We start from the raw sequence: 72,089 nt of genomic DNA, 5'->3' as shown, positions 1-72,089 counted from the left end.
AAAATATAATAATTATAATTGTGAAAACCTCAGACCCTGAACCCGTGACTGGTGATAACACCAAACTGAGGTTCATTGGGGGACCATCATCATTTTCACTGTTCAGGATTTCAGTTTAACACATTTCAATGCAGATGACATATTACAGTCAGTGGTGTAGCGAGGATAGGAGACACCTGGGTTGGTGGCACCCCCCCCCCCCCGCACGCCGTGCACACTCCTTCCCTTCCACATATCTCTTTAACTTCTCCAGTGCCAGCAGTAGCTCCAACTTGCTGCTCGTGCTGGCCTCAACTCTCCTTCTGACGTCACTTCCTGGTCCCATGACCTGGAAATTACATCAGAAGGATAGCAGAAGCTGGTGTGAGAAGCAGGTTGGAACTGCTGCTTGTGCTAATGAAGAGGTAGAGGTACTGTTGGGAGGGGCGGAAAGGAGTGGGAGTGCGGAGAGGAGGAGAGGTGTTGGAGCCCCCACCATGACGGCACCTGAGGTGGTCCACCGCCCGCCCCCCTTACTATGCCAATGATTACAGCAGGGGGGCCCAAAATGTCAATCACGATTTACTGGTCGATTGCAAAGGCAACGCTGGTAGATCGCAGAGCCAATGTTCTCCCTAGCATTTCCCCGGTCACTGTCTCACCTTTAAAGTAGTGAAATTACGGCAGCCTGCAGAGTGAACGTAGCAGACTGCCATCAGCCTCTGTAGCGCATTCCCTCTGCCGCTGTCCCGCCCCCGACGTCAGAGGAGGTGCGGGTCCACGGCAGAGGGAACGTGCTACAGAAGCCGATGGCAGCCTGCTACGTTCACTTTGCAGGCTGACGTAATGAATTTTCAACTGTGGTAGGCCCAGAGGGAAGAATGTAGGTGAGGGATCCAGTCTAAGGGAAGCAGCTCGATGATCCAGTCTGAGGGAAGCAGCGGAAGTGAGGAAAGCATTGGAGATAAGGCCGCGCACGTCGGAGTAAAATTGTGCCTGTTGCGAGGGCCCCATTGGGAGGGGGATTGCCTTAGATACACTGGATTGGGGAGGGGGGAGAGAAGACAAAAGGACCTTGAGGAGGGGCGGGAAAGCAGCCTTGAACTAAAAGGGAGTGGGAAGACAAGGCAGATCCTGGACTACTAGAGGGGTTGAAACACTCTGAACCGAGGAGAGAGAGATGCCAGGCCCTGGGGAGAGGGAAGACAAAGAGAGTGAGAGAGACAAAGACCTGGACCAAAGGTGGGAGGACTCAAAATGTTAGCAGAAGGAAGATAGAGAGAGGGAGAAACCTGAAACAAAGGGGAGGCAAAAGAGAGGGGGGGAGATGTTGGACTATGGGAGATGCAGACAGAAGAGATAGAGGGGGAGAGACCCTGAGGAAGAACAGAGAGATGCAAGATCAGAACAGAGGAGAGAGACATGTTGCCAATAGGGGTGGAGGAGAGAGGAAGAAAAGCTGGACTCCTGGAAGGACAGAGAGAGATGTTGGTTGGGGAATGGAACGAGGTCTGGAGGACACAAGATGTGCACTCGGTATATATATAAATAAATATAGGGGTCTTTTACTAAGGCATGCTAGCCGATTTAGCGCGCACTAAATGCTAACGTGTCCGTAGAATATAATGGGCGCATTAGCACTTAGCGTTCTAAATCAGCTAGCGCACCATAGTTAAGGTGACCATACATCCCGTTTTCAACGGGACAGTCCCGTTTTCGGACCGACCGTCCCATTGTCCCGACCCACCGCTTCAGGACACCAAAATGTCCCGTTTTTAGGGACAGCATCCCCAAGCTGTGCACAGGGACACCAGGACGGGCGATCACTTTCCCTCCCTGCCGCGCCGATTCTAACCCTGGGTCGCTGCTGCTGCTTCTTCCCTTCTTCCCGATGTCAATTTTGCCGTCGGAGAGGACGTTCCGGGCCAGCCAATTGCTGCCTGGCTGGGCCGAACGTCCTCTCCGACGTCAAAATTGACGTCGGGAAGAAGGGAAGAAGCGGCGGCAGCGCCCAGGGTTTGAATCAGCGCGGCAGAGAGGCAGACAGGCAGACAGCCAGCAGCGGTACACGGGCGGACGGACGGGCGGTTTGAATCTGGGGGGAGGTGGAATCCGTGGGGGGGTGTTGAATTGCAGGGAGTGTTGAATCGCGGGGGGGGGGTGAATCAGGCACTGGAGGGAGGGAAGGAGGTAGGCAGGCAAGCTGGCTTCGGGGGAGGGACAAAGGCAAGGGAAGACATAGGAAGGAGGCACTGGGAGCACTATGGACACAGGACAGGCACTGGAGGCACTATGGACATGGGAAGGAGGCACTGGGGCACTAAGGACACTGGACGGGCACTGGGGGTACTATGGACATGGGAAGGGGGTACTGGGGGCACTAAGGACACTGGACAGGCACTGGGGGCACTATGGACATGGAAAGGAGGCACTGGGGGCACCAAGGACATAGGAAGGAAGGAGAGAGGGAATAGAAAGGGACAATTGTTGGGCCTGAGTGCAGAAAGAAAGAAATGAAAGAAAGAAAGGAAGGAGGAAACACAACCAGAGACTCATGAAATCACCAGACAGCAAAGGTAGGAAAAATGATTTTATTTTTAATTTAGTGATCAAAACGTGTGTTTTGAGAATTTATATCTGCTGTCTATATTTTGCACTATATTTATCTATTTTTCTATAGTTACTGAGGTGACATTGCATATTTTAAAGTCATTTGCCTTGACATCTTTGAAACCCCCCAAATATAAATGATAATTAACATTTTCTCTGCGTATAGTGTGCTTTGTAGTTTTTTTTTATTTTAAGGTTACCATTATGAATTAATATGAAGATATTATGCGTACATGAAAAATGAATGGAAGAAATTGGGGCAGGATTGGGGGCGGGGCTAGGGCAGGGTTGGGGCAGGGCTAGGGTGAGATTGGGGCGGGGCTAGGGCAGGACTGAGAATTAATAGATGTCCTCTTTTGATGAAAAAAATAAATGGCCATCTTAACCATAGTAAAAGAGGGGGTATATGTTTAGTTTTTTTTATTGTTGGTAGATCATTTTGACTTGGTCATTTTAAAAGTAGCTCGCAAGCCAAAAAAGTGTGGGCATCCCTGGATTACAGTAATGATTGTTGGATTACTAGTTCTTCAATTATTCATGTCTTCCTGGATGCCCCTATTTAGATTGTGGCTTCTTGTAAGTATTTGGGGTGATCATTCATGTTAAGCTTTCTCTTTTTTCCCCCCCCCCTCAGATTTCCAATATCATTTACATCAACTCTTTGCATTCTGTAGTTGTGTTAGTAAATGATACTTTGATTCATGCTATTTTTTCTAGACTTGACTATTGTAATGTTGCGTATGCTAGGGTTGTGTGTACATTTCTTAGGAGATTGCAGATTTTGTGCAACATTGCTGTGTGGTTATAATGTTATGCTCATAGGTCACAGCAAACAAACAAGGAAACAAACCCTACAAAGAATTAGCAAACAACGAAGGAGTGGGGATGGAACTGTACACATGAACCAGAGATAGTGAATAAATATTTATTAAAAAGTCCATTAAAATATTTAATTCAACTGTGTTGCAAATCTGACACGGTCCGTGTTTCGGCATTAAAGCCTGACTCAGGGGTGCATGAAACATCTTAAGAACAAACATTGAAAAATATCAGCAGCATGGTAAACTAAAATTATATAACCAGAAATATAAAATATGTAACTGATATGACATTCTGTACATATTTTATCTTCTGCATCGGTGGTTAGCCAGCTTAGCGGTATTTAGCCATCCAGGAGCCACTGAATATTGGGTGGTAAAGTTTTACTAAATTTAGAATGATCAGTACTTAATGCAACAAACCCAAACATCAGGAGTACAACATATCTCAACTGAACTTTCAGTGCCATCTAAACATCTGTTTTGCTCTAATCAGTATTATATAGTGTAACCGGCACTAAAGCCTTCCAGCCGGACTCCTCAGTGCCCCTAGTGGTTACAGTTAAAATTGCACCGGCGTGTGACCCAGTAGGGAGTCACCCTGCAGATACTGTATTAATAAGTAAAACAAATACCAGAACCAAGGCACACAGCTCCAGGGTTGGTTCTCCAAAAGAAAATTTAATCATCAGAATGGCAAAGTTCAAAACAAATAATGCAACTTGCAAAACACAAAGCAAAAATATCCAAAAGGAAAACTCTGGATGCTTTCAGGATTTCCTCCTCATCAAAGTCAGTACTCTGTCCTGTGAATCTGCTTTCAACAGAGCTCCTTACAATAAGGCTTCCCAAAGCCTGCTCCTTAGCAGATTGCGAAAACAGTTCAGTTCTTTGCTTTGCTGCACAAAATTCACAAACAGTTTCTAAATAGCAAAGCCTCCAGCTTATTTTATAGCACTGCTGGGTTCAGGGGAGTGCCTTAGGTTTGCCTTGCCAAAAGCACCAAACAGCTTTCAAAACTCCCTCCCGGTTTTTAGCAAACCTATCCCCACTAAAACACTCCCAGCTTCTTAAACAAACTGCTGAGAATCAGAGCAGTGTAGTACCAAAACCTCACAGTTCCAACAGTCATTGTAACTGGCTGACTAAATCAAACACTCAGCCCAAAAATAGCAAACAGTTAAACCTCACAGCTTGCAGCTCAGTCCTTGAAAAGGGTTGTAAAGCTTCTTGCTCTTCTTGCAGCTTCAACACCCACACCGGCTTGTGGGGCTGCTAAAGGTGGTATGGATCCAGCCTCTACCATACCTGGGTCTACAGCATTGCCAGCACTGCTCTCTTGGGAAGAAGCCCGTGACTTTCCACACACCTCCCTCTCCAAGTACAAACTACTGGCTTTTCAAGAGTAGGAGCCACGCCCTGCTCTACCTGAGCCTGCTCTCACCTATGCTTCTCTCTCTGGCTCCCCCGGTGGACACCAAGAAAATCACATGGACCAAGGCAGGCACGGAGCCTGGCTGGTCACAATAGTCCTGGTCCCCCTCCTTCACCACCTTCTACTCTGCCTACTCTCCCTTCCTTCTAAATTGAACAAATGCTTTTTGTGGCACATTATAATTGAAATTATAAAATTGCAAAACCAACAAAAAAATTTTCAGAGATATTTATTTAAAGTTCTTTAAGATACGTATGGGTAATTGTAACAATGGTGAAACTATAGTAGATAGAATAGAATTGCCAATGAAGGCGATGTATGTGCTGGTTTTTCACTGTAAATGAACTCAAAATGTGGCTGGATAGTCAATAAGCAAACACACATTTCATCATCCACCGTCATTCTCTTTTCTCTTTTATTCGATTAAATTTTTGTCAGAGCTGAAAATCCAAGTTCGAGAAGTCCAAACTGTAAAAAAGCCTTGATTATTTTGTTGCTTAAGTTATGATAACTACTGCATAAAAAAATAAAACTAAAATTACTTGCCGCTAGTTTTCAAGGACCAATCATGCCATAGAATTATGCTTTTCTGGGCAGTTGTAGCCTTACGCACACAGATGCTCATAACATTGACAGACTCTTGCGTATGCGATGTACATGTCATCTATCCGTTCATTCTTATGGGAAGCGGCGGGGCATGGATGGAGGGTGGGCGGGGCCTGGGCAGGAGGGGGTGTGGTATGGGCAGGGCTGGAGCAGAAGTGGGTGTGGGGTGGGCGGGGTTTGAGTAGAGAGTGGTCATGGTGTGGGTGGAGGATGGGTGTGGCTTGGCACGGGGATAAATGCTGATTGGTTGATCCTTGTCTTTGACAGCTGTCGATCATTTTGACATGAGGTGTATGCATTATACTACTGGCACTCTCTAAAGGAGATAGATTCTGTACAAATGTAAGAAAGTTCTTCATCCAGAGAGTGGTAGAAGACTGGAACGCTCTTCCGGAGTCTGTCATAGAGGAAAACACCCTCCAGGGATTCAGGGCAAAGTTAGACAAGTTCCTGCTAAATAAGGGCATACGCTGGTAGGGCTAGTCTCAGTTAGGGCGCTGGTCTTTGACCGGAGGGCCACTGCATGAACGGACTGCTGGGCATGATGGACCACCAGTCTGAACCAGCAGCGGCAACTCTTATGTTCTATTGTATTGTATAATTATGAAGGGAATTTTTAAAAATAAAGTTAAATTTCTGGAATCTCTTTGGGGCACACCACTTTGGGCTCCTTTTACTAAGCTTTAACGCGTGGAATAGCACACGCTACAATGCCGTGCGCGCTAGACGTTAACGCCAACATTGAGCTGGTGTTAGTTCTAGCCGCGTAGTGTGGGGTTAGCATGCGCTAATTTGCTGTGTGTGCTAAAAACGTTAGCGCACCTTAGTAAAAGGAGCCTTATGCTGTGGCATACAGTTTGAGAGACACTGTATTAAACAATCACAATCCACCACAGATCAACACCTCACCTTTTCATTAGGTACAATTTGATAATTTGATATTTCTTTTCCCAATGTGCCAATTTTTCATATGCATCATGATTTTTCCTTTCCCTCCATCTCTTCATGATCGACAACATTTTTTGTCTTTCCTGTACTTATCCAGGTACTTTATACTTTTATCCACTTTTTTTGTGCTTTACTTTTATAGATTTCTTTCTCCTTTTTAAGGGGTGATAATCAGATTCTCCAACATTATCACCTTAAGTGCATCTGAAAGCACATCCAGATTTATCTCCTCATTGCTATTGAACTGTAAATATTCCTCCACAGTTCTCTGCACATCCTGTAAAATAGTATTTCCTTCAATAATGACTCATTTAGGGGCATAGTTATCAATATGGAGGAGCATTTTTGAAAGAACATCCAAATCATAATTGGGATGTCCGGCTCACAACAACCAAAAAACCCCCATCTATTTAGTAGCAATTTTTGAACAGGAAAGATTTCTAGATTTCCAGTTCAAAAGTACATGAGAAGGATGTCCTTATGCTGGAGATGCCCATCCTGAACAATCATGTTTCAAACTGAAATGTTTAAAATTTAAACAGGAGAAAACAAAGCACAGGGATGTCTGTGCTTTTGCTACACTTATTAGCACTGTCTATACTTAACTACTGTAATATAATCTATCTTGCAGGCTGTAAGAAACATTCAGAACACAGCGGCATGCCTGATTTTCAATCTGGATGGGACTGATCATGTAACGCCTTATTTTCATGAACTTCACTGGCTCCCAGTATACGCATGGGTCATCTTTAAACCCCCTTTTAACAAAACAACGTAAAAGTTTTTAGCGCCGGCAGCCACGCTGAATGCTCTACGCTGCTCTGATGGTCATAGAGTTCCTATGAGTGTCGAAGATGACAGAGGGTAGTGGTTAATGGAGCTCGCTCTGAGGAAAGGGATGTTATCAGTGGTGTGCCTCAAGGTTCTATTCTTGAGCCTGTTGTTTTTAACATTTTTATAAGCGATATTGCTGAAGGGCTGTCAGGTAAGATTTGCCTCTTTGTGGATGGTTCTAAAATCTGCAATAGAGTAGGCCCCGGATGGTGTGAATAACATGAAGAAAGACCTAGCGAAGCTTGAAGAATGGTCTGAAATATGGCCGCTAAAATTTAATGCTAAGAAATGCAAGGTCATGCATTTGAGCTGCAAGAACCCAAAGAATGGTACAATGTAGAGGGTGAAGAACTTATGTGCATGACAGAAGAGCAGGACTTGAGTGTGATTGCATGTGATAATCTTAATGTGGCCAAACAGGTTGAAAAGATGATGGCAAAAGCTAGAAGGATGCTAGGTTGCTTAGGAAGAGGAATGGCCAGTAGGGAAAATGAGGTATTGATGCCCCTGTATGGAGAAGAGTAAACAGTGGAGTGCCATAGGGATCTGTACTGGGGCCAGTGCTATTTAACTTATTTATAAATGATCTGGAAATTGGAAAGCCGAGTGAGGTGATTAAATATGCAGATGACATTAAACTGTTCAAAGTTGTTAAACCTCATACAGATGGTGAAACATTGTAGGTAGACCTTAGGAAACTGGAAGATTGTGCATCCAAGTGGCAGATAAAATTTAATGTGGACAAATGCAAAGTGATGCACATTGGAAAGAATAACCCAAATCATAGTTACCGGATCCACCTTGGGGGTTAGCACCCAAGAAAAGGATCTGGGTGTCATTGTAGACAATACAATGAAACCTTCCGCCCAATGTGCTGTGGCGGCCAAAAAAAACAAACAAGATGCTAGGAATTATTAAAAAAGGGATGGTTAACAAGACTAAGGATGTTATAATGCCTCTGTATTGCTCCATGGTGTGACCTCACCTGAAGTATTGTGTTCAATTCTGGTCTCCTTATCTCAAGAAAGATATAGCGGCACTAGAAAAAGTTCAAAGAAGAGCGACCAAGATGATAAAAGGGATGGAACTCCTCTTGTATGAGGAAAGACTAAAAAGGTTAGGGCTCTTCAGCTTGGAGTCTACAAAATCCTGAGTGGAGGAAAATGGGTACAAGTGGATCGAATTTTCACTCCATCAAAAATTACAAAGGCTAGGGTACAATTGATGAAGTTACAGGGAAATTCTTTTATGTTCAAATCAATTTTATTAAGCAAGTACAACAGCAAGTACAACAGCAAAAACAGTATATACGATTCACCCAAGCACCGCGGAGGACTGGACTCTGATGTCCTCCATGCTCAAAACAACCTCCCCCCTCACAGAACCCCCCACCCTCCCCTCCCACCCAAAGAAACATACAGTACACAAGCAGGGAACAACCATGACAAATAGATACACTAAATCAAAGGCGGAGTCTGTTCAGGATTCGGCTACGACTCTCAGGGGACAAAATGTTCAAGTATGGAGTCCAAGTGTTAACAAAGTCCCTGCTCCGGCGACGAGAAGAACAGGCCAACCGGGCCTCCCAGCCCATAAGTTCATGAAGTCGATTCCTCCAATGCCAAAAGGAAGGGGGTTCCGGAGAGACCCAGCAACATAAAATACATTTCTTCCCTAAAATAAAACATTTACTAAGAAATAATTTTTCAGAAGAAGTGTACATGGACATAAAAGAAAACTGGGCAAACAACATAGAAAGCACTGAGACTGGTACAGGTGTCCGCACCAAGCCCTGTAAAAAGGAGGCCAGCGCCTTCCAAAAAGCCTGAATCCCCTCACAACTCCAGATACCATGAAAATAAGAGTTAACCTCTGCGGAACAGCGAATGCATAACTGAGTGCCAGTACAACCAATATAGTAAGCCTGGCATTGAGAAGCATAGGCCCGCAGGACAGTGCGATAGTGACATTCACGTAATTCAGCACTATATACCAGGCCCACAGTACGTTTCAGGATCTTCAACAAAAAATTGTCCCCCAAGTCCCGGCCCAAGTCACACTGCCAAGCCTCCAAAATCCCAGGAAAAACCCTAGGGGGGCGAAGAGCCATAATCTGGCAATGAAAATAGGAAATGGAGACCTGAGTTTCTGGATCCGCTGTCAAAAAAGTACAGAACCTGGCCCCAAAATCCCCCCTCAAGGAACTCCCCGGGAGGGAAGCCACATAATGTCGAAGTTGACAATAGGCAAAAGGAAGGCCAAGCTCAGGAACACCCCTCCCCACCAAAGCAGCAGAAGAAAGAAGAGACCCATCATCCTGCAGAACATGCCTTAACTGATCCATCCCCCGCACCTTCCAACGGCCAAAAACAGAGGGTCCAACCCCCGGAGGGAAAGCTAAGTTCCCCACCAATGGCAATAGGGCACTAGTGTGGGGGTCCTGATTCCATAACCGAAGAGTCTGGCGCCACGCCGTCCACAGGGACCGGAACAAAAGGCTACGCTTACAGGATCTCGGCAATTTAGATAGGGGGGCATGAAGGAGAAACAAAAGATGAAGAGGATAGAAATGATCCCGCTCCATGGAAAGATCAGTGTAAAAAGAGGTGCTCAACACCCAATCACCAACATGGCGGAGCAAGCAAGCCTGATTGTAAACTCTGATGTCGGGCACCCCCAAACCTCCTCCAGAGGCAGGCCCCACCAACAGCGACCATTTCAATTTAGGTCTCCGCCCTCCCCAACAGAACTGGGACAACAATGAAGTGAGAGACCGAACATCCCGCTGCAACAAAAGAGAGGGGAAGAGTCTGGAGAACGTAAAGCCACCTCGGGAAGACAACCATACGAAATAAATGAATTCTACCCATCAGGGACAGCGGCAGCACATGCCATTTGACCAGAAACCGCTTAGTGTCGGCAAGGAGGTTATCAATATTAGTGCGATACAAGTGAGCTACGTCCATAGTCAGTCGGATCCCCAGGTACCGAAAAGAGGAGTCGGCCCAGCGAAACGGAAAACGGTCCCCCCAAAGCTGCTGAAGCTGTGCCGAGGAAGCCAAAGCCTCAGATTATTTGAAATTCAAAGCAAAGCCGGAGAAATCCCCATATTCCCGAAGGCTCTCCAGCAATATGGGTAAGGAACGCTGCGGATCTGTCAAAAACACCAAAAGATCGTCTGCAAACGCCGCAAGTTTGAAGCTCATGCAGAAGAGGGTCTAAAGAGAGCACAAATAAGAGCGGCGACAAGGGGCAGCCCTGGCGAGTCCCTCTGCGAATATTAAAAAAATCGGAAACGGACCCATGAACCAGAATCCTCGCAGCCGGATCACTATACAATGCCTGGATTGCACCAAAAAAGAAAGGGCCCAGTCCGTACGTCTTAAGCACCGCAAAAAGGTAACCCCACCGCACTTTATCAAAAGCCTTTTCGGCGTCAAAACTAATAAGCAGGGAGAGGTTACCGTCCACTCCCACCCGTTCCAGAGCCAACAAGATACGCCGAATGTTCTTAGCTACAGGTCGATCCCGCACAAACCCCACCTGAGACTCCGAGATCACCGATGGCAAAACGCGCGCCAGGCGGGCAGCCAATATCTTCGCCAAAAGCTTCGCCTCATAATTCAACAAAGAAATAGGACGGTATGATTCAGGTAAAAGAGGGTCCTTACCGGGCTTCGGGAGAACAATAATAGACGCTAAATTCACGTAGCGAGGAAGAAAGCCCTTAGCTACACTCAAATTATAAACCTCAGCCAACACTGGCGCTATCTCCGACATCAACAATTTATAGAACTCGCTCCTATACCCATCCGGGCCCGGCGCCTTTCCTAACGGACTGACCCCTATCGCCCACTCTACCTCCTCTGTAGTAAAGGGAAGATCCAAAGTGGCAGCGTCCCTCTGAGATAAACAGGGCAAGTCAACACTGTCCAGATAGAGCTGCCCAAAAGCTCATCACCGGGATCCGCATATACCTCGACGAAAAACGCCCGCATAATCTCACAGATCTCCTCCGGGCGATGGTGCAGCACCCCAGAGGAGTCTCGTAGAGCGGAGACACTCTCAGGTCCGCCCCGCGGATGCACCATTCGGGCCAGCAACCGGCTGCTCTTGTTCGCAAAGCGAAATAAGTGAAACTTAAAGTATGCCCGCGTCCGCATAGCCCGGAATTGCAATAGTTCATTCAGTTCTTGCTGGACCTCCAAAAGTTGCGTGCGAAGCCTGAAAGAAGGTGCCCTGCCATATTGACGCCTCAACACAGTCGCCTTCCGTTCCAAGGCCAGAACTGCCCGATACTTAAGCTTCGACTCCCGGGCCATATAAGCAATGACATCCCCCCGTAGAACAGCCTTAGCTGTCTCCCAATAGAGAATGGGATCATCGCGATGCTGCCGATTATTGTGTTGAAAATCATGCCACCTCTGCACCAAAAACTCCTGAAAGCGAGGATCCCTATACAGATAACACGGAAACCGCCAGGTCCCCCTAGAAAGCGGGGAAGCGCCCCAGGTCCACCGAAGTCCCACCCATGCGTGGTCAGAAACCTCAATGGGGCCCATAACCACCCCCAACACCTGGGGAAGCAATTCGCGAGAAATGAGAATAAAATCGATTCGGGAGAGCGTCCCATGCGCCCTAGATAAATGGGAATAATCCCTTTCTAAGGGGTGTAGCACCCGCCAAACATCAAGCAACCCCAAAGTAGATTCCAGGAGCTGGGCACCAGTATAAAATTCGGCGGCCTCTCTGCCAGAAGAAGCAGAGCGGTCTAACTTAGGATCCGGTACCTCATTAAAGTCCCTGCCCACAATCATCGGCACGTCCCCAAACTGCAAAAGTTGGTTGCGGAGCCCCCGGTAAAACCTAGCCGCGGGATTGTTAGGAGCATAGACATTGCAGAGTAGTAGGGGCCGATTATCGAGCACCACTAAGGCAACAATATACCGCCCCCTGGGGTCGCGGAGCACTCTCTGGGTCTGTAGGCAGAGACCTTTACGGATCAAAATGATAACGCCTCCCTTACCCCCAACAGCGGGCGCCTCCAAATGGGAACCCACCCACCAGGTACAGAGCTTAGCATGTTCCGCTGAGGATAAACGGGTCTCCTGCAAAAAGGCAATGGAGGTTTTAGAAAGATTCAAACGCTGCAAAATTTTTGAGCGCTTAATAGGGGAATGGATCCCCCCAACATTCCAAGAAGTTAAAGTATATTCCAGAGTAGTCCCCACAATAGAAAAAAAGAATAAAAATAAGGAACCAGTAAAGTACTAGAGGAGCGTCCCAGCCACCACCCCTCCAGCGGCAAACAGCCTCCTGCCCCAAGAAGCGAGCCAAACCCCTGCCACCAAACCAAACACAGATCCCACAGATCCCCAACCCGTCCCCCACAAAAGTCCTCAAGGAACCCAACCCCAGGATCCCTGTAACCGTTCAAACTCCCCCCTCCCCCCCAGCCGCCCCCCTCCCAACCCCTCTACCCCCCCTCCACCACCATCCCTCAACCAACCCATACCCAAGACACCCCAAAAAGGGCATCACTTCCAGGAAACCATGAACACCCCCCCACGGGATCAGGGAACAATAACCCCCAGCCCTCAGGCCCCTAAGCTCTCAACAATACCAATGAACCAACCCCAACAGCCAAACTACCCCAAAGCACTCAAACCTCCATCCCCTCCCCGCACCCCACAGCCATATCACCGACTCTCAACCACACTCACCCATCTAATCCCCAAGAAAGAAAGAACAGGAGGGGCCATAAATAGGCCCAAACAAACGCAAGGAAAACCCCAAGAAAGGACCACAAATCAAGAGACCCTAGGTCGATACCCCCACAGGGCAAGCCTGCCAAGCCCCACCGCATCCACACACACACCAGCCAGGCATACCCTCAAGGTGACTCAATGCTCCCACTCGAACGGAGTGGGAAAAACACAGGTCCATAAGCTAACTACAGTCCGGTCAACAGCAGAGGGGTCTCCTCAGTCCATGACAGCTCCCTGCACTGGATCCTCTGGCATCATCTCTTGCACAAACCGTTGCGCTGCCTCCAAGGTGTCAAAGTGATGAGCTCTGCCAAGATGGGTCAACCGCAAACGAGCCGGGTATTGCAAGGAAAAAGCAATGTGGCGCTGGATAAGACGGGAGCACAAAGGTGAAAATCTGCGCTGCGCCTGCGAAACCTCTGCAGAGTAATCCTGAAAGCAAAGGATGGGCCGGTTGTCATACAAGAGCTTCTTGACCTGCCTCAGTGCACGCAAGACCTCCAACTTGTGATGATAATTCAGGATAGGGCAGATGACCACTCGGGGCCGATCAGCATTCTCTCTCCGTTGCCCCAAGCGATGCGCCCTCTCCACCCGCAAGGGGCCCGAGGAGGAAGATAAAGATAAAGACTCAGGCAGCCAGCGTTCCAACAGCGCCCCCAGCTCCACATCCCGCACCGACTCAGGCAGACCCACAAAGCGGAGGTTATTACGGCGGGACCGGTTCTCTAGGTCATTCACCTTGGCTCGCAACGCAGCCATAGCGGTAGTGTGGGCTGACTGCTCCTGGGTAAGCCGCTGGACATTGTCCTCAGTAGCACTCACTCTCTGCTGGGTCTCCTTAACCTCTGACGTAAGGGAGGCAAAACGCTGGTCCAAGGTGTCCAGTTTGTCTAATATGCGCTGCAACTTATCCCCAAGGGAACTTTCAAGTGCTGCCTGCACCTCCAATGTGACTGCTGCCACCACCCATGAGGAGTGAGGAGCCTCCGGCGACGGGGGAGCCACGTGGTCCGCCATCTTGGACTTGGGCGGCTTGCTCTTCTCCCGCTCCTTGCGTACCGATTTTGAAGCCATCGCTGCATGCCTCGTATCGCAAAAAGCCCGCCCACCACCAGGAAGCACTCCGAAGCTGCGTGAGGACCGATCCCGAGGGTTAGTGTGCAGCGAAAATGCCGAGCTGCGATCGGGTGTTACGGAGCTGCAGCAGCAAGCTGTCTACAGCGCCATGTTTCCGCCGGAAGTCTACAGGGAAATACTTTTAAAACCAATAGGAGGAAATATTTTTTCACTCAGAGACTAATTAAGATCTGAAATGCGTTGCCAGAGGTTATGGTAAAAGTGGATAGCGTAGCTGGTTTTAAGAAAGGTTTGGATAAATTCCTGGAGGAAAAGTCCATATTGTATCTGTTATTAAGACATGGGGGAAGCCTCTGCTTGCCCTGGATCGGTAGCATGGAATATAGCTACTCCTTGGGTTTTGGCCAGGTACTAGTGACCTGGATTGATGGACCATTGGTCCGACCTAGTAAGGCTATTCTTATGTTCTTATGACTCTGATGAGACCTCTTGTAGAATACAATTTTGGAGACCGCACCTTCAAAAAGATATAAAAAGGAGTCAGTCCAGAGGAAGGGTAATAAAATGGTGCATGGTCTTTGTCCTAAGGCATATGGGGACAGACTTAAAGATCTCAATATGTATACTTTGGAGGAAAGGTGGGCGAGGTGAGATATGATAAAGATGTTTAAATACCTACATGGCATAAGTGCGCATGAGTTGAGTCTCTTTCATTTGAAAGGAAGCTCTGGGATGAGATGGCATAGGATGAAGTTAAGAGGTGATAGGCTCAGGATAATCTAAGGAAATACTTTTTTAAAGAAAGGGTGGTAAATACATGGAACAGTCTTCTGGAAGAGGTGGTGGAGGCAGAGAATGTGTCTGAATGAAGGAAAGTGTGGGATAGACACGTGGGATCTCTTAGAGAGAGGAAGAGATAATGGTTATTGCGGATGGGCAGACTAGATTGGCCATTTGGCCTTTTCTGACATCAAGTTTCTATGTTTCTAATAGCCTTCAGTATCTTTTATTTTTAAGGCCCTCGCTTATTATTATTATTATTATTATTATTATGTTCTTATATCCCGCCATACCCAAAGAGTTCTAGGCGGTTTACATCCATTACATTAGGATCCGGTCTGAACCCGGATTTACAAAAATTTTGTCGGAATTGCAGGTAGCGTGGAAGGAAGCAAAGTAGTTTTAGCACAGGTTTATCGTAGTTGGGTGAGAAGATAAAATGGAGGGTGTGGGAAACCAGAGGAGGGGGGGGGGAGAGGGAGGTGGGGGTGGGGGGGTTGGAGTGTATGCGGGGGGTGAGGATTAAGGGTCTTGTTCGCGGAAGAGGTGTGTTTTGAGAAGTTTTCTGAAGTCTAGGTAGGTCGGGGCCTCTAGCATCATTTGGGCTAGCCAAGGGTTCAGCTTGGCCGCCTGGAAGGCGAAGGTTTTGTCGATGAATCTTTTGAGCTGGCATGATTTTATGGAGGGGAAGGTAAACAACTGGATTCTGCGGGATTTCTTGTTGGTGCAATACATGTTGAAATGTGGGGAGAGGTATTTTGGTGAGAGACCAAATACTGTCTTGTAACAGATGCAGGCGAACTTGAAGAGGACTCGGGAATCGAAGGGTAGCCAGTGCAGTTGGTGGTAGAAGGGGGTGATGTGTTCCCATTTGTTCAGGCCGAAAATTAGGCGGACAGCTGTGTTTTGAATCAGTTTATGAAGCCACGCTAGCGTTATTGCCCAATGTGGCAGTAAGAACTCTGGCACTCATTGGAATTCTTTAAGCGTAAGAGTTCTTATTGTCGTGGCCGGTGCTAAAAACACTAGCACAGCTTTGTAAAAGAGGGGGTAAATATAGTAAGCATTTTTCTATTCCTGGTGGGAGACCCAGCAAAAAGAAAAAAAAAAGTTAATATACTTATGGTTGGATATGAACCTGCTTTCTTTGGTATACTGTCCACTGAACAACCCACTAAGCTCATCCTCTGGCCTGATTAATGTTTGTTCAGAATAGACAAATATAGTGCAAAATATATCTGCAGCTATTTTGATAATCTGCAATGTGAAACATCCAAATTTTGACCTTCCAAAATCAGAATTTGGACATTTTTTGCAGATAAATGTAATTTTAGCCATTTGAGGCATCTATCTGATTTGAAAATGAGCACCAGGGACTACTAGAAAAAAAAGCATAGAAAAATGAAGATAGATAAAGACCATGTCGCGAGAGGAACTGTGCCTGGTGCTTGCTCAGAAGAGCAATTGCTAAGCACAGCTCCTCTCTTCTGTCAAAGCTGCTTTCCCTGTCCTGATCAACTGAGCAGCAGGATTCCTTGAGTTCTATCGGCTCAGCTGATTGGCAGGGAGAGCATTAGAGGAAATGTTCCCCCTCCCACCATACCCTCTCTCACCTGCTGCTGTCTGCTCCCTCCCCCCCTTGTACAAGATCAGCAGGAGGGATGCCCAATTCCTCCTGCCACTAGTGTCCTCCTCCCTACAGCCTCTCATATACTCCTGGCAGGAGGGAGACCTACTCCCTCTCACCGCCATGGTCCCTCAACCCCTGACATCCCCGGCAGGAGGGATGCGCACTCCCTCCCCACCAGAGTCCCTTGCCCTCCGACAACCCCCCTTCTATACCTCTACAATGAAGGCTAGCCAGAGGGATGCTTACTCCAGCCAGCAGGCCCGCCTCTTCAAAACAGTGGGCCTTCCCCTTCCCAGTGCATCCTGGGATTGTCAGGACCGGCTGCCGCTGCTGCTTCAAAGGCTGGAGGGAGGGAAGGGGAGTTGTTAAGACTGGCAACCTACTGCTTCGAGGGGTGGAGGGAGGGGTGTTTTCAGGAACGGCTGCTGCTGCTTTGGGGGCTAAGGTAGGGAGGGACGGAGAGTTGTGACTGCCTGTTGCTTTGGGGGCTGGAGGGAGAGGGTTGTTGGGTCAGGAGCATGTAACTTTGAGGGTATTTTTTTGTTGGTTGCTTGAGAGTGCCGGTTAGTTGAATACCCGTTAACTGGGATTCTATTGTACATCTGAATCACTAAGAGCCAGCCCAACAAGGAGGAGGAGGATGAAGCAACAAGGGAGGGTGAGAGGGGTAGTGTGACGGAGGAGGAAGAAAAGAAAGGCATAGTATGAAGGAAGCAGTTCCCAAACCACTGTGTTTTCAATGTTTCTATACTACAGCTGTTGCAACTTTTTCTCCCATTGAAATGCATCGAGGCATTTTTAGGGGGACTTTAGCTCTCTGGAATCCCCTTAGTCCAGACTTTCGTTCTCTGGAATCCTCTTAGTCCAGTCCACCCCATGTGTCATTTCACTGATTTATCCCCATATCAAATTAATTCTCATTCTATTCAGTTTTCAGAGAATCATTATGTCTCTAGAGGGATGGATTCCTGACCACTTAATATATAATTCTCTCTCAACAATCTGTTGGAGTTGAAAGAATAAAAAAAAAAAACCCATTAAACTTTCCAGCATCTGACAAGCCTTAGGTTTTTTGTTAGGATCCAAAATGTCGGAATACCTAAAGTGACCCAGACTGAAAGCGTTTTAAAGCCAAATATCCAGTATGAAAATGGGAAATGCTAATTTATTTGACTTGGCAGGAAAAGCAACAGCTAGTGAGAGATTATCCTTCAAAGTTGTAAATCTATGCTTTGCTGTTCGGTCTTTATTTGTGACCTTATTTTAGCTCTGATGTGGCATTTTAAAGAATCTGCCATCACTACAGCTTGCATTTTCACTTCATCATTATCCATTACGCTAGTCACTTTCTTTCCTGAAAGGCTATAATAAGAGAAAGACAGAACCTTTGCATAAATACAGATTCTGTGTTTTCCTTTCCTTTCTTTCATAAATAACACAGAAAACCATTAGTTGCATGAATACTGATTAAGGTGGCCTTTGTTAAATACAGCTGACTGAACTATGTAAAAGGAAGCAGAATTTGAAAGGTCAAATATGTCATACTTCATCAGCATTGTACTTTTCCTGTACACCAACTGGCTATGGCACTTGTGAGATCAAAATATCTAGCTCGTTCCAAACTTGGTTTCAAAGATTTGCATGCAATTTCTTCACTCGCATCATCTACTACGAGTCTCTGAAACTGTGTGCCATGGCACAGTGATGTGTCCTGAAGAGATTCCAGATGTGCCACAAGAGATTCCAGAATTTTACTTTATTTTTAAAAATTCCTTTCATAAGAATACACTAGAACAGTGTTTCTCAACCTTTTCAAGCCATGTACCTCCTAAGCCTAACAAATACCAATGGAGTACCCCTGCCCATACTCCGCCTCAGACCTGCCCAAACTCCACCCCTGATTCCACCCCATAATAATAGTACTAACTAATGCAATTTCTTCCATCCATTTTTCATATACACACAATATAATCTTATTAATACATAATGGTAACCATGAAATTATAAAAACACAAAGCACACTGTACGTAGAGAAAATGTTAATTATCATTTATATTTGGGGGGTTTTCAAAGAGGTCATGGCAGATGACTTTAAAATATGCAATGTCACCTCAGTAACAACTATAGAAAAATAGACAAATTAGTGCAAAATATAGACAGCAGATATAAATTCTCAAAACAGACACAATTTGATCACTAAATTTAAAATAAAATCATTTTTCCTACCTTTGTTGTCCGGTGATTTCATGAATCTCTGGTTGCACTTCCTTCTGACTGTGCATCCAATATGTATTTATTTATTTCTGCCTCCTGCATGCTTCCTCTCCTCCAGACCTCATTCCATTCCCCAACCAACATCTTTCTCTGTTCCTCCATGAGTCCAGCTTTTCTTCCTCTCTCATTCCCAGATCATTTTTCACCACTGCCCACCAGCCCCATGCCCATTTATCCTTCTATCACCCCTCTCCAACACTATGCCACATCTCTCCTTCCATCAGTATGCCCAACATTCCTCCTCTTTGCATCCCCTTCAATCTATCCCTCTTCCTTTTCCAATATGCACTATCTCTTTCCCTCTCTCTCATAGAACCAGGCCCAACAATTGTCCATGTCTATTCCCTCCCTCCTTTCCTTCTGTGTCCTGAGTTCATGCCCCCTCCCCCTCATTTCCTTCCAGCCTTTGTCCCACCCCCATCCTCCCTCCTTCCTTCCCTCCCCTGAAGACAACCTGCTCCGAAGCCTGCCTGCCCCAAGCTGACCTGCCACCAATTCCTCCTCCCCCTGATCCGACGCTGCCCTGCCATCCGCCAGCTCCATTTAATTATCCTCTGCTACCGCCGCAACTCCGGGAGGGGAAGGGCCAGGTGAATACAATGATTGCATGCCACCGGCGCAAAAGTCTTCACCCTGACATCAATTCTGATATCAGAGAAGGTTTGGGCCAGCCAAGCAGCAATTGGCTAGCCCGGAACCTTCTCGTCGGGGGGGAAGGCTTGTGAGCCGGTGGCACGCACCTGGCCCTTCTCTTCCCAGAGTTGTGGCAGCAGCGGGGGATAATTAAATGGAGCTGGCAGGTGGCAGTAGGGAGGAAACATCGGTCGGCCCACATACCCCCTAGGGTCCGCGTACTGCAGGTTGAGAAACACTGCACTAGAATAAATGATATGTACGTCGCATACACAAGAGTCTGTCAATGTTATGAGTGTCTGTGTGTGCAAGGATACAACTGCCTAGACAAGCATTATCCTTTGATGTGATTGGCCCTTGAAAACTAATAGCAAGTAATTTTATGTTTATTTTTATTTTTTATGCGGTAGTTATCTTAACTTGAGGAACAAGGCAATCAAGGCTTTGTTACCGTTGTGATCTTCTTATCTTTGCGAACTTGGTGGATGATGAAACACATGTTAACTATCAAACTGCATTTTGAGTTAATTTGTACTCAAAAACAAGCACATCCATCACATTGATTAGCAATTCTAATCTATCTCTTTTAGTTTCACTGTTGTTAAAATTAACCATACATAGCTTAAAGAACTTTAAATAAATAAATAAATCTCAAATATAATTTTTCATTGGTTTTTTTCAATTTTATAATTTCAGTTATGATGGGCTGCAAAAAATATTTGCTCCGTTTAGTGTGCCAGAGCTATAAAAGTTTGAGAGACACTGTACTAAGGGCTTGTTCATTGGCTAAACCAAATTTAGGTCCTCTTTTACTAAGGTGCGCTAACCGTTTAGTGCACACAAATTGATTTAGCGCACGCTAAACACTAATGCGTGCATGTTAGTCTATGGACACATTAGCATTTAGCGCACACTAATTCAAATAGCACGTGCTAATTATTTAGCGCTCCTTAGTAAAAGAGGGAGTTAGTCAGTGAAGATGCTGCTAGGGTGTATACAGCTCTAGTTGCATCTCAAGGCGGTCCTAAAGTTCACTAGATAGTTTCATCTGGTCAAGTTTAACTGAACATACAGTATTTGATGGCATTTTTACCTGGAAGATCCCTACTTGAATGTTATTTACTTTGAATTACTGAGAAAGGCATGTGCTAAATTCAAACTCAAATAACTTCTGCTTAAAAATTCTAGTAAATAGAACCAGACAAAAATATCCAGTTAACTTTGCTAGTCATTGTGCTACTGAATATTGGCTTCAAAATTATAAGACTGTAGCTTTTGCCGTCATCTTTTCAACCTGTTTGGCCACCTTAAGATCATCACATAAAATGATATCCGTTCGCTCGAGTTTATGAATCCCAAATTTATGACTTTGCATTTCTTAGCATTAAATTTTAGCTGCCAAATTTCAGACCAGACCATTCTTAAAGCTTTGCTAGGTTTTCTTCATGTTATTCACACCACCATAGTCTATTCTATTGCAGATTTAGGTATCATCTGCAGAGGCAAATATCGCTTTATTAGATGCCTGTATGGAACACTGTTAAAGGCTTTGCTAAAATCTAAATACATCACATCTAGCGCACTCCCTCTATCCAGTTCTCTGGTCACCCAGTCAAAGAAATTGATCAGATTTGTCTGATAAGACCTACTTCTAGTGAATCCATGTTGCCTCTGGACATATAATCCACCGGATTCCAGAAACATCACTATTCTCTGTTTTAAAAGTGTTTCCATTAATTTGCTTACCACAGAAGTCAGACATACTGACCTGTAATTCCCTACTTCTTTACTTCCACTTTTGTGTAGAGGGACCACATCCACCCTTCTCAAGTGCTCCAGTACCGCTCCCGACTCTAAAGAATCATTGAAAAGGTCAGTCAGCGAAGCCACCAGAAGTTCCCTAAGTTCCTTCAGCACCCTTGGATATATACCATCTAGCCCCATTGCTTTATTAATAATAATAATAATAATAATAATAATAATAATAACTTTACTTTTCTATACCGCCAACACCCAAAAAGTTCTAGGCCAGGGGTGTCCAACCTGCGACCTGAGGGCCGCATGCGGCCCCATGAAGGATTTTGTGTGGCCCCGGTCGAGGGCGATGCAATGTTTTCCTCTGCTGCCCCTGGGTGTTTTCCTCTGCTGCCATCTTGCCGCAGCATTTGAGCATTTGTGCGGCCCCAGAAACATTTTTTTCGGCCAATGCGGCCCAAGGTAACCAAAAGGTTGGATACCCCTGTTCTAGGCGGTTCATATAATAAGAGGACTGGACATTCCAGTGATGATACAAAGCACACAGAGAAGCAGTACAATATTGCAATAGTGAAAAATACAATAAGAAACTATAACATAGTCATCAATCAAGTAATGAATTTTTTGAACAAATAGGTCTTAACCAATTTTCTAAAGGTGCAATAAGATGCAGATTGTTGAATCAGGTCGTTTAACCATACTTGAACTTTACCTGCTTGATAAGCCAAAGATTGATCCAAATATTTTTATAAACGGCAATTTTTGGAATTAGGAAAAGTAAATAAACCAGTATGCTGAGTAGGCCTAGTCAAGCAGTACCATTCAAAATGAGAGAGGAGATATAGTGGAGCTAATCCAAATAACATCTTATAGCAAATACAGTCAAACCTCGGTTTACGACAGTGGTCTCAAACTCAAAACCTTTGTAGGGCCACATTTTGGATTTGTAGGTACTTGGAGAGCCTCAGAAAAATAGTTACTGTCTTATTAAAGAAATGACAATTTTGCATGAGTTAAAACTCTTTATAGTTTATAAATCTTTCCTTTTGGCTAAGTCTTAATAATAATATTGTAATTTATAGTTAAAGAGGCATGAGAATCTCAGAGAGGGTGAAATCCAGAAGGCCTTGAGCATGCGCAGATGCTCAAGGCTCAGCAGCAGACTGGCGGCAGGCACTTTTATCACCGGCGGTGCAGGGGTAAGTACAGGGCCAGTCGGGGAGGGGGGGGGAGAGGCGATAGCAGCGCCGGTGGCCTCGGGTGGAGCATGGGAGTCGGGGTGCGTCTGGCAGGAGTGAGCCAGCACTTGAGAGTCCCAGCAGAGGGGGTAGTGGCATCCGGGGGGAGGGGGGCAGCGTCTGGGAGCAGCAGAACCAACAGTGTCCAGTCGGGCTCTGTTGCGGCGGCGGCGGTGGCGGCGTTTGCTTATCTAGCACCACCCGCAGTGAGAGGCAGCCAACAGCAGCAGAGGAGGAGAATTGGAGGAGCCGCGTGGATGAGTCTGTGGCAGAGGCAGCGGTGGAGGCGTCCCTAATGGTAATTAAGTTTTTGGGGATGTGGAACGAATTGTTCAAGTTTCCATTATCTTCTATGGGGAAAGTTGCTTTGATATACGAGTGTTTTGGTTTAAGAGCATGCTTCTGGAACGAATTATGCTCTTAAACCAAGGTACCACTGTACAAGCAAATTTGAAAAGTATTCTTGCTTCCATTTGCAACCAGTGCAGCTGACGGTAATAAGAGCTGACATATTCCTATTTTCCTATTTTTTAAATAAATTTATTTATCATTTTTCAGTAATATATCAAGTATCCACTTGTACAGAAAGATAAAGTTAAACAAGAAATAAATTTATGTCAAATTATAATCTAATAACCCAACAAAATTATCTTAACTTTAAATTCAAGTCCTCAATATTGATCCAAAATGTAGAATCAGTGAAGTATAACAACAAAAGTGGAAATAAAGAATTAACAATTATATTGGCTGAGACAGGAAACCAAACAATCAGATTGAAAGTGCTTCATATTCCTTCTCCTATTTTCAGTCGAGCCACTGACAAGAAGGTTGTCAGCTGGCTAGGATCAAAGAAAACATATTTTTGCATTTGATGCACTATCACACATTTGCATGGGTGACGAAGAAAATAAGTCGCCCCAAGAGCTATAACACCCGGCTTTAACAACAGAAATTTGCGTCAATGTTTTTATGTATCTCGTGACAGATCTGGATACATTTGTACTTTATACGCTAGAAAATTTTTTTGTTTATTTTTAAAGAAAAATCTTAATAGACAGTTTTTATCCGGTGCTAAGGCAACTGTAAGAAGAAGTGTTGCCGGCTTTGCTACTTCCCTATCTGGAAGTTCCACCAATGTAGATATATTAAGCGGTTGTTGATCTTCATCCTTTGACTTTTCTTCCCTTTTAATAGGTAGATAATTCACTTGGGTGAATGGCGGTAATAATTCTTCAGTAATTTCCAGCACTTCCATCATGTAGCGTTTCAACATATCTCTTTGAGTTACTGCCACAACTCTAGGGAAGTTAATTAGTCTAAGATTATTGCTACAAGAGAAATTTTCTAATATCTCCGTTTTTCTTCTTAAATCAGTGTTGTCTCTCACCAGTGTTTCTGCAATTTGTTTAGAAACTTTCATTTCTTGGGAAGAATTTAATATTGAATTTTTCAAATCCTGTAAATCAACTTTTATATTCTTAATTTCACTTTCTTGAGTATTAATTTTTTGCTCTAAATAAAAGAGCTGAGGATTTATTATTTTGGTTAAATCCGCCAAAAGATCCCAAATAGCTTCAAGATTTGGGTTTCTTCAATATAAAGGGAAACTTTTTAGAAGAGTTAATATTCTCACCAGCTGTACTTCCTTCTTGATTGCAGCTCTCCTGCTCACAGACAAGCTGTGGTGTTGGAAAGTCCCCAGAAGGTAAAGGAATACCCTGTGTATTCAGGGATTCCATCTCCATGCTCCCCTCCAAGTTCCCATCAGCCTCAGGGAAGAGTTGAACACCGACATCCGATGACTCCCCCACCTGTGGGGAGCTGGAAATCCAGGGAGGGGGAAGAAGCACTCCAGCGTCGGGATCTAAGATGGTTCCAGGGCCCAAGGGGATCACCTCCGCTTCGCTCCGGCGCATCTCCAGCGGGCTTGCCGAAATCCCATGGTGTCCTGCATTCGACACAGGAACTCGTCCATTCTGCCGAGACCGGTCGGGTCCACATGCTGCGAGGCTCCAGCGGCACCGCGCCCTCTCTACTTTGGTATATTAGAAGTAGGTAAGGTAAAGGAAGATAATTTAGGCGAGCTCTCTAGCGCGAGTCTAACTCAGCCAATGGTTAATCCGCCATCTTGGGTCCCGTTCCTATTTTTTAATCTGAAAATTAAATGGACCGCTGTATTTTGGATTAGCCTTAATCTTCCTAAAACAGTTTTATAAGCTCCCAAATAGATTTTATTGCAATAGTCAAGAATAGATAAAATTAATGCTTGAACTAGTAATCTGAAAGAAGTAGGGTCAAAGTATTTTTTGATGGAACGCAACTTCCATCAAATGCAAAGAAACATTTCTTTACAAGCATATCAGTATGCTCCCCCAGGGTTAAATGGCGGTCAAGTATGACTCCTAAAATTTTAAGAGACGAGGCTATTGGATATTCTTGTCCTCTTAAATAGAGAATTTTATCCTTAATTTTATCGTTGGGACTAGCCAAAAAGAATCTGGCTTTTTTCAGTGTTTAATTTCAATTTAAATTCAATGGTTCATTGTTCAATGTGATTTAAGATAAAAGTAATCTGATTTTTTATTTTAGTGGTAAAAGAAATGACTGGTATCAGTATTGTGATGTCATCAGCATAAATGTGAAAGATTACATTTAAGCTTTGTAAAAGATTGGCCAAGGAAGCAACATAGATATTGAACAAAGTGGGTGATAATTGTGAAGCTTGAGGTACCCCACAAGGGTTACTCTAAGAACTGGAGTACTGACCATTGCTAAAGACTTGATACGATCTTTTTTCCAAGAAACCCTGAAACCAGTCTCAAACTTTTCCAGAAATTCCCATAGCATCCAAACAACCCAATAGAATCTCATGATCCACCAAGTCAAAGGTGCTGCTAAGATCAAATTGAAGTATTAGTGCACTAGTGCCTTGGCTGAATAAGGAGTGAATATGATCAATCAAAGAGGCTACAACCGTTTCCGTACTGAAATGTTGTCTAAAACCCAATTGGTGAACATGAAGAATGTGAAATTGTTCTAGATGTTTAACTAATTCTAAATTGACCAGACCGTCCATTTTACAGAACAAAGGTATACTTGCAATGGGTCTGTAATTTGTTTTAGTAGATGTAGATTCTTTATGATTCTTTATAATAGGAGTAACCAAAATATGACCCAACTCATTCGGAAAAGCCCATTCATCAAAGAATAACTAATCCATTGAAACAGATCTGCCTTGAAGGTAATTTTGTCCCTGGGGCAATGAAGGAGTAAGCGACTTGTCCAGGGTCACAAGGAGCAGCCCTGGAATTCAGTCCCACAGCCTCAGGGTTCTGGGCCAACAGCTCTACCACTAAGCCACTCCTTACCTTAAAGGGAAGGGGGACAAGGTCTTAAATCAGCGGGGAGAAGGGGGGGGGGGGGAGCAAGTGGAGAGGACACAACACAATTGAAAGTTTTCTTAGCACATGTAATCTCCTTGGTAATAATCTGCAGAATTCCTTAAGAGCTTCCTTCAGCTGTTTCTGATCTTTCTGCAGGGAGTAAAATGCATTGGGAGACACTAACATGAATCATGAATTCCACTGCCACAAATTGAGTTAGTACCTGCGCCAGGAGTGGAAGGGATTTGGGATTTCGCTCCAGGATCTTTTTCAATCAGGAAAGGCTGAGCTGGGTTTTGTTCACATGCAGAACATAAGAAGGTGCTCAGCCTCCATCCAACAAGATTGGTATCCCTGGGGAATACCTGGCAGATGTTACAGAGCAGGTTGGCTCAATTGCTCCCTGTTCTTTACTCCCAGAGAAGGTGGCAGTGCCCAAGCTTATCTACTAGTTGTTAATGAATCGGTCCTCCAGAAACGTGTCCAAACCTCTCTCATCACGGCTAAAACACTTTGTGGGAGCACATCCCTCTCCCTTCTACAACAGGGGTGTCCAACCTTTTGGCTTCCCTGGGCCGCATTGGCTGAAAAAAATTTTTCTGGGGCCGCACAAACACTAACACTAGCCGATGAACCAAAAAAAGGTTGAGCAGGTCCCAAATCTACAATCACTAATATAGAAGATGTATATATTTAATAATAAACCTTCATTAAAGGGACACTGTGGAGAGGAACCCAAAAAAGCAGTAATACTTACCCTGACTGAGTGATCCCTCCATGTGCACCACTGACAGTAAGAGCAGCCACGGGCTTCCGCATCCCCACTCTGATGAGCAGGGATGCGCGCTCCTGGTTCTCCCATTCACTTCTATTACAGCTACGGTGAGCGTCTTCAGAGGTGAGCCTCATCAGAGCGGGGATGCTGAATCAGCTGTCAGCAGTGCACGTGGAGGATCGTTTAATCAGGGTAAATATTACTGCTTTTTTGGGCCTCCCACTTTGAGCTTAGGCTCCCTCAAAATGAATATCTCCCCTGCTGTAGCTAGTAGGGATCCCCCCAAGCCTCACCAACTGACGGCCACCTCCTCCACATCCAACTTCCTAAGTTCTGCAGCTGGCAGCAATATTGCAGAGCTGCTGCCTTCCCTCCTCCCTTCCCCTCCCCCCCCTTGGCTTTCATGCATGCATGAAAGCAGTCAGCTTCAGTAAGACGTTACCTCACTGATTTGCCAAACTTCATTCTGTATGATTACACAATATTTTCAGGTCCTCAGCGGGCCACCACACACTCAAACCATCTCATTGTGCGGGGCTTTATGCTCCACTCGTCACTGGACCCAATGTATATTTTTATCTATGCATACTTCATAAATATTGATTTTTTAAGAAATTTTTTTTATATAAATATATGCTAAAAGTACTTAGCTTGTGAATTCGACGCTAATTGGGAGGGTAGAAACATCAATCACCCAACATGTTTCGCCCATGTGAGTCAAGGGCTTTATCAAGGCTCCCTCTCCCATTCATAACCACTGTCTCCCACCATTGCGTCTAGAACGAAAAAAAACCCGCTGAGGACCTGAAAATATTGTGAAATCATACAGAATGAAGTTTGGCAAATCAGTGAGGTAACGTCTTGCTGAAGCTGGCTGATATATGAGAATATTCTTCATTCAAATTGGCTACATTTAGTGCCTAGGTTTTCATTGCATGAAAGCAGTGGCAGCTTGAGAATATTGCCATTGGCTGCAAAGCTTGGACAGTTTGAGTTGTCAGACTGGAGGAAGATGTCTTCAGTTGGCAGGGCTTGGGAATCCCCACTAACTCAAGTATTTATAAATTGCACACAGGTGGGGTAGAAACTTTGGTGCCCATCCACTAAATTTGGGCTCCAGTCCCTCCCCCAAATCAGCTGTATATGACTACACCACTGAATACAAAAATAATTGTGATGCACATATCCCAAAGCTAACATATTCCAGTTAATAAATTCAAAATAAAACAATTTTTTCCTATCTTGTTGTCTGGATGTTTTGTTTTCCCAGTTTCTCTTTCTGCTTTTTCTTTATCTTCAACTAATTCTCTTTCCAGTGTCTGCTGTCCATTTTTTTCTCCTCTTCTGTCGTTCCATTTCCTTCTTATGCCTATCTCCAACGTATTGATTTTTCCCTTTCAGCTTTCTTAACTTTTTCTTTTCTGCCTCTGTCCACTCAAATCTTGCCTTCTTTCTCACCCTTCTTCTTTTTAAATGTTCAGCTACCTCTCAATTTTCCATCTTCTCTTAGTCCCTAGCTCTCCCATTTCCCATCTCACTCCTTTCCCAGCCTCCTATTCCCTTCTATCTACTCCCCATTACCACATTTCTACCACTGTACTCACTGCTCTCTCACTCGTCATCTCCCTTTTGACCTCATCCACATGGCTCACCACTTTCAGAATCCCCCTCCCTCTCTCCATTGGTCAGGCTATAACTCCCTGTCCCTTTCTTTCCATTCCTAGCATCATCAATCCCAGTTCTCTTCCCTCCTGCCCTTCCATGGTTCCATCTCTCCTCCTCTATCTCCACGGACTACATTTTTCTCCCTCTCTTTTCTGTTTTTCTTCTTCTCTCCCTCCTTGATGCTGAACAATGAAATGGAGAAAAAAAAGAGAGATGCTGCTTCTCTCTGCCTTCTATCCTTTGCCTTCCATCCACAGGCCTAACATTTCTCCCTCCCTCCTATCCTTAGATCCAACTTCTCTCCCTTTCTCTTCCCAAATGCCCCCATCCCATCTCTCCCCCTGTCTGCCTGCCTCCCTTCCCCATGTCCACCATTTCTTCCTTTCTGTTGCCAACAGTTCTCCCTTCAAGTATCTCTTTCCCTCTTCCTCCACACCACCCCAGGTCCAACTTCTCTCCCTTAAGACCATTGCCCACCATCTCTCTCTCTGTCCTCTGTTTCTGGCCCCATAAGCTCTCCCCTCCAGGCCCAATCTGGCACTTCTTTTAATACCCTCCCCCCAAAACCCCCCCCCCCAACATCCAGGAGGCTTCCTCGGCCTAGCATGTTCTCCCCCTTCTCTTTGCGACCATGCAGGGCAGGATTAACCAATAGGCCAAGTAGGCATGTACCTAGAGCCCGAAATGGTCAGGGGGGGTCCCAATGAAGGAGGGCATCAACATTGGTTTTTTGCCAAACGGTGATGGGCCCCTCCAGCATCGATTGGCAATGCGGCCCCCCCCATCGACAGAAAGTAAGACAAGCAAGCAACTTGGGTAAGAAAGGCAACAGGAACTGTAATTGTGCAAGCGGTGCTGCTTCCCCAATGCATCCCTCTGATGCAGCTTCCTGTTTCCGCCTGGGCGCATGGTGGGGTGGATCAGGGGGCCCAGTGTACTTGTGTGCCTAGGGGCCTTTGACGAATTAATCCTGCCCTGCGCCCATGGATCTCTACCTCACTCCTCTCCCACCACCATGTCCAATAATTCTCTCTGTCTCTGTCCCTCCTCTCTCTGCCCAACAGTTCTCCTCTTTCTATATCTTCCCAATTGCACCATCTCTTTCCCTCTCTGACACCCAATTCTCCCTTTCTATTATCTCCCTTACCACTGCATCTCTTTCCCTCATTCCCTCCATTCTTCCATCTTATGGCTCATGCTCCCCTCTATCTTTCCCTTCATTCTGTGTCCTAAGTTCATGCCCCTCCCTCCTTCCTTCCATCATTTTTCCTAAGTTTATGCTCCCTCCCTCTCAAGTCTCACGCCCTTCTCCCTTTCTCCTTTCTGGACCGCGGTTGTTTACCTTTTTCCTGCTCCCTCCTCTGTCTTGCAGCGTTCACTCAAAACCACAGGCAGCAGCTCCCACGCGCTTCCCGCGGCTGATCTGGAAGCGTTCCCTCAACACGCCTGTCTCCCTTTCTCCCTTCTAGGCCATGGATGTTTACCTTTTTCCTGCTCCCTCCTCCGTCTTGCAGCGTTCACTCAAAGCTGCGGGCAGTGGCTCCTACGTGCCTCCTAAGGCTGATCTGGAAGCATTCCCTCCGACGTCACGACATCAGAGGGAACGCTTCCAGGTCAGCCGTAGGAGCCTGCAAAATGGAGGAGGGAGCCGGCAAGACGTTAAACAGCTGGGGGCGGCAGAAGGAAAACACTGCATTGTCGTCGAGCGCGAGTGGGGCTGCACAAAATTCATCACGGGGCTGCATGCAGCCCGTGGGCCGCTGGTTGGACACCCCTGCTCTACAGCTTCAGTGTACATTTAGTGATGAAACTCTTTCCTCAGTTGTGGTTTAAGTATGGCATTTTTCTTGTAGCGTTGCTTCTAAGGCTAAATAAACGCTCCCTATTTACCCTATAGACTTCTATTGTATATTTTCTCTGAGTTCAAGAGCCCCAACCTTTTTAACCATGACTTAACTCGATTTTCTTCAAAAACACAATGCTTCCTCAATTCTGTGGCACCTATACACAGCTGCTTTCCTAAATCACCAGACCCCGGTGCTTCATAGAGGACTCCACTGTAAGGAGATGGACATACTGTGGACAGGTCACCCTGACACTCTTACACCATCCATCAAACCTTGAAAGGAACCAGTAACAGGCCATTGTTGGGAACAATTCCCAAAATGCTTCAGCATTCACCCTCACCTCAAATTGATCCTGATCAGCATGACATCGAAGCAGGTGTGAAAGCCACACTGGACCAGTAAGCTGGAGGGAATGGACACCTCTGAGCAGGACTGCCACCTGCAGTGTTGTGTGTGTGTGTGTGTGTTCATGTGTGCGTCTGTGTGTGTGTGATCATATGTACGCCTGTGTGTGTGTTCGTTCATGTGTACTCCATCAGTAACAGTATATAACACATGTCCTTTATCAGAATAATTCTCCAGCAGTCTCTCACGTCCTCTCATAGAAGCAACAGAGATAAACTGTGTAACTCTACAATGAAGTGGGTTTGTAAAAAAAAGCCCTATGGAATAGCAAGAACCAGTAAACCCCAGAGTGCCAGGCCCCAATTTAAGGGTCCTTAACCTCAGAAGAATAGGCAGCGTTAAAGAAGAGATTAAGTCTTTATGGCCTTACGTGGAGGGAACATCTTGGCTCCCTGAGGTCCCCAGCAGAGAAAAAAGGAGTAGGAAGGACCACATGATGTCTCCAAGGCTCTCAAGTGCTGATTGAACCATCTGTCTCTCAAGTTCTCTCTCCTCCTACCCCTGGTTTTATGGCACGCATGCTGGGATTTCATTTCCTACTCCACCAATCACTTCTGCAGTACATCCCACATCCCTTCCTTGCCCCCTCCTTTCCCAGTGGCCCCAGATGCCAGCCTGGGACCTTGGTGGAGGGCGTCTCGCTCAGCTTCCTCTAAATTTGGCAGAGGCTAGTAAAATATCACCATTACTATGTGGAACAATTGTGAGCTGGGAAGGTTGGGGATCCAGGCAGCAGGCTGACATCTACACTTCATTAAGTCTGTCATACGAACGCTAAGAGCTTTAGATATAAAATAAGAATATTCCTCCCTCCCGTCCTGATAACAGTTCAGAAAGAAGTGTAGCCCTCTTGCTAATGACTCACACCTAAATCTCACACAAAGTATATGCTTAATTTTATTAAATACAATACACTATAGGAAGCAGCGGGGAAATCTGTGCACAGTAAAAACCCAGAATGAGCCCTGCAGAGTCTAGTATGAAGCAGGGGGTCCTCTAGCAGAGCAGTAGTCGATTGGCTGGTAAATGACACTTTTTTGGATCTTGACCGAGTACTGCAAAGCTAACCAACCCTACCCGAGAGCCAGACAATCAAAATTCCCCTCAACCACTCAGGAGTTGGGAAACCAGGCATGATGCCTTCTGACTGTGGTGGTGGCGGGAAAGCAGGTTAAGCTCAGTAGTGGGGAGGAAGACGTTGGTTCCAGAGTGGCAGGATTCTACCACTCCTTATCCTAAAAAGGAGGAAAACAGGAACAAAGGCATCTATGAATAAACTTCTCGTCAGAGCTATTGTATGATCTAGCTTAGTGGTTTCAAACTCACGGCCCGCCAGGTATTATTTTGAGGCCCTCAGTATCACAAAGAATGATTCCCCATGGAAAACCCATGCCCCTTTATTTTAGCTAGCTCCTCATGAACACAACCGTCTGAAAATTGATCAAGGTTTACTCCTCCTCCATCCCTATTTACGTTTGTCTTCTGCGGTCCCACTCCCGGCGCTTCAGCCGTGAACACAGAACAGAAATATTTGTTAAGCAATTCAGCCTTTTCTTTATCAGCTCCTACGTATTGCTCCCCTTCATATTTGAGTCTCACAATGCCTCTTTTGCACTTCTGCCTATCACTGATATTTATAAAATATGTCTTGACTCCCTGTTTTACTATGTCAGCTATTTTTTTCTTCCATTTGCATCTTTGCTTCCCTGACTACTCGACCAGCCTCTCAACTTTTTTTTCCAGATATTTTTGCTTGTCTTCCTCTTTCTGGGATCTTTTGTAGCTTATGAAAGCCAACCTCTTATTCCATACCTTCTCAGCTACTATTTTGAGAACTAAAGTGGCTTTCATTTCCTTTTAATAATAATAATAAATGGATTTATATCCTGCAGTACCTTGCAGTTCAAAATGGTTTACATCTAGACAAAGCTGTCAGACAACAGCGAAAGTACATATATTAACATGCCTGAAATACATCACTAAAATGATTTAGAAAAATTTATGATATAAGTAGGTTTTCAAAGATCTTCTGCATGATTGATAAGTAGGAGAAATCATTAGCAGTTCACTTGTAGTTTTACCCCTGATAAGATAAAGTTCTTTTGTAAACACATCCTTTCAACATAGGAAATGAGAACAGAGAAGATCCACGTATATGTTGTAAATTAGTAGAAAATACCTTGCTGCAAAACCTAACAACATCTTGGAAACTTAAAATATTATCCTGGCTTCCACCGGTAACCAATGTAATTTTATAGTATGGGATAATGTGTTCAGATTTTTTTTAATCCAAAAATTAGTCGAACTGCTGTGTTTTGGATAATTCTTAGTCTCTTGATGTTTTTTTAAATAAGATTCCAAGGAGATAAAATTACAATAATCCAACGTACTAACTTACTTTTACTTACTTACCTCACAAAAAGGTTTTTCGTCCTTACAATAACTACTTTCAGTTTTGCCCACTGCATTTCTACTCCTTCCAGACATTCCCATCCAGACAACAATTCCTTGACATAATCCCCAATCCGAACAAAGTTTGTTTTAAAAAAGTCTAGAACCTTTACTTTTGAATGAGCCCTCTCTATACCCGTCTTAATATTAAAACATACCATGCAGTGATCACTGGATGCAAGATTATCACCCACTGTAACATCAGAAACACTTTCCCCGTTTGTAAGCACCAAGTCAATTATGACCCCATCTCACATGGGTTTCATTAGCAACTGCTGGAGCAGTTCTCCTTGTAGAGAATCCAGGATCTCCCTACTTCTAGAAGACTCTGCAATAAGAATACCCCAATAATCAACATCCGGCATGTTAAAATCACCTATTTGTAAAACTTCCCCTTTTTTAGATATATCCTGTATGTCTACTATTAAATCTCTAACCACTTCTTCCGCCTGTGAAGGAGGCCTCTATATCACACAAGTGTAAATATATTTACCATTTCCTCTTTCCAAATTGATCCACAGTGTCTCTTCCTTGCTCTGAAGATCTGACAATTGTGTGGATTTAATATGATCTTTAACATATAACTCTACTCCCCCCTCCTTTTCTTCCTACCCTGTCTTTCCTGAACAGATTATAGCCTGGTATAACTATATCCCAGTCATGGGTCTCTCTGATCGCCACAATATCCAACTCATCTTCTTCCATCACAACTTCTAGTCCATTTTTTCAGGATGATGCTTAGGTGAAATATTGGTATATTCTTTACCTTACTTTGCTTTATCCATTTTTTATATTCTGCTTACACCAATACGGGTTCAAAGAGGATTACAGAAAGATAAAACCAATAAACTAAATCTGGAAAATGAAGAATTACAATTACATTGATATGGTAGCCTAGTCTTTTACACATAAAGTAAATGATTATTTGGTAATATTTATGAAACAGAGTAGTCTTAATCCTCTATAATAAAACCCTAAGCGTGCATGTGCGCTTAGGGTTCCGTGATCCCTGCCACTGTGCTGTGTGCCTCCATGCTGAATTTGATTTGCAGTGCGTGGGGCAGCTTGTGACGGTTTGCGGCACGTGGAGAGATTTGAGCGGCAGTGGCGGTTTGACTCCTGTGCTGCCGCTGCCGGGACGCCTCTTCTCGCCCTCGGACCAGCAAACGCAGCAGCCGCGGAGCATTTGCTAGGTTGGCCCACTTCGATAATGCGAGGTGGGCTGGCCTATCAAAAGCCCCGAGGCTGCCCGGGCTAGCGGATACTGGACAGGGGGAGCAAGGAAAGGAGAAGGGTTTATTGGACAGGCGGATCAGGTAAGGGGTGCTGCTGGACAGGGGGGGAGGTAAAAGGAAGGGAGAAGGCCTACTGCAGGACAGGGGGAGCAGGGAAGAGGCGCTGCTGGACAGGGGGAGGTAAAAGGAAGGGAGAAGGGCTACTGCTGGACAGGGGGATCAGGCAAGGGGTGGTGGTGGACAGCCGAGGAAAGAGAGAGACAGAAAGACAGACAGACAGACAGAAAGCAGCCAAGGAGAGAGAGAGAGAGAGAAAGAAAGATAGACACACACATCTATTCTAGCACCCGTTAATGTAACGGGCTTAAAGACTAGTTGCTTAATAAAAAGTAACATAGCTAAATATATAGGTCTGAACTATTAGCACCTATTTTATGGAATTGCCCCTTTGAAGTATGTTAGCCCAAGCCTCTACTCATTACACAATGTAGCAGTTCAACAAACCATCATTTAATTTAGTTGGATTTTAGCTTCTGCCTTTTTATTGGAAACTCAAAGTGAGCTACATCCAGGTATTGTACTTTCTTCTCCCCAGATGTCTTATATGGGGGGTACTGAAAAGTTCTCAGCCCAACCCAGAAGGGAATGATGTGAACCATGAAACTTACAAGTTATTCCACATTTTCCCTCCTAAGTTCAGCAAACTTAACACATCATGTCTGAAGTTTCTGTAACCCTTCCAAAAAAAATACTTTGCTATCTGGTCACTGAAATACTGCTCCACTGCTGCAATCACCTCCAAATCACTCGAATTGTCAATCTTTCAAACACTTTCTAAGGTCTGGAAACAAAATAGTCAGATGGAGCAAGATCTGGTGAATAGGGTGGATGATCATGCACTGAAACTCTAACTGCATCAAAACATCATCATTTTGCCAACCTTATGAGCAGGTCTTGCAAAAAGAGAACTCCTTTTCACAGCTTTCCTCCTTTAATTTGTACAGCAAGTTACAGTAGTATTCTTCATTAACTGTTTGGACCCTTGGAAGATAGTCAGTCATTACAACACCTTCCTGATCCCCCCAAAATGTGGCCATGACCTTTACTTTTGACTTTTGGGTCTTGAATTTCCTTGGAGAACCTGAGTTCTGCCATTGCATGGACTGTTGCTTTGTCTCAGGATCGTAGTGGTATAATCATGTTTCATCAACAGTATCTAGTTCCAAAAAGTTGGCACCAGATTGCTGAAAATGCTATAAAATCAACTTGGAAGTGTCCACTAGTTGTTCCTAGTTTTTTTTTGCGCGCATTTGCCTCCATAGATGCTGCTTTGCTATCAGTACATTTACCCATATTTACTGCCAGTTTGTGTTTAGTCATCTACGGTAGTGTCCATTCATCCCCTTATGAAGGCATCTATGGATGCTGAAACTGGGATCCTAGTTGCAACATTCTAGGTATTCCCAGACTTAGCCTTCTTTGACATCACAGGTTTTGGATCTCTTTACATGCCTTTATATCCAAGATGGACATTAGGATATAGACTTTGTTTTTAGTTTTTATTATTTGTACAATAAAGTAACTGGTTGAATATCCGACATCTCATTTGCCTCTTTCCATTGTACTTCTGTGCTATTTTTGAGGCTCAATCAATGATCTGAAACAATGCCAAGACATAGCATTACGACTCTGCAAATTGGCACTTTGCAAAATAAAATAACTCTTTTTAGCTGCAATGGCAAAATACACTCAGAATTTAGGAAGTTGGTTAGGCTGAGAACTTTTGAGAACCTCTCGTAATTTAAGAGTTGCTGTATTTATGTGATCAAGCACTCACTTACACACTAATAATGCCTGCTAATAGTGATAGCACACATAAGCCTAGTAGCACATTTTAATTAATCTAGCCCTAAGGAGGGTTAAGTGACTGGTCCAAGATCACAAGGAGAGGCAGAGAGATTTGAATCCTGGCTTCAGTTTGAGGTTCATCTCTAATTTTCCACTCATCTCTACCCAAACATATTGCTAGGTACTTCATACTAAGAAATGGAAGAAGGTCATCCATTTGGATGATCTATACTTGTCCATATACTGTAAGATGATTCAGAAGCATTGGACATTTAAAATTATGAGCTTAAACTTATTTATGAGTAGGTCCTTTGGTAGAAATGCCAATCCTAGTGGCATCCCAGATTCAGATTCATGTTTTGAACTGCCAAGAATCTACATGTTGACAGTTTGTTGTCTTAGAAATGTCAATCTAGTGGATACCATGCGATCCTGTAACTACTGTATAGTGGCACACACGAAGAAACAAACATTTAAAAAGCTTAGAAATCATTGTGTTTAAATTATGAGACCTAAAATAGCACAGCTGTGAACCATCTGGCAAAACCCAGGCTTTTCATAGACTGGAATAAGAAACAGCAAGCTTAGTGCTCACTGGAGTGAAAGAGTGCTTACTCTTTGAGATAATGGAGCCGAACGCAAGAAAAGGATGATATAGTGGGTCATGATGCTTGATAGGAAAGACAGAGATCAACACCAGGGCATAGTTTCCGACATGTACAGTATTCTATTGATTTCTTAATATGAAACAAAATTCATTCCACTGCTTTACAAATACCCTGACGGCCCTAAGGAAGCAACAGCCCTTTATGCACTGAGGTAGGCCGATTTGTATTTTATGTGCTACCTTCCGTGAGGCACTCTGTTTTTCCACTTTAATATTATGAGAATCAATAATGGATGTCTGTTAGAGACTACTGTATCTCTGCTGCTAATCTCTGTCTGCTAGCTAGCAGATGTGCTCCGCTAATATTTTTTTCCTGCACTTTTTTACACTGTTTAGAATTCTGACTGAACCTGTGTTGAAACTAATATTTCAATCACTTCGTTTATTGCTATATCAATGTTTTATTGAACTTGGTGCTTGAAAAGATACTGTAGAATCTGAAGAGCTGTACTTTAGTGCTGAGCCTCTTTAGATAAAACTCCATTTGTAGAAATGAGATGTTCCAAGTTGCTCATGTAAGTTGTTTTACAGCTTCAGATGCTATCTACTCAATTTCCTGGCCAAAAGATATTATTTTGTAATTTGTTACTGCACAGAACAAGAGCGTCAAACTCTAACCTTCGAGTACTATCAATAGGTTTCTTTTCTGTACAATGTGTGTCATGACTACATGTGACATTTTTTTTTCCATTTGTTTTCTAGTTCATGTTCAGCTAACATATATGGCTATTATGTAAGTTAGATCTTTTAGTTGCTCTCAGGGTCATAGTTTGACACCGTGGCATTAGAACTTTTGTTGAAGACTTCTTTGGGGATCTGAAACATTTCTGTTCTTCCACCATGTTGTGTATAAAACAAAACAAGATTAGAAGATACCTGTTTTTATTGGACCAACTTAATATATATATTTTTGACTAGCTTTCAAAGGAAAAGCCTTCTTCAGGTCAGAATGGGACCTAAACTACGAGTAGCATGTCAAGGTAAAATTACCCGTTTTAGGGGGAAAGTTATCAACATGGGTTACTGGGGTTTTTTTGGGTTTTTTTTTTTTTTTTAACCACATTGGGTTATTTTAGCACAGGTCTTATTGCATAAAATGGGAGTGTGTGCAAAGCAGCTCTAGTTAGTTAGTTAGGTGCCATCGACTTGTGCTCCAGTCCAAGCGACTTGATAAATTACAGATCTAAAAAGAGATTGGTTTTGTGCTAGTCTGGTAAGGTCCTCCAGCATCATCCCCATGGTTGTTTTCAGTATGTCCAGCTATCTGATTGCTGGTTGCCCTCTTCGCCTGGCTCCTATGATCTTCCCAAACCTAATGTCCTCCTTCAATGATCTCTCTCTTCTGACAATGTGACCAAAATAAGACAGTCATAACTTCATCATTTGGGCTTCGAGTGACATAGCCAGTTTGATCTCTTCCAGAATCGATTTGTTAGTTCTGGCAGTCCACAGTACGCATAAAATAACCTGACTTTACAGTAGCCCACCTCCCTCCCTCCAATATAGTAACATAGTAGATGATGTCATATAAGACCTGTATGTCCATCCAATCTGCCCAACTAGATAAATTCATAGCATAAGATATGATGCAATGCTACATATGCATTCTTGATCTTGCTTTGTCTTTACTATTTTCAGGGTACAGACCATAGAAGTCTGCCTGACACTGGCCTTGCTCTCCAACTACTAAGGCCCCATTCCAGCTCTTCCAAATCTGTCCAACCACGATAAGGGCAGACTGCTCGGTATTGGTTTTGCTTCCCTGTTACTGGAGTTGCCATCTAAGCACCGCTAAGTTTGCCCATGTTAAAGACTTTCTCCCTTACTTGAATAAGTATTTCTGATTACAGTATATGTATAAGAAATGTATTCTGGTAAATTATATGCATAAGAGAAGCTAAGTAAGAAGCAAAGCTCCTAAAGGCAGTATTTTACATTTTAAAAGTGATATTAATTTCCAGAAGTCTAAACAAATTGCTCACTGCCCTGGCTGAAAGAAGCATTTTGTATCCTATATGTGTGCCTTGGAGGTAGTGCAAGAGCTGCCAGGGAAATTAAAAATAAAATATATGTACTGTATATTAAATTATAGATATCATAATTATAAATATAATAAATATATACAAGATTGGGAAAACACAAAAAATGTTTGGACTACTAAGATGCTACCCAGATCATGATTCCTTTTGAATCTACACAATTCTTCACGTAAATAGTAGCATTTAAAATTTGTCATTTTCACATTATGTCATAACATAACATAAAATTTTATTTATAGCTTACTGAGCCTTACTATTACTACTACTATTTATCATTTCTATAGCGTTAAAAAGCATATGCAGTCCTGAACATTTAATATTTAATAGACAGTCCCTGCTCAGAAGACAGACAGACAGACAAGACATCGCAGGGTTGGGAAGTTGCTGGTAGAAGGAATGATACAATGGGTATAGGATCTGATGGGGAGTTAAGAGTTAAAAGCAGTTTCAAAAAAGTGGGCTTTTAGCTTGAATTTGGACTGCTAGAGACGGAGCATGATGTACTGACTCTGACAGCCTGTTCTAGGCATACTGCATGGCAGAAAGAAGAGATGGAGTCTAGAGTTGGTGGTGGAGAAGGGTACAGATAAGAGGGACTTACTCAACAAATGGAGTTCCGGGGGGGGGGGGGGGGAGGGGGAGAGCATAGGGGGAGATACTGAGGGGCTACAGAGTGAGTCATTAAGAGGAGTTTGAATTGTTTTCAGAAATGGACAGGGAGCCAATGAAGTGACTTGAAGAGAGGGGTAATATGAGTGTGATGGCTTTCACGGAATAGGAGTCATGCAGTAGCATTTTGAATAGATTGAAGGGGTGAGAGATGAATGAGTGGGAGACCTGAGAGAAGTACATTGCAGTAGTCTAAGCGTAAGGTGATGCGGATGTTGATAAGGGTTTTGATAGTGTGATTGGAGAGGAGAGATTGTATTTTGGTAATATAGAGGAGGAAGCGACAGGTTTTAGCGGTTTGTTGGATCTGAGTGGAGAAGGTGAGGGGGCATTTATGATGTTGTTTAGACCAGTGATTCCCAACCCTGTCCTGGAGGAACACCAGGCCAATCGGGTTTTCAGGCTAGCCCTAATGAATATGCATGAGAGAGTTTTGCATATGATGGAAGTGATAGGCATGCAAATTTGCTTCATGCATATTCATTAGGGCTAGCCTGAAAACCCAATTGGCCTGGTGTTCCTCCAGGACAGGGTTGGGAACCACTGGTTTAGACATGTCTATGTTATATGTGGTAATCACAGGGAACAAGATTTTATGTATGTGATATGGAAAATATGCGGTATATAAATTATTTAAGAAATAAATAAATAAATAAAGATCACCCCAAGGTTGCGAGCTGACAAGACAGGGAAGAGGAGAGCGTTATCCACATAAACAGAGAACGGCAGGAGGAGGAAGGTGAGTTTGGGTGGAAAGATAAGGAGTTTCGTTTTAGCCATATTCAGTTTTAGTTAGTGGTGAGACATCCAAGTGGCAATGTCGGACAGGCAGGAGAGGTGTGACTACGGCATATTTGAAGACACAAGACTTACAGTTCACAGCGGCTCACAAAAGAGTCAAGCTGCACAAAAACAGGTCAGAATGAAACCATGTGGTAAACTATGAGTAGCATGCCATAGTAAAATAAGCTGTATTAGGGGGAAAGTTATCAACATGGGTTACTGTTATTTTACCATAAATTGGGTTCTTTTAGCACAGGGTCTGCACATGTGAAAGCCTTCTAAAATTACCTTGGAGATGTTTCATATTGAATCAGACTAAAGATTTTCATGCCCAGCCCCTGTCTCTGACAGTGGTCAATCCATGTCACAAGTACCTAGCAGAGTAAAAAAAGAGTAGATGAACAATCATTTTCCCAAGCCTATATGGCAAACCCTCATCAATATACTTATTGCGAACCGATGATTTTTTTCGGTGCTGCAACTATATGGATTATATAAGAAGTGCCTCCAAGAATTACTGCCTAGGCATTGCACTTACCACACAGTACTTTAGCTCTACCAAGTAGAAAGCTCAAAAAATAAACAAACTTGAAACTTTACTGCATTGAACCACAAAAGGGGGAGGGAGAGGGGGCGAAGCAAGTCTCCCAAGCTGGCCCGACTCCTCTCCTATCACGGAGGAAGAAACTGCATACTTCCGGAACTTGGAGGCGAGGAGGATGGCAGTTTGAGTGCAGAGCTCCTCTCCCTGGACAATCTGCCTGCTTTTAAATATCAGCAGCAGTGGGAGATCAATTGCTTTTACACCCAGCAGCAACGGGACCAACCCACCAAAAACCCACAGTCCCGATCCTGCAAAAATATGAGCTCCACCCTCCCTGCAGTCCGCTAGGAAAATCAACTGCTTTTACACCTAAGCAGCAGCAGGACCAGCCACCACTACCAAGAGCCCTTTGCCCCGATCCAGCCAGGCATGTGAGCTCCTCCCTCTGCAGTCCATTGGAGAGATCAATCTACCTGCTTTTAAATATCAGCAACAGTGGGAAATCAACTGCTTTTACACCTCAGCAGCAGCGGAACTATCCGCAACTACCAAGAGCCCACAGACCCGATCCAACCAAGAGTGTGAGCTCCACCTCCCCCTACAGTCCACTAGGAAGATCAACTGTTTTTTACACCTAAGCAGCAACAGGACCAGCCACCACTACCGAGAGCCCTTTGCCCTGATCCAGCCAAACAAGTAAGCTCTTCCCCCAGCATTCCGTTGGAAAAATCAATCTGCTTGCTTTTAAATATCATAAGTAAGAGATCAACTGCTTTTACACCTAAGCAGCACCAAGACCAGCCGCCACTATCGAGAGCCTTTGTCCCAATCCTGCCAGGCGTGTGTGCTCTTCACCATACAATTCGTTGGAGAGATCAATCTGCCTGCTTTTAAATATCAGCAGCATTGGGAGATCAACTGCTTTTACACCTAAACAGCACCAAGACCAGCCGCCACTATCGAGAGCTCCTCCCCTTATATCCCGTTTAAGAGATCAATCTACCTGCTTTAAATATCAGCAGCAGTAGAAAAACAACTGCTTTTACATACAAGCAGCAGCGAGACCTACCGCAACCACCAAGAGCCCACAGACCCGATCCTGCCAGGATTGTGAACTCCTCCCCCTGCAGTCCATTGGAGAGATCAATCTGCCTGCTTTTAAATATCAGCAGCAGTGGAGATCAACTGCTTTTACACCTAAGCCGCAACGAGACCAGCCACAACCACCGAGAGAACACAGATCCGATCCTACCAAGAGTGTGAACTCTTCCCCCCCCTTCAATCCGCTATGAAGATCGACTGTCGGCTCCGGGCGGCTTTCCCGCAGAGGAGAGAATCCTGCATTCATCGTGGGCCTCATCTGGGGCAGCCTCCTTGGAGCGGCTGGGGCACGGGCAGTGTGTCTGGGAGGGAATGCATGGATGGGAGAACATCGCAGGGGAGGAGACATAGACATCCTGGGACTGTCGGCCAAGTCTCTTCCCTGAAGAAGCCCTTTTTCTGGAAACTAAAATCTTGTTAAAATGTTTATTTTATTTTTATTTTTCCTCTAACTCTACTTTTCACTTCTCTATTACCTTCCAGGTACTTTAGTTAGATTGTGAGCCTTCGGGACAGTAAGGGAATTTTTCAAGTACCTTTCCTATTTCTAATCTTAATGTATATTTTCTGTAAACCGCTTAGAACCTAACGGATGTAGCGGTATATAAGAAATAAATTACATTACATTACATTACATTCTGTTCTCAGCCAAGCCCACTACATGTCCCGCTGACCCTATTCCCACCTCTCTACTTGACCCCATCTCTCATAATGTTATCCTTGCTGTCATATCATCGATCTATCCATTTCCACTGCAACTGTTCCCAAAGCCTTCAAACATGCAGTTGTTAAATGCTTCTCAAAAAAACCTCGCTGGACACCATCTGCCCCTCCAACTATCATCCTATCTCCCTTCTTCTATTCCTATCCAAGCCACTTGAACATGTTGTCTTCCATTGCTGCCTTGACTTCCTTTCATCTTGTCCGACTCTTGATCATCTACAATTTGGCTTTCACACCGTACACTCCACAGAGACTGCCCTTACCAAAGTCTGTGGTGGCTTGTTCCTGGCCAGATCCAATGGCCTTTACTCAATCCTGTCACCTGCCGGGGTCCCTGAAAGCTTGTGGAGGACCACCGACAGGCGGCAGCACGACCCTGGCATAGCTCCCAAAGTGGAAGACCTCACTGATGTCCCAATACTCTGGGCTTTGCTACAATAAACCACAGCGAGAGCCAAGTCAAATAAAAAATGTCCAAGGTTTAATTTGTCACCAAAAAACAAAAAAATAGAAAACCAAAATCATACAAGGAAGCACTAGCACTATCTTCCTTTTGCTCCAAAGGAAAAAGGTTTCTATCCTCCCAAAACAGTTCAAAGGAAGAACAGCAGTTCTTATATTAGGTAAGTCCATAGAAGTCCACAATAAAGGTTCTAGCGGCTTCCCCCAGCACTGAACCACACTCTCAGCAAGAGAAAACAAAACTAGTCCCAAAAAGGAAAAGTCCTCAAGAATATTCTTGAGTCCTGGACTTTTCAGCATATAATACTGTTTCTTCACCAGGCTCTTATATTCTGTATTGCAAAGCAAACTTCAAACATAAAAAGAAAAGTAAGGCATTACTGCAGGCTCTTGTCATTCCAGCAATAGCTACTCTCCAGTCCTTCTCACTGTTGGGCAACAGAATTGCTGGTTCCCCTTTATTAAATAGCTTTAACAAGCTCCCGCAGAATCCCAACCCTTAGATCTTCGGGGATCCTACCCCAATCCTGAAAGTCCCATAGAGTTTAGCAGCTAACACAGACAACACTACACAAGCTGAAAAACAAACTTCCTTCAGCCTTCCCTGGCTTGTGCACAGCTGAGGTGTAGCAACTCAATTAATGCTGCTGCAGCACTGCTCTCAGCCCGGTTCCACAGAAGAACCAAAACTTCTTCAACAACAGAAAACAAATAGTCTTTCAGCAAACAATCCAACACAAGTATCCTGATAGAGAACAGTACCTCCTGTCCTTAGTGAGAGACTGCCAAGCTCACATCTATAAATCTTCTACGTTTTCAGCGTCAGGCACATTCTCTTCAGCTGTGTCCATACTTACTGGAGCCCCTAACTGCTCTGCTGACTCTTGGGCAATGGAATCCTCCCATTCCATAGGCTCCTGTGTGAGGTTCGGCCTTTGCCTGGTCCGGAGAACCTTCTCTGCCAGGTCCTCATGTGCAGCCTCCCTTACTGCCTTGGAGAGCTGTTTAAGAGTGTTTGTGCCACTCCCTGTTCCTAGCTTTCGTGCTCTTTGGCTCCCCCCCAGGTTGCTGGGCAGAATACAACTGGGAGCCTGATTAAATCTCTTAAGGGAGCTGGGTTTCTTACTGGGACGTGAAGCTAACCTGTATTCTGGCTCCTGCTCAGTTCAGATTGCTCAGGATAGGCAGCTCTGCTTTCAGGATCTCCTGCCTGATCATTCTCGGTCAGTCTCTGATCTCGGTCAAAGGATTTACGGTACTATGGGGTTTCACTCTGACATGATCGTCTCGGGGAGCGGAAATGTCACAATCCTCATCCTTCTTGACCTGTCTGCTGCTTTTGATACAGTTAATCACTACTTACACCTTGATATACTGTCTTCGCTTGGATTCCCATGAATCTGTCCTCTCCTGGCTTGCATCTACCTCTCCCATCACATCTTCAGCGTATGCGTTGGTGGATCCTCCTCTGCTGCCATCCTGCTAGCAGTTGGTGTACCCCAGGATTCTGTCTTAGGACCTCTTCTCTTTCTATACCTCATCCCTCAGTGCCCATATCTCTTCCCATGGCTTCCAGTATCATAGTAGATGACGGCAGAAAAAGACCCGAACGGTCCATCCAGTCTGCCCAACCCGATTCAACTCAAAACTTTCTTTTTTTTTTTTTCTTCTTAGCTATTTCTGGGCAAGAATCCAAAGCTTTACCCGGTACTATGCTTGGGTTCCACCTGCCGAAATCTCTGTTAAGACTTGCTCCAGCCCATCTACACCCTCCCAGCCATTGAAGCCCTCCCCTGCCCATCCTCCACCAAACGGCCATACACAGACACAGACCGTACAAGTCTGCGCAGTAACTGGCCTAGTTCAATATTTAATATTATTTTCTGATTCTAAATCTTCTGTGTTCATCCCACGCTTCTTTGAACTCAGTCACAGTTTTACTCTCCACCACCTCTCTCGGGAGCGCATTCCAGGCACCCACTACCCTCTCCGTAAAGTAGAATTTCCTAACATTGCCCCTGAATCTACCACTCCTCAACCTCAAATTATGTCCTCTGGTTTTACCATTTTCCTTTCTCTGGAAAAGATTTTGTTCTACGTTAATACCCTTTAAGTATTTGAACGTCTGAATCATATCTCCCCTGTCTCTCCTTTCCTCTAGGGTATACATATTCAGGGCTTCCAGTCTCTCCTCATATGTCTTCTGGCGCAAGCCTCCTATCATTTTCGTCGCCCTCCTCTGGACCGCCTCAAGTCTTCTTACGTCTTTCGCCAGATACGGTCTCCAAAACTGAACACAATACTCCAAGTGGGGCCTCACCAATGACCTGTACAGGGGCATCAACATCTTCTTCCTTCTACTGACTACGCCTCTCTTTATACAGCCCAGAATCCTTCTGGCAGCAGCCACTGCCTTGTCACACTGTTTTTTCGCCTTTAGATCACCTACATTATATTCTGATGACTCCCAGATATACCTCTCTACTCCCCAGATTTTACTGAAAATACAAGAAAAAGTCTTCTCTTGTTTGTTTGACATTGCTGCCTAGATGTTCCACCACCACCTGAAATTAAACATCCAAGACTGAGCTGCTCTTCTTTCCTCCAAAACCCTCCGCTCTGCTCCCTCCATTTTCCATGTCTATAAATAATACTGTTATCATTCCTGTCTCCTCTGCTCGTAATCTTGGAGCCGACTTCTTATTTTCTATGCACATCCAACAGACTGCTAAAGTCTCTTTTAAAGTTGTGCATTATGGATTTTGCATGCACATTTTATAGAATACTGAATAAGGTCAGCAGAAAGCATAGAGGGGCATTTTCGTTTGGACTAAACATCCAAAATTGGACTTCCAGAAGAGTTCATTTTTGAAAATGCTGGATGTCCAATTTTTTTAAAAAAAAATCATCTAGTTGGACGTCTTGGCCACCAGGACATCCAACTAGATGTCCAGCCTCAGGATGTCTAACTTTATTCCCCATTTTCACCCACAATACCGTCCAAGTTGAAAATGTCCAAATGAAGCCCGTTTGAATGTTGGAGGTGTCAGCTTTCTAATGGACTGGCCACAAAGACATGCCAACAGAACATTAGGGTACATTATAAGACACTGCTGTGAACTTGACATAATGCCAGAAGTACATCTCACCATAACCCCTTTATAATGTATGGTGAGCCCTCCAAAACTCCCCTAAAACCTACTATACACACTTGTCCACCACCCCAATAGCCCTTATGGCTGCTGGTGGCACCTATACGGCATTATAGGTGGGTTTTGGTGAATTTACACTTTCCACCATAAATGTTGTAGTTAGAGTGGCCTATGGGTCTGGCTCCTCCTCTCTATGGTTCACTAGCCCACCCACCTGACTACTTAAGGCACTTGTGTAATGCTGCACTAGGCTTTCCCATACTAAGTGCTGCTGTTCTAGAACCAGGTATGTACTGTTTCATTCAAATTTTGGGGTGAGGGGTGGGAGGTAGAAGGGGGTCATTGACCTCTGGGGAAGTATGTGGGGATCATTGCTTAATCCCTTCAGTGGTCATCTGGTCAGTTTGAGTACCCTTTTGGCACTTAGACGCTTCTCAAACAGGTTTAGTTGAAAACATCTAAATTCCATCTAGGACAGTGGTCTCAAACTCAAACCTTTTGCAGGGCCACATTTTGGATTTGTAGGTACTTGGAGGGCCTCAGAAAAAATAGTTAATATCTTATTAAATAAATGACAGTTTTGCTGAGATAAAATTATTTATAGTTTATAAATCTTTCCTTTTGACTAAGTCTTAATAATAATATTGTAATTTATAGCTAAAGAGACATATGATCAAGAAACTGTTTTATTTTACTTTTGTGATTATGATAAACATAGCAAGGGCCCCAAAATAGTACCTGGCGGGCCGCATGTGGCCCTCAGGCCATGTTTGAGACCACTGATCTAGGACGTCCTGGGAAAAGTTAGATTATAACTGCAGGATGTCCAAATCTAAGCCCACCCAAAGCCCGCCTATTTCCTGCCCAACTCACGTGTACCAACGCATCCATTTCTACACAATGGGTAAGAAAGTCAGTCCAGAAAGTCAGCTTTGAAAATGGCCACTTGGATGTTTTGCCTAGTAAGATGCCCAAGTGCCAGTTTATGCTGTCTTTTGGACATCTGTCTTTTTTTGAAAATGAGTCCCATAACTGCTAATTGGTGTTAATTAGTTCCAACACACATGACTTATTATCTTATTATATTAACTTATGCACGCAACTGACCTTATTCTTTAACAATATGTGCACTAAGGTTCCTTTTACTAAGCTGCAGTAGAAAGTGGCCTTAGTGTGCCCTTACATGGAGTTCTCCTATGCACTAGGGCTATTATTACCTCAGGCGTTAAATGGCTGATTTTCCATTTTCTCTATTAATGGCCATGTGCTTATGTTGCCATTAGTGCACAGCCATTACAAAACTTAGTGGGTGATCACTTATGACATATTTTATAGGCCATAAGGGCTCACACACTAATCCTGTGGTAATCAGCATACAGTAATGTCAGTGTGCTAACTGATCAGCAGAGAAGCATCCACTCTCGTTCCCCGGACAATTTTAGTGTGCAATATCTGTGCACAGATCTTAGACTTAATGTAGGAAGCCTGGAAACATCCCACGGTAAGCCCTGTAAGGCTGCAATAAGCACAGGCTAGGGCTTCACTGCAGCTTGGCAAAAGGAGACTCAAGTATACAGTTGGTAAAAGGAGACCTAAGTATACAGTTGTGTACCCAACTTCATAGGCAGCAGAACACTTTTTTGTTTGGGTGGGAAGCCAAAAGCTCTGCTCCATACCCCACGTAAGCTCTACCCCAGAACCCACCCAAGCTCTGCCCCAGCCTCAACCCCCATAATAATAGTACTAATTGTAATGCAATTGTTTCCATTCATTTTTCATATATACACACAATATAATCTTATTAACAATACATAATGGTTAGCCACAAAATTAAACTACACTGTATGCTTCTCAACATTTATTCCTACCAGAACACCTGGCCTTGGCCACACATGCAGAACACAGATAACCCCTATACAAACACAGGACCACAAACTACCCCCCCCCCCCTTTTTACAAAACCGTAGTACAGTTTTTAGCATCAGCCAGGGCTATAACAGCTCCAATGCTCATAGGAACGCTACGGTTTAGTAAAGGGGGAAGTAAAAGAACTAATATACACAAACGAAGCCCTAAGATGCCAGATTCTACATGCATTATAACACCAGAGAAATAGAAAGCAATTTATTTCTTCCTGAACAGTGCAAGATATAGACAGCAGATATAAATTCTCAAAACTGACACATTTCAATCACTAAATTGAAAATAAAATCATATTCCCTACCTTTGTTGTCTGGTGATTTTTTTCTGTCATCTTTTACCAGTCTCTGGTTGCAATTCCTTCTGTCTGTGTTTCCAGGCCCTTCTTATCAATTTGCTGTTTTTCTCTCCTTCACTTTCTCCAAACACAGGAAAACAAACTAAAAGTACTAATATACACAAACGAAGCCCTAAGATGCCAAACTCTACATGCATTATAACACCAGAGAAATAGAAAGCAATTTATTTCTTCCTGAACAGTGCAAGATATAGACAGCAGATATAAATTCTCAAAACTGGCACATTTCAATCACTAAATTGAAAATAAAATCATATTCCCTACCTTTGTTGTCTGTTAATCAAATCATCATTTCTCAGTCTCTGGTTGCGTTTCTTTCTGTCTGTGCTCTTGTGTTTCCATGGCCTTCTTATATATTTGCTGTTATTGTCTCCTTCACTTTCTGCCCTACATTCATCTTTGGCGTTAACTTTTAACATTCAATTTTCTCCCATTTTTCTGCTTTCTTCTCAAAATCTACTTTTCAGTGTCTTTCCTGCCCATCTATCCATGTGTACATTCTTCTTTCTTTCTTCACCCCTATTCCATCTATCCATAAAAATCATTTATTCCATCTCTCTTCCCTGCCACACCCATCTCTGTGCACCATATCCTCCCTCTCTCATAGTCTGACATCTCCATCTTCTTCCTTCCCTCTCCTATAGTCTAGCATCTCTCTTCTTCCCTCTCTGTTCCCATTGTCTAACATGTCTCTCCTTCTCTTCTTTCCTTCCCGCAGTCTGACATATCTCTCTCCTTCTCTTTCCTCCTTCCTGCAGTGTGTGGCGCAGTGGTTGGATCTACAGCCTCAGCACCCTGGGGTTGTGGGTTCAAACCCTGCGCTACTCCTTGTGACCCTGGGCAAGTCACTTAATCCCCCATAGTCCCAGGTACGTTAGAGAGATTGTGAGCCCACCGGGACAGAGAGGGAAAATGCTTGAGTACTTGATTGTAAAAACCGCTTAGATAACCTTGATAGGCGGTATATAAAATCCTAATAAAACTTGAAAAATCCTAATAAAACTCCTTCCCCTTCCAGCAGTCTGACAACTCTCTCTCTCCTTCCATCACTATTCTCCAGAATCTGACATCTCTCCTTTCTTTGAGTCATCTCTCCTTCCTCCCAGTGAAACATGTCTCCTTCCCTTCTCTCCACCACTATCATGTCCAACAACTCTCCCTCTTTCTCCTTTTCCCATGTATACCATCTCTCTTTCCCTCCCACTCCATGTACCAATGCAAAACAATTCTCCTTTTCTCTTCCCTCCCCCACTGGCAGAATCTCTCTTTCCCTCCCTTCTCAGCATCCCATCCTTGCAGCATCTGTCCTTTCAAACCCCCCAGCCCAGCATCTGTATTTCCCAACCCTAGTCGATGCAGCATCTGTCCTTCCCAACCCCCTCTCAGCCCATGCAACATATGTCCTTCCTTGCCTTCCCTCCCAGCCCATGCAGCATCTGTCCTCCCTGTCTTCCAAACCTCCTACCCCCAACCCGTGTCATGTAGAGTATGTTCTCCCCCCCCACCAAGTGGGACCCTGCAGCATGATATCTCTCTTTAGCTCCTGACTCCCCCACACCTCCTCCCCGGTTGCTGTTATTTTAAATCTTCGGGCAGCCACAGCGTCAACGAGTTCTGCCTTCTGCCTTCGGCCTGCCCCCGAACCCTTCATTCAACAGCAGCCCACCTAGGTGGGAACAGGAAGTCATTGCTGAATGAAGACTTCCGGGGCAGGCTGAAGGCAGAAGGCTGAACTCGTTGACGCTGTGGTGCGGCTGCCCAAAGTTTTAAAATAACAGCGACTGGGGAGGAGGTTTGGAGAAATCCGGAGATGAAGAGAGATGTCATGCTGTAGGGTTCCGCTGGGGGGGGGGGGGGGGGAGTGGCGTAGAGGAAGGAAAGAATAACACGCCTCATGCCAAAAGTTTAAAATTAGAGCGGCTAAAATAGGAGGTAGGTGGGGGAGCAGAGCCACCACCAATTTTGGGGGAGGCCACAGCCCCAGTGGGCCCCCCCGTTGTGACGCCTATGCCCAACTTTATAGCAATAGGGAGTAGTGTTTGTGCAAAAATTAGCTTGAGCCCTGTAACAAAGGTTTGGACAAGTTCCTGGAATAAAAGTCTATAGTCTGCTATTGAGACAGACATGGGGGAAGCCACTGCTTACCCTGGGATCGGTAAAATGGAATGTTGCTACTATTTGGGTTTCTGCCAGGTATTTGTGACCTGGCTTGGCCATTGAGGAAACAGGATACTGGGCTAGATGGATCATTGGTCTGACTCAATATGGCTATTCTTATGTTCTTAAGAATTCTTATCAGTAGAAAAAGTCCCAGCATGAGGTGCTGGTCAAAGTTCAGGGAAAGGGCTAAAAGGGCCATAAGGTGGGAAAGTCCTAGCACAAGAATGAGGAGGATGTGGACACCTGCCTGAAAACCATCATTTCCTCAAGTTCAGCAATCAGGTGCTGGCAGCCAGAATAATCAGTGTTAACTCAAAGACAGGCCTAGACAGTGCTATTTGTTAAAATATGGTGTTTGCCACTGAATTTCTATAGCAGTGTAATATCCATTAATTTCGTTTAGCAATGGATATTGCACATGGGGAAAATTATGTTCTATGTAATATATAATATACCACACAGCATGCAGAGTTCTTTAGTAGGATGACATGCAGGGCACCAGTTCCTCTGTTCCATGTTAGATAAGATAAATGAGATTTAGTGACTTTCATTACTTTAGGCAGATGATTCTGAGCAACTCTGCTACCTTGACTCCACAGAAACAGATTAAATTACTGTTACATTTTGGGCCAAGGTAAGGGCAGCCAGATACCAGATTAAGTACAGTATCAGCAGAATAGCTAGCCAAGCTAAATTCAATACCTGAGCAAGGTCATTACCAAAGGGTCTGGATGAGCAAAATGTTAGTTGGAGCGAGATTTAAGCTAAATCTAGAAAGTCAGTCCAAATAGATCTGGCAAGTAAAGTTAGGGACAGGAGAAGGAAGCACAGAACAGGCAGTAGTCAGACACAAACCAAATACAGTATAGGGAAAGAATTGAAGCATGCAAAATGTAAAAGCTTTTGAAACAGAAGCAGAGAAGCGAGTTTCTCTGTTAAATTAGCAGTTTCAAGTTAGCAACAGGAAGCAAAAAGTGCTTCTAATCAGAGGTTGAAAATGTAGGACCTTTCAGAATCATGCAAATGAGATGTTGGCCTGGTTAATTCTCTTGGTTTCCAAATACAGTGGTGCCTCGCATAACGGCCGCCTCGCACAGCGAACGCTGCGCACAACGAACTTCTTGTCTTGATTCGTACAACGGACTTCGTTTCACACAACGAAGTCGCCCGAGCTGCATCGCAAACCTCCCCCCGCCGCCACCGCATATTTTTAAACCTCCCCCCGCCGCCACCGCATATTGTTAAACCTCCCCCCGCCGCCACCGCATATTTTTAAACCTCCCCCCGCCGCCACCGCATATTTTTAAACCTCCCCCCGCCGCCTGGGCCTGCGCTGATCTCTGAATGGCTGCAGTCAGCTCTCGCGGGACTCACAAGAACTAACTGCAGCCATTCGGAGATCGGCATGGGCCCACACAGGCGTGCAGAGGAATTGCTCCTGATCTCTGCGCTTCTGGCCTGTACGCCACTGGCTGGGAAAGATGGGAGGAATTAAAAAAGGTACTGGGGAGTATGTGGGGGGTGATTATAATACACAGCAAGGATCAACAAAACCCCTGTCTCCCCTCCCCTTCACATATATCCCCTCTATATCATGCTAACAGCTCTAACAAGATAAATTTATCTTTTTTTATGTCATCTTAGCATATTTTATGCTACAGAATGAATTATTTTTTTTTACATGTATTGTTATGGGAAAACGCGTTTCACATAACGAACTTTTCGCATAACAAACTTGCTCCTGGAACGAATTAAGTTCGTTGTGTGAGGCACCACTGTACTTTAAAAGTATTCAGGATGAACTGACTGACTAACTCAGGAGCTGAAGCAGAAAGCTAGTGCAGTTAGAAGTACGTGATTAGCATAGCATCTGTGCTCAACTTTCTGGGTTCTTGGTGCAGATAAGGGTTTTGTGCAGAAGCAAAACTTTGCAGTAGATACCAGCACACATCATATAAAAAATGAATGCTATTAGCTATTCCACCCTGATGCAGAGAACCGCTACAGAAGATGCTAAGGCAGGGATGGACAACCTCGGACTTTGAGGGCCATGACCCATGTGGGTTTTAAGGATTTCCCCAATGAATATGCATGAGATTTGCAGTGGAAGCAGTGCATGCAAATACATTGCATGCATATTCATTGGGGAAATCCTGAAAACCCAAGTTGGTTGTGACCCACCCAGGCCTACCATCTAGCGATGTGTTGGGGCAGGAGTGATTCCAGCTCGCTCCTGCCTATTCTTTCTCCGCCGTAAAAATGGCACCAAGATTTCCAGAGGCAGTCATGATTGAAATAGGTCTAGATCAAAATGGACTTCTTTTTTACCCTGGACCTTTTTTGTGCGTTCTATTATTGCTGAAAAATGTCAAGGCTTTAAGCCTGCCCAAATCCTCACCAAAACATGTCCCAATCCTGCCTTTTTGAAAATCATGATTTAGACATTTTGATGAGAAAAACGTCCATCTGCCATTTTGTGCCACATTTGAGACATTTTTCTTTCTTTCTTTTTTTTTTTTAAATTCTTTATTGATGTTTAACCAAAAACACTGTCATACAAATGAAAGAACAAAAGATATTCCACATATTCCACTATTATCTATACAGGTAACATAAATATTATTCAATAATTTCATTTTCCTGCATATAATAATATCATAATATATCCTAATATACAATACAAATAAAGAATAAAGTTACCCAAATATCACTATCAATATTTATTCCCCTCCCCCCAACCCCCCACCCCCTGGATGTGTAAAGATAAATAAACTAAAGAAAAGAAGAGATATGAAAATACATTATTATGTTTTTACAAATTTAGTCAATGGGCTCCAAATTTTATTAAATACCTCACTAAAACCCCTACATTCTGCTTTAATTCGTCCGTATCTGTATGTAGTACACACATTCACCCACCAAAATATATAATTAATTCTATCATGGTTTTTCCAATTACTTGTAATCAATTGAATGGCTATACCTGTTAGGATCATAAATAGATGACTCATATTTATCTAGAGTAGGTTTCACATGTAAAATTGTTCCACAAATTATAGCCTCATATGACATTGGAACATTTGAATCTAGTACTAAATTTATTTGTCCCCAAATTGACTTCCAATATATTAATATAAATGGACAAAAATACAACAGATGATCCAAAGTCCCTATACCAGTATGACAATGCAAATGAGTGCCATAGTAATTATTCAAGTTGTAACAAAGAGATTTTTCTTCATTGTTAGCTGGTGGCTATCCTTATGATATCTTTTTTCATCTTGGGAGATGGTATAAACATACACACATACACTACAATCAGAGCCTTAGGCCCCTCCCCAGCGCATCCCAGAATGCACCGGGAAGGGGAAGGCCTGCTATTTTGAAGAGGTGAGCCTACTGGCAGAAGGAAGTGGGCATACATCCTGTGAGGGGTGTCGGGGATCATCGGCGGTGGGAAGGAGGTGGGCATCTTTCAATATAGGGGTCTTTTTATTATTTATTGGAGGGGGGTTTGAGCTGTTAAGCATTTCCTATCAGTGCCTGAGTCTTTCAGCACTCAGGCACTGACTGGAAATTAAAGCTATGACAGCTCAGACCCTGTAAGAAAATGTTGCCCACAAATGTGACACAACGAGGTTAGGAAATCACCCAACAATGATAGAGAATCCTTTAAATTGATGAGCCTATTTTATTACCATTTTAATATTAATTACCTCATTGTACAACATTTGCATGGCAGAGTGAGAGACTGTTAGGAAGCTTGGAATAGGCCATTCTGATAATTGGCCGATAAAATACTGACACACTAAACTGGCTGGAACCGGTTTAGCAACCATCGTTAAGGACATGGAGCTAAATGCACTAAACTCAGTTGATAATACCAACTGGATCGCTGTTGGCCGATTGTGGAACAGTGATTGATGTGCTATCAAGTTACATGCAAATGATTTGCATGGAGGTGCAAATTATTTGCATGCAAACCCGACAGATCAGTTGCTCATTGAGCAATTGACACATGCGCAGAGCCCTAACAGCAGTGACAAGGGAAGCAGCCTCCTGTCACTGCTGTTAGGGCTTCTTTTTTTTAATGGCACAGATATTGTGCATGTGTTACACACACACAATATGCACCATTTAACCCGACACTGCACTGATGGCTCTCCCCAACGACCCCCCTTGAACCGGCACCGTGACCTTAAAAGGCAGCAAAAATGGCAGCAGGGATGCCTACTCCCTCCTGCCTGACCCCAATACCCCGCGCCATGCTCCCACCCGGTTCCTGGACCCTCTATACCATCGACTCACCCACAACCATCCCCTCCCCCTTCCTCTCAAAAAAAGGCAGGAGGGATGCCCACTCCCTCCTACCACCGGATGCTCCCCCGAACCCCACCCCCACTCCCCAAACCCCCTGTACCTTTGCTAGATGTTGGGAGCTGGAGGGAAGCACATCCCTCCAGCTCCAAGCCCCGCCCGTGCCTTATGGACATAAATCCTGGATTCTTTATTGCAGACACCTAAGGAAACTTGAGCAATTCCATCTGCAATGCATAGTTCCATATACTGTACAATACAAGCTTACACAACAGGATCCCCAAAATTGAAATTCTTGAATAGTTTAGTTTTACTTGATATACTGCCCTTTAAAAAAGTTTTCAAAGAGAAACAAAATATAACTTAATAATAAAAGCAAACAGAAAAGAGATTTCATTGATTAGCCTACACCAACACCTAACCCACACAATTAAGGTTTGACCACACGATCGACTGAATAGGTATGTCTTCAACGCTTTTTGAATCTCTTCTGATTTAATTCACCAAGGGTGAAGCATTCTAATAATGAGGATTCAAATAATCAAAACAAGATTGGTGAGTATATTCCAGGCAGTGTGCATGCATGAAATATGCATTGAAATGTTTTCTTCATTGGCCAGGTTATATCATGAGGATCAAGGATATTAGAATTTTCAAAGCTGAAAGAGGGCACAGATCACAGAAAAGACTTAAGACTCAACGAATCTTAAAAACCGCAGGGGTATGCTGCAGTATCATTGTGAGCATGACCTTTTGCAGGGTCATATTGAGGTAGTTTTGTCAACTGCCAGCCATAGCATTGAAATCAAGCAAACAGAAATAAAAACGGAAAATGAGAGAAAAAAAAGACCAACTTAATAGCTCCACCAGCTTAAGATTTAACCTGCATTAGCTGTGGTTTCATTTGCAGGTCAAGCTTTGGTTTTATAATCACATCAGTGGAGCTTACATATAGTCAGAGGATGTTGCCAAAATAGTAGTAGGAAAAAGCAAATCTCCCAAGCCCCAAAACAGAAACTGTGATCAGGGGGAGGGACTGCCCACAGAGACGATTGGAGTAGAAAACTACTTTCTTTCACCACTACTAAAGAGTAACTTGACTAATAACTCAAAATAATTTATAGAGAGCCCTCAGTCACACAGCCAACCTCCGGACTCCGGAGGAAAGGGCTGCCGCTGGTTTGCACCTAGAAGGTGTCAACTGTGAAACATCCTAGGGCTCTCTGTGAATTTAGGTGCTAAATAACACAAAAGTGCTGTAAGTGCAAAAAATCAAAAACGTACACTGTAAGCAGTCTCTTCCCCTGAACCAGGGGGGCAAAAGAACAAGTGTCCAAATTCAATCTGTAAGCCAAAAGAAGGTACTTAGCTTCTCTGGTAAGCAGTCAGCAAGTCACCGACGTCCAACGGGACTCCGTTTCGGGGGAGCACTCCCCCTTCTTCAGGAACGACTGACGCTGTGCGGGAGCCTGAAAATCAAAAGGCTACAGCAAGATGGCAACATCTTCAGGGGAAGAGACTGCTTACAGTGTACGTTTTTGATTTTTTGCACTTACAGCACTTTTGTGTTATTTAGCACCTAAATTCACAGCGAGCCCTAGGATGTTTCACAGTTGACACCTTCTAGGTGCAAACCAGTGGCAGCCCTTTCCTCCGGAGTCCGGAGGTTGGCTGTGTGACTGAGGGCTCTCTATAAATTATTTTGAGTTATTAGTCAAGTTACTCTTTAGTAGTGGTGAAAGGAAGTAGTTTTCTACTCCAATCGTCTCTGTGGGCAGTCCCTCCCCCTGATCACAGTTTCTGTTTTGGGGCTTGGGAGATTTGCTTTTTCCTAGTTTTGTTAGCTCCCATTGTTCGGGTTTTCTTTAGATTCAGCCAAAATAGTAGTAACAGATATCATTATTATCAATGGAAGACTCCATCACAAATAAAGGCAATCAAAACTGCTTTGTTTCAGCTAAAACCAAAACTGCTACTGAAACTGTCTAAGCACTTTCAGTTGAAACTGAAATTGCAGCCTAAACTTGCCACTTGGTTTCGGCCAAAACTGAAGACTAAAGATTGGCTGTGTAAATGTAAAACAGTGAAGTCCACTAGGCATTGTCAAAGCTTGCAGTTGGAAGCCCTCTGCTAAACCCACAGGAGATTATTAACCTCCAGTCCTAGGAACTGCAAGCATAGGCTGACAGCTGAAAGAGCCATTTCAACAAGGACTTCCCAACATCTCAACAAGTCTGACACCTTTAGGTTCCCAAGCCAATGCAGATGTGGTTAAATATTCTCTTAAGACAGGAACTTTGTGAAAACAATTTTTTAAAATCCTGATTACCAGCTTTATGGCCCAGATTCTATAAAAGACACCAGAAATTAGATGTCTAGATCGGCATGCATCCCTCCTGCCTTTTTTGGGGGGAGGGGAAGGGTAGAGGATGTTTGGGGGGGGGGACACCTGGTGTGGGAGTGGGCCATAAGTAGCAGGAAGGAATGAGCATCCCTCCTGCCGCATCACTGCCGTGGGGGGAGTCGCATTGGCAGGAGGGAGTAGGCATCCCTCCTGCCATTTTTGCTGTCCTGGGGGGGGGGGGAAATCACATTACCCTAACAGCAGTGAGAGGAGGCTGCTTCCCTTGTCACTGGTGTTAGGGCTCTGCGACTGGGTCAATCGCTCACTGAGCGATTGATCAGTCTTGTTTGCATGCAAACTTGATAGCGCATCGATCGCTGCTGGAGAATCAGTCAGACAATTGACCAGCAGCGATCGAGTCAGTATCTTTAGTGCATCTAACCCTAAGTTAGGTTTAAACATATCCAGTGATTCCAATTAAAATGGATGTATGCTTTGGAAGCAGTGCCTTACAAGTGTGAAAATTCATTAAAGAAGTTTTGAATAATCTGAAAATATTTTGCAATACTTCATGTATTAATGCTTTCAGAGTGGGTTAGAGATGTTTTGAGTTTGTATTTACTGGGAGTTATGTGAGGTTATAACTCTCTTAATGAAGGCTGAATTTTTAGCAGCATGTGTAGGCTGGCAAGGTTGCTTAATTTATCATGAATTAATTAACAATCTCTGACTTCTATGATACATGCATACAACCATATACCACCGTTCTTTCAACATCATAATTAAAATCCTTCTTTTTATGTAAAGCTGCAACACAGTAAATCTACATTCTCCATTTACAAATGCAAATAATTTAGTACAATATTTATTCAGTGAAAACAGAGTAATACATAGCATTTACTAAGCTTAAAAAGAAAATCACGAGCCTTAAGGGAATGTCTTAAACTTGTACAAAAGAGGCTAGCCTGGTGACACAGGTATCACGTGCTTTGTGCTGCCATGAGGAAGGTTCCCAATCTGGCACTTCAGCTGAGAATGCTCTGGAGAAAATCAGAGCCATGGTCATTAGTTAATCATGAAACCCACTGGCCAAATTGAGGATGCTCAGAATCTAACTCCAGCGCTAGAAGCAATTAGAGCCAGACTAGCGCTGGCGTTAGGCTGCTCAGAATGTTCAGAAGGCACTAGCGCAGGGAACAGTGTGGATGCTGAAGATCAGCGCAAATAACTTGCAAATGCTAATTAAACAAATGTAAACAAGGTGCTTATTATTCCTCCTGATGCTCAAAAACAGCGCAGGAGTCAAATTCTGCTGTTACTGCTGGAAACACTAATGGCAACTTGGAGCTGGTGTTAGGACAGGATTTCCAGGGAACAGGGGGAGTCAGAGTTGCCTTTCCCGTTCCCTGAGTGGCAGCATGTTGACAAATTTAAACTAATACAGAAATATTCCCACAATGGTGGAGGATCCCAGCACGTGCCACAGGCACTACCTACTCTGCTTTTGCAAGTTCAGTGGACATTGCCTTGCGTCAGTTTGTCTGGCAGAGGACCCAGGAGGTCAGATGTTCAGGCAACATTCTTACAAAGTTTTGAGTTTCCCATCACCATTGTGCATGGACCCTAGTGGCTCTGAATGTCCCTCGATGGAGGGAAGGGAGTGGCCATTTGTTTCTCTGGGTCAGCAGCAGTGCTGGGCTCAGGGTGGGTGTGATGTCATGGTTGTTTCCAGGGCCCACATGCTGTGCCTGTCAGCTGCCTCCTCGCTCTCATCAGCTCCTATGTGCACAAGCCTGGCAGGTTCCTCCTCTACTGAAAAATAACTTCCCTATGCTCATTACTAATAGTGCACATATGATTTGCATACTATGAGCAGTGGCATATTAAAGAGAGAGAACTGCCCTGGGCGCCGTGTCAGTGGGGACATCGACACCTCTCCACACCACACCATGCTCACACCATCCCTCCCCCCCCATCCCGTGCCTCTGTAGATCTTTGTTAGCACGAGCAACTTCTCCTACCTGTTGCTCGTGAAAGCCTGGTTCCCCTCTGAATCACTTCCAGGTCATGGGGCCAGGAAGTGACATCAGAGGGAAATCCAGTGCTGGAGTGAGGAGCATACTGAAGAAAAGCCACTCACGCTGGCGAAGATTTAGAAGTACGGAGGGAAGGAAGAGCGCGAGTGTGGAGTGGGGGTGGAAAGGAGCGGGGGGTGGGGGGCATGGAGAGGAGGGCGCAGGGGTGCCACCGCCCTGGGTGCCTCCTACCCTTACTACACCACTGATTATGAGAGATGAATTTTAAAATGATCATTGATTGTTTTATTGATAATGTGTGTTTAATGTGTGCTTCAATTATTGTTTGTTGATTGGAACCCACCTAAGTATTAGGCAGGAGATAAGTTTTTTAAATTAAATAAATATTAGTACTAAACCCTGGGAAGTTGTTTTTCAGCACTGTTCCCATGGCATTCTGCATTGTAGAGAACAGCAGAGGGGTTCTGAGCATCAGCCTGCTGGTGTGTGGTGCCCAACCGAGGTTGCCAATGATCTCGGACTAGATATGTTGGCGTTAGGAGATGGTTCTAGTGGCAGATATTGAATAGGAAAACATTCCTGAGTAGTTGTGAATGAGGGCAGTTTTATAAAGGGACACCTATATTAGGATGCCCATTTGGAATCTATTATATAAAGGATAGTAGGAAGCACCTTCTTTCCTATATAAAATACTAGTCCTGCAGTGCCAATATGTGCATATAGTTTAGATGTGACCACTTATACCAGCCATAGAGCTAGTATATGAGAGGGTGCTGAGAAGTTCTCAGCCCAACCCAGAAGGGAATGATGTAGAGCCATGACACTTACGAGATATAAAACAACGAACAGACTGCAGATGATGTACAAGATGTAGGCATAGTTTATTAATAAATGCAGTAACATATACAACCTTATAGCCAACCAAGGGACCCAACATGGTCCGTGTTTCGGATAACACGCCTTCCTCAGGGGTCCTAATGAATTTAAGTATAAATACTAAGATAATGTGTAAACATAAAAAAGTGAGGCAAACAATAGTGATGTGACAAAGGTGATGGTATCATTCAAGGACATATTGAAGAGAAATGAAGTGAAAATATACAAATAATATCCGGTGTCACTAAGTGTGATTGGAATATATAGTAATATAGTGCAAAAGGATAGAACAAGCAAAAACGTGTAATGACTAAAATGCCACTGAATGAAAACTAGAAATTAAGTGATGTCAGCATTGGGATAGGTGACAAACGGAAAACAATTGATGTCAACATTGGGATACGTGACAGACAAAAGAAAAAATACAAACAAAAGAAAAGAAAATGGAACCAGACGTGGTGATGAGATGAGAAGTAAAACAGACCACAGAAATAATAATCCAAATCTTAATAGCCGGAGGTGATGCTACATAATGGAAAAGAGACAGTAAGGGGTAAATTCTCTATTACTGCGTTTAACTTAGGCGTGCTTTGGACGTCCGATGTAAGTGAATAATTACGGAGTTAAGGGTCTTAATTAATGTTAATTGGGAAATAAATGACACATAGACGTCCCTAAGAGGTAGTTGACGGACTGACGTCTATAGAAAGCATAGTCCCGTCTCCAGCTCTGGACGTGGGCGTTCCGTGGGTGTGCCGAATGGGGACGCTAAATAGGCGCTACCTGAGCGAACGCCTGCGTCTAAATATCGTGTATTATGTAGACGTAAGAAACCCTGGTCTAACTTGGATTTCAATGCCGTTTCAACTTTCGTAATTGCGGCTCTTTGTTAGACGTGAGGCAGACATTCGCTGTGTTTTTTCATCAATAATTCCAATAGTGAGTTTGAATAGGTAATTTTCATCTTTTCTCTGTCCTAATAAATATAATGTCAATGGAACACATTATATTGCATGGATAACAAACCACATTTCTGCCCAAACAATAATATAATTTACACATGGCTTTTACAACCCCCTTTTTTTTCTCAACAAACAGCACTGCAATCGGCTCTCTTTTGAAAGCAAAGAAAAAACAGCACACATTATCAGCACTTAAAAAGAGAATAAACAGATACACACCTTAACATTCAAGCTTCCCTCATTGCAAAATGGAGGTCTTCAGTTGCACAAAACTGACCTCATTGTGACCTCATCAATCTGCACCTTCAAAGTAGTATGCCACAATTAAAAGATGTCCTGGGTGTAGAACTCACAACCTCTGGATGTTAGGAGCACAGGCTGGCTCCTAACACATAGAGCTACAGCTGCTTCTACTTAGGTCCATCTCACCACCCTTTCATATCATACTTGACTGAGCTGTCTATGCTCATTAGCTATCATATCAGGATGAACTCAAATAAGTTTAAGCAAAGGAATGCCTAAAGATTTGGAAGGTTTTCAAGTAGAAAACAAATATCAAATATGTATTAAAGAATTGCAGCACAAATGACGCTGATCGGTAAGGGCAAAAAAACACCACTTTTCCGGGTATGACGCCTAAACGGAACAGTTTACTTACAGTCATATATCCATTAGTACAGTGCTTAGAATGAAGATTAGCGTGTGAGAAAAATGGAGCTCCACCTCACATGCATTCAAGCACACTTGGGAATATGGGTTTGGGGCTCAGTGAAAGCAGCGCTTTTAACCATTGAGCTACCACTCTTTTGTCTCAGCCTACTATGACATTATAGCTAAACTCCTTTTCCCTTAGCACTTCACTAAGATATGATATGACAAGGGAGCCAGAGACATTGGAGCAAAAGTTGCTGTAGGTCAGTGAGGAAAGGCACTCTACCAATCCTCCGGGCTTTGAGGGTTCAAATCCCAGCCTGTATTTTACTTGTGGCATATCTGCCTTCCAGGTGCACCTTGATGATGCTTTCCACTTCTTATAGGAGTTGAATATAACATTACTGTACAACTTTGCTGTGTAGCAGAAAAATAAACTTTTCCCCCTTCCATGCTAAGAATTTGAGTTCAACTCATCTTATATTTCTCCTTTTAAACATGGCATACTTTGTTAGTTTTTATCATGGTAAAGTATACATTTCTGAAATCGTGAAGAAACAATAATATACAACTGCAGTGTTTTGTCTCCTAGCAGAATTAACTGCCTATAAGAAGCGGTATAAGCAAATCCAAACTGCTATAAGCACAAGAAAGCATTTCTAGCTTAACACGGTAATGCTCCTGTTCCGAGCTCTGACCTCTGAAACTCCCAGGTTCAACTCCCACCTTTGCTCATTTTAATAAGGTCCTAGTTTTTTCCTATTAGCTCTTATAACAGGGTCTATATGGTGGACTTTGCCATTTGTAAGGTGCACATTTCCCTTTCCAGGCAAACCTATTTTCAACTTACCATGGCTCGGACATCCTAAGCAGTGATGAGAGCACATTAACCAGGCGATCCACAAATGTCATCTTGCTGTCAGAGGAAAGGTTTCCTGCTTAGGTTGTCCGAGCCATGGTAAGTTGAAAATAGGTTTGCCTGGAAAGGGAAATGTGCACCTTACAAATGGCAAAGTCCACCATGTAGACCCTGTTATAAGAGCTAATAGGAAAAAACTAGGACCTTATTAAAATGAGCAAAGGTGGTAGTTGAACCGGGGAGTTTCAGAGGTCAGAGCTCAGAACAGGAGCATTACTGTGTTAAGCTAGAAATGCTTTCTTGTGCTTATAGCAGTTTGGATTTTCTTATACCGCTTCTTATAGGCAGTTAATTCTGCTAGGAGACAAAAGACTGCAGTTGTATATTATTGTTTCTTCACGATTTCAGAAATGTATACTTTACCATGATAAAAACTAACAAAGTATGCCATGTTTAAAAGGAGAAATATAAGATGAGTTGAACTCAAATTCTTAGCATGGAAGGGGGAAAAGTTTATTTTTCTGCTACACAGCAAAGTTGTACAGTAATGTTATATTCAACTCCTATAAGAAGTGGAAAGCATCATCAAGGTGCACCTGGAAGGCAGATATGCCACAAGTAAAATACAGGCTGAGATTTGAACCCTCAAAGCCCGGAAGATTGGTAGAGTGCCTTTCCTCACTGACCTACAGCACCTTTTGCCTCAATGTCTTTGGCTCCCTTGTCATATCATATCTTAGTGAAGTGCTAAGGGAAAAGGAGTTTAGCTATAATGTCATAGTAGGCTGCGACAAAAGAGTGGTAGCTCAATGGTTAAAAGCGCTGCTTTCACTGAGCCCCAAACCCATAATCCCAAGTGTGCTTGAATGCATGTGAGGTGGAGCTCCATTTTTCTCACACGCTAATCTTCATTCTAAGCACTGTACTAATGGATATATGACTGTAAGTAAACTGTTCCGTTTAGGTGTCATACCCGGAAAAGTGGTGTTTTTTTGCCCTTACCGATCAGCGTCATTTGTGCTGCAATTCTTTAATACATATTTGATATTTGTTTTCTACTTGAAAACCTTCCAAATCTTTAGGCATTCCTTTGCTTAAACTTAGTTGAGTTCATCCTGATATGATAGCTAATGAGCATAGACAGCTCAGTCAAGTATGATATGAAAGGGTGGTGAGATGGACCTAAGTAGGAGCAGCTGTAGCTCTATGTGTTAGGAGCCAGCCTGTGCTCCTAACATCCAGAGGTTGTGAGTTCTACACCCAGCACATCTTTTAATTGTGGCATACTACTTTGAAGGTGCAGATTGATGAGGTCACAATGAGGTCAGTTTTGTGCAACTGAAGACCTCCATTTTGCAATGAGGGAAGCTTGAATGTTAAGGTGTGTATCTGTTTATTCTCTTTTTAAGTGCTGATAATGTGTGCTGTTTTTTTCTTTGCTTTCAAAAGAGAGCCGATTGCAGTGCTGTTTGTTGTTCACTTTTGTTTCCTTGCATCCTAACAGTTCTCAGAAGTGGTGGAATTTGCTGTTTCTCCTCAGCATTCTGCAGCCACAGGTGCATGAGATACTTTCATTTGCTCCTAACTGCAAGCCATTCTAGTAGGAATGTGTTTCTTTTGATGCAATATAGGCATTGGCCAACAGCTATGAATTAAATCAAACTTCAGAGGGCTTGGACAGGTGTTGAAGAATGATCCAGTTAGGGGGGGATGTTTTTGGTGGGGGTAGGGTGTTCAGCATGAGAGAGAACAGGTTGCATTAAATATTAGACAATGGGCTGCACATAATAAAAGCTGAAGCAAAATATTGATATGTAAAGGCAAGGCTAAAGAGTTACCAGGTGTCCTGGCTGAGAAATGAATATAAACTATTTGCTAACCTTACTCAAGACTTGAACCCCCTGATGTATGGAAGATGAAAAGCAATGCCTTAAGGCATAGAGCTATAGAGGTAACTTTGTTTAGAACATAGAGCTTCGTATCAAAGCTTAGAGATGTGAAGGAAATGACTACAACGTCACTACAGCTGTATATGGCAAAACGACATCCAATGCACATCCAATTAGATTTGAATCCTAACGGTTCCTATGACGTCAGCCGCTAATTAGGCGTGCTTAGTATATAGAATGCTTTGGCACAGCCATTTTTCCTATGTAAGACCCCCTCATGTGAGTTGGTGTTTGTGGTGTTCCATTTCCTCAATGATGAAACTTTGTGCTATGACTTGGCTGTTCTCCTTTATACTCCCTTCTACCTTTGACACTCCTCCCCACCCCCATTATCTGTATTTCTTTAGTTTATGGATTTTTCTGGGTGTTGGTGTGAGGGATTGTTGAGGACTTAGGATTTGTGTTAAGTGTGGAGGGGAATCAATTGCTAGGGAAAAGAAGGGGCCAGGCCAGGTTACACACAGATGCCCACACCCACCACTCTCCCTGCTTTCATAATGTCATGGTCTGCCCCACCTCCATTTTCCATATCTGCAACTCTCCATGCAAGAAATTCGATTTCCGTTTTGGAGCCATGTTGCAAGGTGAAGACATCTTTTCAGGCTACTTGTAGAACACGTTCAAACACACCCCCATAGGACAGCCAATGAGGTGTGATGGGCGTGGTTAGGAAGCGGGATAAGCAACCGTGCCCGAACGGCGCCCAATAGGCATAGAGAAAGTTTTCCCGCTCTGCTGACGTCAGACGCTACATAGGCGTGCATGGGTATAAGAAGGTCCAGGTGAGCAGTGTTTCCTTTCTATTCTGTCCTATTGCTTATGCAGATGTTTGAGACTTTACTCTGTCTTAGTCTTTTACATTTTTTTTCCTATCTCTGCCTCCCGTTTCTCTCTATTCCACAGAGCCATTAACAAGCTACATGTCATTCTAATATGTTATTTTATCTTTTCTAGAAGCAGCTCAGATAGTAAGTCCAGGTGAGAATGATATTTTGTAAGCTACTTAGGTGTCCTTATGATAGAACTAAAGAAACCAACCAGAAAAACTGACTTCTCTTTATGGGCTTTCATTGTGTGCTATTGTTTATAATAGTTATTTTATTTCTGATATCTCCTACTCTCCATTCCACAGGGCTGACAAAAATGACTGAGAAGACTGATAAAGACCATGCTGGTAGAAATTTTGCTGGTAGAAAAATGGATATGTAAGTAAAATGGATGTGTTCACACATCTGAGAGGGTTTACTCATAGAGCTAAAGTTAATTCTTTGTAGAATCAAATTACAGGCAAGTTAAAATCAGGTGAGGAATGGTTCTGTGCACTAACTCATTGATAAAAATAGGTCGGGTGTGTTGGGGGGGGGGGGGGAAACATTGCCATTAAGTGGACATCCAATCAGTGTACATGGTTCAGGTGGAAAACTCCTAATGAGTGCCTAATGGCTGCCATTTTTAATAAGGAGTCTAAAGCTATGTTAGCACCTCTGTTACTTCTAGGTGTGTGTTCTGCCACAACTTCAGTGTTTAATTTTGGAGACATAGGTCTTTGTTAACAGTTTCTCTTTATTCTTCATTTCAGGTTAACTATGCTCATCACCTATGTGTTTGCCAGAGAGAGACCAGACGAGCAGCTCAGCACACCAGCTTGCACCTAGCCAAACAGTTGTAGGTGAGAATGATATATGGTAACCTTTATTTGCTTACTCTACTATTCTTCACTTGAGTCACTCTTCTGATGAGTGAAATAAATGTTTCACACTTCTATTGTTCTCTTCACACAGGTATCCTTGATGACTTTCAGGAACAATAGTAAATTGATAATGTTGGCCTCATAGAACACCATGGCACGCATTCCTGCTGTTATATGCTTACAAACTTTTTGTTTTCAGTTAGTCTATTCCCTCACATGAGTTCTAAACAGTAGCAGTGGAGGATTACAGGTGATATTAACCCACACCATCAGTGAGTTAAGGCTATTGCTTTAACAACTATACCACGGTGACATCTAAGCAGCTCAACATAAATGAGGTTAACACATTGCTTCAGGGAAGGGAGGACAGATATGGACCTTTGGGGTTGAACCCCCTGTTTGTGAACCTTGTGTAAACCAGCTTCTCCTCTTTTCTGTTTTCAGGTGTCTTAGACAGGCAACTGCAGTATTGTCAGATGGAGTTTTGTATTACTGAGAGCAGTGCAGCTGTGAGCATCTTTGTGGTTTCCACACCTGCTTAACCAAAACAGTGCAGCTCAAGAACCAGGAGGATAGATTGAGGTATGTGGCCTTTACTTCCATCACCTTCCGTGAAAGGAAGAAAAACCCACATGTCTCATTTGGATTCTCCTGGTGTGGAGCCAACTCTTACTAGCAGTAACCCTATTCCTCAACAACAAATCTACCACAGTGACTTATATTCTCTTCCTTATGTAGCCATTTACTTTGGAACAGGGACTGGCTTACTTTGCACATCATAGCTGAGATGTCGTCATCTACCTACAGTTGCATATACCCTTGCATTCACTTGCTTCTTTCCTAGATTCTGCAATGATTTGACATCAGAGTGGCTAGCAGGTAATAGAATGAATGACAGACCCCAATAAAGATTGTCAAACTTTCTATATGTCACCTTGTTGTTATATTGAAAAGGGCCCATTCAGAAGTCCCTCCTGAACCCCTATCTACCTTGGACTCTGTCCACTAAACTGCTGATGCTACAAGGTTAAAACCACACAGGAAAGTTAAAACTATAAACAATTTTTTTATTCAAATATAAAATTTTTTAAAATTTAAACTTTTGAAAAAAATAACTATTTACATAACACATAACGCAGGTAAAGAGGGTGGGTGCCCCCCAAGAGCAGCTTGAGCTACCTCAGGCAAGGGGGGCGGAAGAGATGCAGTTATTGAGAGGGTGTATGGCTGCTGGCACCATGCCCTCTTTCGGCTACCAGCCACAAGAGGGCATGTTCCATCCTCTCAACACACCCTCTCAATACCTGCATCTCTTCCAAGAGGGCAGAGTAGGGCTCTATCTCCCTGACCGCCCCTCCTGAGGCTGGTCGGGCTGCTTCTGGGGGGGAACAGCAAGGAAAGGGGGTGGGATGGGAACAGGAAGGGCAGGAGAGTGAGGGGAAGGGCTATGGGTGGGGGAAGGGGAAGGCCCAACAGGGGATAGTGGTGGGGGTCCTGGAGGTAGTGGTGGTGCAGGCTGTGGGGGTCCAGGGGGCAGTGGTGGGGCAGGCAGTGGAGGTCCAGGGGGCAGTGGTGGGGCAGGCGGTGTAGGTGGCTCAGCGAGCTGCCATGGGGAATCTTCCTCTTCTTCCCCCTCCTCCTCCTCCGCCGATGACCATGGCGGAGCCCACTCCCTCACTTCCGGGGCCCAGGGTGGGGTCATGGGTGCCACCTCCTGAGGGGGTGCCTGCGCTGCTGCTTGACAAAAGAGAAATAGGATACAGTCAGATATGTCCACAACACTTTTGAACATGACATTGTTTACTACGTTATTTTCTTCAAATGCTAATAACAGGATGCAAAGCACCTACTCCACTGTAAACATCAAAATGTAGCGTAAGTAAGTGAGGCAAGTAGAACACCATAAAGCCATTGTGACATGATATCACAATAGCAGCTTTACTGCAGATTTTATGATTACGAATGGTTTACAGCTACTCAAGCATTTTCATCTATTTATTCTGGTAGGCTGATCACAAAGAAACACACGCTGGACTCATTACTCACCGGCTTCAGCGCGCAATTCCTCCCTCACCCCCTCAAGGAAGGCCCGCTCCTGGCGCCTCAGCAGCCGCCCCCTTTTCCTGAGATCCTCAACCTGGATAATAGAGAGAGAGAGAGAAAGAACAGAGAGGGAGGGATATGATGAGTGCCATCTAGCACTGTGGCATAACATGTTTACTTAAGTATTGACCTCTATAAGCACATAAAAATGGAGTATGCTGCCCTCCAAGAGCCCCTATCCGCTTTGCTGCCTGCCTCCACCCCCTTCTGCCACATGTTTTACATGAATGTATTCACGTACTCCAGCATTTTCCCCTTTCTGTGCTGGAGGCATCGCTATCTCTCTACTGTACCTGGGACAGTGTGTGTGTGTGTGTGGGGGGGGGGGGGGGTTTGAGGTGACATGGCCAGCATCACAAGGAGGAGTGTGGGATTGAACTCACAACCCCAGGGTGCTGAGGCTGTAGCCTATCAGCACTGCCCCACATTACAGCATGTCCTGGTGAGCTTACAATCATGCAGCAGGGGCAATAAAATAGTTTGGTCAGAAGGAGCAGCGTGGCTTGAAACCCCTGACGTCAGGGTACTGACGCTGTCACTTTAAACATCATGCCACTATCTCCCTAGACCAGCAGATTGATACAGGAAAGTTGTAGGTATTTGAAATGACATAGCAGCACTTTAATATATTTGTTTTCCTTTGGCAAAGTTGATTTCAAGATGTTTCTATTACAAATGCGATGTTCATGACCCAAACATTAGTTGTGTGCATGTTGTGAATGGAATAGATGCCTTATAGGAGCTGAATTTGTCATTTAAAATCCTACTACTGCTCCTTTGGGATGTGCTTTAATTTCAGTATTCAATGTAAAAGATTTATTATGCACAATTGTAGTTTTTAAAAGGAATCATGATTTACCCACAATAACATGACCAATTTGATTGAGACAGGTTTCCATCATCATTACATGATTATTTGTGAGGGCCTGACTTGGAATACTTACTTCCCTGGGACATGAGGCTCTTCTGTTATACCGCCGGGTCAGGCGGGTCCAGGAGTTCCTGAACTGCAGGTATGACCTGCGATGGCCTGCCACTCTAAAATAGTGGTGCTCATGTACCAAAAAGAGCCTGGCCAGCAGCCTGGAGTCCTCTGTTGAGAAATTTGGCTGTCTCCTGGCAGCCATTTTAGGAGAAATAACTGCGTATGAAGAACGGGCGATTCTATGACGTCACAACGCAAAAAATCGCGATGACGTTTTTCTGCCGCTTGGGCGTGCTTTCAGCGGCCACTCCACGCTACATCAACACTGTTGATTATATCCTAAACCAGGCCGATATCGCTGTTATACAAAAAAGTATAGCAGAATGCTTAGAAGCTTACCATGTAAACCTAATGAAACTTCACCTCCCCCAAACAGTATGACAAGTTATAAATTAAATAAATAAAGATTGGGAAGTGAGGTTCACATATTTTAGCTTAGCTATGCATGTTTGGGTGGGTGGAAAAAAAAAAGAATATTATGTCTTTGGTAACCTTAGTCAGGACTTGAACCCCTGACCTTTGGAAGATACATGCAGTGCTTTTAAGCACTGAGCTATGTAGGGGACTTGGGAATTGGAGTCTCCAGAAATGGCTTTAGGTACAAGCTTTGACAAGGGGTAATCATTGCAAGTATCTACAGGTGTATTTGATCTGAGAACACCCAATGAACGTCCAAAACGATTTCAAAATTCTAACGGCTTCTATGATGTCAGATGCTACTTTATGGTTAGGGTTAGGGCTACAGTTAAGTAGCTTGGTAGCTCAGTGAGTAAACGCGCTGTACCAATCATCCATAGGTTGTGAGTTCAACTCCAGGCTTGTCTTTTACTTGATTATAACATGAGGGGTTTATGCTGCAGGAGTGTGTTGTTGGGGTGTTGCAGGGGTGTCTAGGATGACAGAGAATAGTCACTTGCATTTTCAACAATGCATTTGAATTTCTTAAGATGAAACCTTAGTGAGCCGGGGGAGGAAGGTCACCGCAGCCTCGCGCCTCAGATGAAAAGGTTAATTTTTGAGGGACTGTGTAAGCTGATCTGGGACAGTCTTCAGCGACTCGGAGCCCTCCTCCCGGCTGGGCAGAAGGAGGAGGCTTTGGCGGTGGTGGTTTTGGTGGTGAGTGAGGGCGGGAGGGGGGAGTCGCCTGGCTGCTGCATCTGCACTCCTGCTGGCCACAGACCTACTGATCACAGAGCAGAGATCACAGAAGCACGCAGGTATGTGCGCATGCGCGGCTAGGGTTTTATTATATAGGATATACACCTATCACATCTCATTTTCATCACAAACACATTAGCGAGACTATACACAATACATTACAAAGTTGAGCTTGGGTTTGATAAAATAAACAGCATAATTTTGACTCTGTATTACATTTATTGAACCATACTTAAGAATATGGGTGTTGCATCCGTGACAACGGTGCTTTACACCATTGAGCTACCAGTCTTTTGCCTCAACTGACTGTGATATGATAGCTAAGTAGAGTATACTTTAGCACATCACTAAGGTATGCTATGACAGGGGAACCAGAGACACAGGTGTAGGTCAGTGAGTAAAAGCACTATATCAATCATCTGTAGGTTGTGAGTTCAACTCCCGGCTTGTCTTTTACTTGTGGCATATCTACCTTCCAGGTGCACCTTGATGATGTCACAATGAGGTCAGCATTGTGCTGCTTGCTACTTCCTCTTCCTGTGAACTAGAAGCCAATTCAGGTCTAATCTGTGTTTTGATTCTGTTTCTAAGTTGGGCCAGTGTAAGTTATGGGATTTACCTTTGTTCTGAAGAATGAGCTGATTGTTGCAATGTTTTAAGACCAGGAGAGTGTTCTTTCGAGCAAGATATCACTTCTAAACTATCCTCTCTGAAATAATGTCTCTGGGAAATCGAGAGAAAGCTTATTGGATGACTTAGGGTGCCTTTCCTGCCAGTCTTTGTGGAACTTAAACGAAGTTTATATGGTGTTCAAAGTCCTATCCTTTCCACTTCTAATAGGAGGTGAGTATGACATTTCTGTACAGCTTTCTGTGTAGCATACATCTACCGGTTCCCACCTTCCATACTGATAATGTAAGTTCAACACCCACTCGGTACGTTTCATCTTCTAGTTCTCCTTTGAAACATAACATATTTTTTTTCTTTGTATTAATGGTAAACTGTACAATTCTGATATCCTAGAGGAAAAAGATACAACACAGCAGTGTTCTCTGTCTGCCATTCCCTACCTCACTTATATTGCTAGATCAACTAATATATAGTTTACAAAATGGTATACTGTGTTTTAGTTATCTTTTTCATCATCCTATACTTACAATGCTGAATGAGTGATAATAAAGAGTATAAAAAAAGTATAATCTAAAAAAACCCAAAACAAAACAAAAAAACCCATACCCACGTCTATCACGGGTCCATTGGAGATGTCTTAATGACGTTTCAGAAACCTGCATCTATGTTGCGCCAAGCGGTTCTAGAGACGTCTACCGCATGCCTAAGTAGCGTTTGATTGACACTTGCGTTTGCTGGACGTCTAAAGCACGCCTATGTTAGACGTACTAATAGAGAATTTACCCCTAAGTGTATGGATAGAATACCAGCATATAAATAACAAGAGCTGAAAAACATACCATGGTGGGTAAGGTATAAAGCAAACTGCATAAAAGATAACAAACTGATGAAAATAAAAATGATAAAACATGAAGTCAATAGAAGCATCGATCCTAAAACATTAAGAACAGAACT

At 43.9% G+C, this 72,089-nt stretch overlaps 1 long non-coding RNA gene across 1 annotated transcript; it reads right to left on the bottom strand.

Annotated features, from left to right (window-relative positions):
- Positions 1 to 21,162: 21,162 nt before the first annotated feature.
- On the bottom strand, positions 21,163 to 43,970 carry LOC117362977. The gene is made up of 3 exons (XR_004539944.1): positions 43,843 to 43,970; positions 40,444 to 40,529; positions 21,163 to 21,248 (listed from the first exon to the last, which is right to left on the bottom strand). It is a non-coding gene; the product is annotated as an uncharacterized LOC117362977 (long non-coding RNA).
- Between the last annotated feature and the right edge of the window lie 28,119 nt (positions 43,971 to 72,089).

Source organism: Geotrypetes seraphini, chromosome 6 (assembly GCF_902459505.1).
Source record: "Geotrypetes seraphini chromosome 6, aGeoSer1.1, whole genome shotgun sequence".
NCBI lineage: Eukaryota > Metazoa > Chordata > Amphibia > Gymnophiona > Dermophiidae > Geotrypetes > Geotrypetes seraphini.
This window is presented reverse-complemented; position numbering and strand designations above follow the sequence as displayed.